This window comes from Miscanthus floridulus, chromosome 1 (assembly GCF_019320115.1).
Source record: "Miscanthus floridulus cultivar M001 chromosome 1, ASM1932011v1, whole genome shotgun sequence".
Lineage (NCBI taxonomy): Eukaryota > Viridiplantae > Streptophyta > Magnoliopsida > Poales > Poaceae > Miscanthus > Miscanthus floridulus.
This window is the reverse complement of record NC_089580.1, coordinates 96,545,647-96,617,735: the sequence shown is the minus strand read 5'-3', so window position 1 is coordinate 96,617,735 and position 72,089 is coordinate 96,545,647. Positions and strand designations below refer to the sequence as shown.

The 72,089-nt window shown below is 49.0% G+C and overlaps 1 long non-coding RNA gene and 2 pseudogenes across 3 annotated transcripts; 1 reads left to right on the top strand and 2 right to left on the bottom strand.

Moving 5' to 3' along the window:
- Nucleotides 1-20,679: 20,679 nt before the first annotated feature.
- Nucleotides 20,680-22,382, bottom strand: LOC136490074 (uncharacterized). 3 transcript variants are annotated; one of them, XR_010767506.1, is made up of 4 exons: nucleotides 22,103-22,382; nucleotides 21,307-21,979; nucleotides 21,143-21,228; nucleotides 20,680-21,067 (listed from the first exon to the last, which is right to left on the bottom strand). It is a non-coding gene; the product is annotated as an uncharacterized lncRNA (long non-coding RNA). The 3 variants fall into 3 exon arrangements; XR_010767505.1 differs by having other exon boundaries at nucleotides 20,680-21,228; nucleotides 21,307-21,550; nucleotides 21,635-21,979; XR_010767501.1 differs by having other exon boundaries at nucleotides 20,680-21,228.
- Nucleotides 22,383-27,806: 5,424 nt separating this feature from the next.
- LOC136538066 (mitochondrial import inner membrane translocase subunit TIM22-3-like) lies at nucleotides 27,807-57,992 on the top strand (annotated as a pseudogene).
- Nucleotides 31,401-37,407, bottom strand: LOC136510403 (uncharacterized; annotated as a pseudogene).
- Nucleotides 57,993-72,089: the final 14,097 nt, after the last annotated feature.

The window sequence follows — 72,089 nt, the reverse complement described above, 5'->3', positions numbered from 1 at the left end:
GGGGAAAATGTAGATGAGCCCCATGTGGCCCTAGCCCAGTCTGCCCCAAAGCGGACAGGGTCATCTCAACCTTCTCATTCGATCCTAAACCTCTACCAAACCCATAGAATCTCCATCGAGGGGAGGCCAGCGAGCCACCTGGGTTGGTCTCCGAAATGACACAGACATCTATCGGGTTGCAGGTAAAGGAGCAGTGGAATGTCACAAGAGGGCTATGCCGACCCCATCACGAACGACGGACCCGGATTCCACTCGATCATACCCGTTAGCGAACTCATCGAGCGTGTCACTCAAGCCCGAGCGATCGAGGCAAGCGACAAAGCTTAGCCCCTCCAGTACTAAAAAACTGAGGATAGGGTAACGCACAAAACTCAAACCGACCCCTACCAAGCCCAATGAGGCTTAGGGGCTCAAGACACCCAAAACTAATTGCCTCGGCTGCATGGGCTGCACCGATGCCAGGATCCGTCGATCCCAAAACTAACTGCCTTGGCTGCGTGGGCTGCACTGACGCCAGGATCCACGAGCTCCGCCTTGCCCGATCCCAAACTAACTGCCTTAGCTGCGCGGGCTACACCGATGCTAGGATCCGCTGATCCCAAAACTAACTGCCTTGGCTACGCGGGCTGCACCGATGCCAGGATCCACCGATCCCAAAACTAACTGCCTTGGCTGCGCGAGCTGTACCGACACCAGGATCCGTGAGCTCCTCCTCACCCGATCCCAAACTAACTGCCTCGGCTGCACCGGTTGCACCGATGCCAGGATCCGCAAGCTCCACCTCGCTCGATCCCAAACTAACTGCCTCGGTTACGCGGGCTGCAGCGACGCCAGGATCCGTGAGCTCCACCTCGCCCGATCCCAAAACTAAAACGCCGACTCTGTCTCGACTAAAAAGCACGCACACATGCCCACTGACAAAACCCCCTAGATGATTCTGCCCGAATCACTCAGGGGCTTGGAGGCCACACCCGCGAGTGCGCTCACGCGTACCCACCATCAAGATAAAAATCCCCCAAATGATTCTACCCGAATTGCCCGGGGGCTCCTGTCGGGTTTATAAACCCGGGGTCCCTCATGGACCGACTTCCCAACAAAGGCTCGGCCCAACAGACAACATTGCGAGCAACGCGCAACTTATGGGCCCACCCAAATACCTAGACGACAGGCTAGAAGGATGATCTAATCTTCGGCCGAAAGGCCTAGCCGAGAAGGAACGGCACCCGTTTCTGACTCCGGCCCACCTCTCTGACCGGAGCGCTCGCTTTAGTCTCCAGCCCACCTCCGGACGACCTCTCTGACCGGAAGGCCAGGCCAAACACCACTTCCGACTCCGACCCGCTTCTTCGACTGGGAATGCGCCAAACCCCTGCTTACAGCTTCTCTCCGACTAGCGCAATTAGAGCCGACTGGGACCAACCGACTGGGGGTGACCGCTCTATAAGGACTAGGAAACGGATAGAGAAAGTAAGGCAGCGCACTCAAGTCAACCGCAATATCGAGGACCGTACCTTGTACACCTGCAGGATAGTACCCTGCGACCTCCCTGACATGACAGAACATAAGCAGTGTTGTAGGCGCCGACATTTTCCTTTACAGTGTTGTGGGCGCCATCACCTCCCATACCAGACGAATACGATAAGGCTCCCCACGTGCCTCTGAGGCATCGACAATGTTGTGGGCGCCGACATTGACCGTACCAGGCGAACATGGTAAAACCCCTTACATGCCTCTGGGTATCAACAGTGTGGCAGGTATCGACATCTGCCATACTTGAAAAAGACGACGCAACCTCCCACGTGCATCTGACATTAAACAGTATTATGGGCGCCTACCATCATCTTGTACCCGCCAGTGTGGACAGCAAGACTTAGCAGCATACGTACTCTCTCCCTCTCACTTGTAAGGCCATCCCCTTCATCTATAAAAGGGGATGCGCTCTCTCCCAAAAGACAGGTTGATTCAGATCGATCAAGTTCACTAGTACACAACAACAGAACCACTAGTTTCAAACCACAAACACATGCTCGAATGCTTAGCACATAGCGGAGCTTCTGTCACTCTTGGCTCCTTTGACCAGAGTCCAACCGGACCTCTTGTACCCCCATCTTTCTCCTTGTCGTTTGTAACCCCACTACAAACTTCGAGCACCTGGGCTCAGGAATAAAGTCACCAACCGAGTCAAACTAGACGTAGGACACGTTGCCTGAACCAGTATAAACCCTGTGTCATTAAGTGCTAGGCCACCTCCGATCACAACGTACGGCAAAACTACAAATATTTACGTGTTGGTCACTTTCTGCACCGACGGGTTGTATGCTCTAAGGCTTGCCTGTGTTGCAGAGAAGGTTAGATTTCGTAGAAGGATCATAGAAGTCGAACTTGACATCAACATCACTGGAGGAAGAACCTTCTCCGAAGCTTGTCCATCATGAACCTTCTCACTCTCGTTTACTACACGTAATAAGATGATGCAATGCTTAACATGATGAAATGCAATAAGCATGATGCATGATGGATGCAATATGGGTATTGATGAACACAACAAGATACACAACTTGAGTACAACTTTCCTTCGCTAAGAACTAGGGTTAATTATTCTAAAAATTATTTTAATTATTAACCACAAGTTGATTATAAGTTCATTAAGAAAGTATTTAAACTATCATGGAACAGGAAGTATTTAACATTCCACATATCACATTCATCTCATAGAACTCACAAAAAACTAAACAAACAATTATTTAAGTCATTTTAATATTTATAAAGCATATAAAAAGGCATAAAACATACTTAAACTAATTAATCAAGTTAATTAATTCAAAATAGTGCCAAACTTTTTGTGAAGACAGGTATTAGCATGTTAAACTTACACAAAAAGTTTCATCATCAAAGTATTAATATTTGTATCTACAAAAATCATACAACAAGCATTTTTCTATTAAAAGAGGTAATTTTTAAGCATACCAAATCTACTGATTTTCATCATTTCATATTTTTCCTAGGTAGATCATAGCATGAAGAGACTACACAAACATTTTCAAAATTTTATCACACTCCAAAAAATACTTATGAATTTAACAAGAAACTGCACATTTATTCATTTTCAGAAATTCAAAAAGACAAAAATTCCTTTTCTTACTCATCCTCAGCCAGCCACTACTGCTGATAGGCGGGGCCCGGGTCAGCGGCATAGTGTGGCCGCTCCTGACTACGGGTACACCGCCATTGACCGGTGGGTTCTCACCGACGGCAACCTCGCCGGCGACGATACCTGCACCTACATGTTCCCCTCGACCTCGGACACACGCCTAGGCTACCGGTTGAATGAGTTAGAGCCCGGCACAAGCTTGCCCGCAGCCATGGCGGCATGACGGCGCAGCGGCAGAGCGACCACTACGGCCTCAGGCCGGTGAAGTTAAGGCTCAGTTAGGCATGACGAACTCGGAACCATAGGTGGTTGAACGAATTGCTCACCAGAGTGAGCTAGCCACGGTGGCGCGGTGGAGCTTGCGCGGCGAGAAATGGCGGCCCACCGGAGCAAGGAGCTGCAACAGTGATCAAGCGATACGCAAGGGCGAGGCGAAGCCATGGGCGCGAGCAATTGTATGGAGACGGCTCGACGGTGGTGAATTTCGCCGGCGAACAGGACGGACGACGATGGAGCAATGAGAGGAAAAGAGAGGGACGGTGGCTAGCATCAGGCATTTATAGGTGTAGGCGACGAACTCCTGCATGCCAGCGTCTTCGCGAACACAACCATGCGGACGGCCGCGCGTCTAGGCGCTAGAAGCACCGCGGAGGCGGCCAAACGGCTCACGGCAACACCGAGGGGTAGGCAGGCAGCTGCTGCCGGCGCTGCACTATAGCAACCTGACAGCCCAACTTCTTCCCCCATTATCTCTCGATTATAAATAGTAACTTGATTAACTCCTTTAAACAAAGTTGCTCCATGAATTGTGATCTCCATCTTCTATTAAGGGACCAACATCAAGAAATCATTAGTTTGAAAGATGTTGAATTTTGAAAACATGTAAGCCAAACTGAAAACCCTAGGTTCAGTTCAGAAACTGAAAACAGTTTTTGATTAAGCATGTTTAGGTAGTTAAGTAATGATTAAGTACAAACTAAACTCATCAACCAATAGCATAGTTTCAAAGTACAAAGTTCATGCTTTGAAATGGTTCCAAAGTTGTACAACTTTTACCTATGAAAATTGATTTAACAATTCTCCAAAGATTAATCTTATTAACTGGATTTCGGAGACAGGCAAAAATTTGCTGAGGAAGACAATATTAAATTCAATTTTTGAAACTCAACTTCAACATGTTTGACTTAGAAACATCTTCAAACTTTCATTCCACATGAAATCACACACTTTATACTACAAAGTTTGTTTTAGCAAAATTTTAATTGTTTAAGCAAATTCTCATATATAAATTCCCAAAGAACCTTAGTTGAGATTATTATTAATATTGATAACATTTCATGTAACGTATAAAACACTACATAGACAACATATATATGCTATAAATGAAACATGGAATGCATTTATGCCACAATGCTTATGCATGATGATGATCATGATCAAGGTTTTATTAAGTTCGTAACACCTAGGGTGTTACAAAAAAAGTATCACCTTTTCGGCTAGCAGAGACTAATCAGCAAAGGCGGCCGTCAGCATCAACATTCCGCTCAAGCCTACGCGAAAGGGACTTCACCTTGAACGTCTCTTCACTACCACTCAGAAGCAGCTCTCTCACGTTGTCGACTCCCTTTCGCTTGTGGTTTTAGGTTCATTTCGAACACTTCATCATCGAAGCACCTCCAGAGCCCATCATTTTGAATAGCCGGCGTGTAAAAATAGGGTTAATGAGATGCCCTCTCCTGGGCTCTCGGTTCCATGTTATATAGATCAGGAAGAGCCCCTGATGTGGCTTATAAAACACTTCAAGTTTACAAGAGATATACTCTACAACAAACTAACAAACCTCTATAAGGTAGCCTACGCCTAACAACCTAGGTGCCTAGTGATGTATAGGTTCATTGTGTCCAGGTTCATTCACCATGCATGCACAACAGCCTGAGAGATATGTTCTCCAGGACCCCCACTCGATCTCAGCCTGCCACAAGGTTGAGATCACTTCTGAACATAGCAATCTTTGTTGCGGCAATAGGTTTAGTGAAACCATCTGCTACTTGATCTATAGAAGCTATAAGCCGAATCTCCAATAGTTTGTGTGCCACCCTTTCTCTTACAAAATGAAAGTCTATTTCTATATGTTTGGTATGAGCATGAAACACGGGATTCGTAGAAAGATAAGTAGCACCAATATTGTCACACCACAACCGTGCTACAGATGGATGTTGTATTCCCAATTCACCAAGCAACTTCTGAACCCACATAACTTCAGCCGTGGCATTAGCAAGGGACTTGTACTCGGCCTCAGTGCTTGACCGAGACACTGGTGCTTCTTTGCACACCTGGATATTAGATTGGAACCAAGGAACACAACAAAACCGCCTGTTGATCTCCTGTCATCAGGGCATCCTGCCCAATCTATGTCAGAGAAGGCACTTACTAGCATAGATTGTGACCGACCAATCCAAAGTCCCAAGTTCAAAGTTCCTTGAACAAAACGAAGAATTCTCTTCACATCACTCAAGTGAATAGTTGTGGGCTCATGAAGAAATTGACAAACTTTGTTTACCGAGAATGCAATGTCTAGTCGAGTCAAAGTCAAATATTGCAGTGCCCCCACTAAGCTTCTATACCTCATAGAATAAGAAGAGAAGCCCACCTACACAACATACCTAGGCAGAATACCACCATGGACAGGGTCTAGACCCATCCAGGAACCGACCAGGCGAAGGTGGTCGCGAGGCAGGCCCACTAGGGTGCGAGTGCACCCCCACCACCTCTGCTCGGCCTCACTCTTCACTGGCGGTTGCATGCTGCCATGCAATGACGGTTCCCGGTGGTTACCAAAAATACACGCCCCAAACCGACCACCTAGCACTATATAAGAAGGGCTAGAGCTCATTCTTCAACACATAATCATTTGGAGCCTCTACCTCACTACCACCTCTTAGTCTCTTTTACCTTTTAGTAGTATTTGTGAGCAAAGTCAAGAGCTACTTGGAGACCTTGTCTCCTTGGAAGAAAAGAGCAACTTTGGTATGAATAATACTATGAAGAGTTCTACCAAGATCTTGCTCTCATATCATTTATATAGTAGTGCATATGAACTAGAGTATAGTTTTCATGTTATAATCATGATATATGAACTAGCATATAGTTTGTGTGTTATGATCTTAACATGTTCAACTTCATGCTTAATCATTCATACATCTTGTATGAGTAGAATTAGAACTAAGTTGAGGTGGCGGTTCATCGTGCCTTCGAGTGTGCCCAAGTTCTTTACCTGTCGATCCATAGGGTTGGGGACCCAGGGGAATTTGGGTAGTTTTTGTGTACGCAAGCATGGTGCTTAGGTATGGAGAAATAGGTGAATGCATTTTCTACTCCACGGTTGAGGGGTAGGTGGCACGTGGTGATAGCCCTATCTGTCCCTTGTAATCCTCCACGTTCAGGTAGGGTGTAGGAGTCTAAATTGTGACATGAGGATGCTGACAGACCAGTACTCGGTGCTCTCCCGACCTATCTCACTTTTAGTTCTAGCTCTAACCATACTCGTTGTATGATTATCAACTGTTCTTTGCACGGCTATATTAGAACATACCGGCTCCGCTTAGGAATATTCTTTTATTATTTGTTTTCCTTTTATCCTTGAGGTTGGCCCAGATGTGTGTCCACTATCCATGAAATGCTATTTTTACCCCTGTTATGAACTATGGTCCACTATGCAAGTATGTAATCATGTTTATGTCTATGCTAGAGTATGTATATCTTGCCCCCCTTTGAGAAACTATAAATAACGATACCCTGAATACTTCTAGGTGAAATGCTACAACTATAGCTCTGTACACTTGCGGATATTGTTTGTAATCTTTAAGGACTATCGTAGTTGGTGTTTCTTAGCGGTGTTGCAAAGATTAACTCAATCTTAGTAATGGTGTTAAGAAATACCAACAGGCATTTCTAGCGCCGTTACCGGTGATAGACTTAAAACCTCCTCACTTGGTGATTACGCTAAGAAATGCCAACAACAGGTTTGGCTGGGTGTGACCTCTCCCCGTTCCTCCCAGGGGTCGTGAGTCTTCTGTTCGTTATGCGGCTGAGACAGAAGGAAGGGGTCATGGCTGACCCTGGTCTTAGCATCTAGCCTGGTTCACTTGGCTCAGCTGGGCCTCGGTCGTTCGGTCCTTTGCTAACTGGTTTGTTGTGGGCCACGTGGCCTGCCAACAAGTCAGTGCCTTGAGACACCCCGGAGTTACAACCCCGACAACGAAGCTAAATGAAAAGCCTAATGGCTCAAGACTTCGACCCTCCAAAAATACGTGAGGGCGAAACTAAATAAAAAGCATAAGGGCTCAAGAGTTCGACCCTCCAAAAATACGCGAGAGCAAAGCTAAACAAAAAGCCTAAGGGCTCAAGACTTCGACCCTCCAAAAATACGTGAGGGCGAAGCTAAACAAAAAGCCTAAGGGCTCAAGACTTTGACCCTCCAAAAATACGTGAGGGCGAAGTTAAATGAATTCAGCTAGGAACATTTTGCCTCATCAACAATGGAGTCGAAACGACACACACATGAAACACAGATAATTTACGTCACTTATATCCGTACTTGTTAATGGCCATTTCTTCCTTTTATAACTTTCGTAATTCCCGGTTGCTAAAAATTGCAAATTCAGGAGGATTCACACTCTTTTTCCTCACGGGGGAAACCTTTGCGAAAGGGCATGAGGTTTTGTAATGAGGCAATCTTTGTACCCCATTAAGCTTTAAATTTCAATCTTACCCAAAATAAGCAGTCTTAGACCCGAATGTCACTTTAACAAGGCCTGGATATCGATAAAACTAGTTGAGACAAAAGGTTGGGCCACTAGATCTTTGCTAAAGTTCTCAAATCCGCCGGCTCAACCTCAAAGCCTAAGGGCTAAAACACCTTGACCCTCCAAAAATACGCAAGGCGAAGAAGCGAAAAACGTAAGGGCTAAAACGATTTGACCTTCCGAAACTACATGAGGGAGAAGCAACAAGCCGAAAGGGAAGCGATCACCACTTGCATCCTTTTCGATCTTTATGTACACAAGGATTTGATAAAAGCTCAAAATTTTCGTGTTGTCAGAAATACGCTCAAACGAAGCACAATGATATGAAAGAAGCCCAGTTACTTTGCCTTGGCAAAAATACGTCCAAGCGAAGCACAACGATTTGATAGAGCTTTTGTAGCTTCACGTCGCAACAAAGCAATTCATAAGCGCCAAGGGGCTTGTTTTGCAACTCCTCGCCCCTTCGCCCCAAAAGGTGGGAGCTTGGCGTCAAAGCAATTCGTAAGTGCCGAGGGGCTTGTTTTGCAACTCCTCGCCCCTTCGCCCTGAAACGTGGGATTTGCGCTAAAGCAATTCATAAGTGATGAGGGGCTCGTTTCGCAACTTCTCGCCCCTTCATCCCGAAAGGTGGGGGGATTGGCGCCAAAGCAACTCATAAGAGCTGAAGTGCTCGTTGCCCCTTCAACCCGAAAGATGGGGGGATTGGCGCCAAGGCAATTCATAAGCGTCGAAGGGCTCGTTTCATAACTCCTCGCCGCTTCGCCAAAAAAAAAGGTACAAGGGTTAGTGCCAACACCAAGAGTCTTTTTTCGCCGCGTCTCGTCCATTCAAATGTTATGAAGAATCGCACAGCGCGAAGATAGATTCACCATGTTCGCTTGTTGGTTTCAGCCAGCCCAAACCAGCCAGCTAACAGTGTTTTCCTCTCACAACAAACCAGCACCAGCCAGCCCAAACCAGCCCAGAAACCAACCAGCGAACAGGCCGATTATATACTATATCGAGGAAGTGTGATGACTTTTTCACTCACTATAACTAGAAAACTGTATATTATGCAGCCGACAGCTCATGCGGACGCACCATGCATCTCAGTATACGCTACTGAGTCCTTAATAATTTAAATGAGCATTATAAAATTTTTTTTGCTTGAGTAATTGTTTTGCAAGCGAGCAACAGCACGGAAACATTTGATGCTGGCAACTGCGGTAGGAAGAGTTTATTTCTGCGGTAGCGAAGAGTAGGAAAACTAGGCTCGCATTGATCTGCTACTTGCACGAATATTCCTTCGCTACGTCCGAACACTGTCCTGACGACTGCCCATCACTGCTATGCACGAATACTCTAGTGCTACTTCCGGTGCCTGTCAAACACGCAAGCAGAGAAAGGCCGTGTTTAGTTCACCAAAATTTAGAAATTTGGCTACGATAACACTTTCGTTTTTATTTGATAATTAGTATTTAATTATGGACTAATTAGGTTCAAAACGTTCGTCTCGTGATTTTTAACCAAACTGTGTAATTAGTTTTTTTCGTCTACATTTAATGCTCCATGCACGTATCGTAAAATTCGATGTGATGGTACTGTAGCATTTTTTGGAAAAAACTTTTTGAAACTAAACAAGGCCAAAGAGCAGTGCTCGCTGAGGTAGACTTTGTTTAGTTTAATAAGTTTTCCCAAAAAGTGCTACAGTAACCATCACATCGAATCTTACGATATATGCATGGAGTATTAAATGTAGACAAAAAAAACTAATTGCACAATTTGGTTGGAAATCACGAGACGAACATTTTAAACCTAATTAGTCCATAATTAAATACTAATTATCAAATAAAAACAAAAGTGCTACCATAATCAAATTCTCAAATTTCTACCGACTAATTAAGGCCGTAGACGAAAAGGTAGTGTGACCCGAAGCGAAAGCTAGCATTAACTATAGTATTCTCGTTTTACACATGCATGCTGCTACTTGGGTGTATGAGTGCGGTCTTGGGTTTCGCACGCCGAAAAGAGTAGTAAAATAACATGAGCTATGCTAGTGAGCGAATTGAATAGACCGGCACCACCGCTACAAACAGGAGCTTGTGGCGTCCTGCGAAATGATGTCCAGGCTTAGTTTACTCCGTGAAATTTGACAATTTGGTTATTATAGCACTTTTGTTTTTATTTTGGCAATTAGTATTTAATCATGGACTAATTAGGTTCAAAACATTTGTCTCGCGATTTTCAATTAAACTATGTAATTAGTTTTTTTCGTCTACATTTAATGCTTCATGTATATATCGCAAGATTTGATGTGATAACTACTGTAGTATTTTTTGAAAAACTTTTTGAACTAAACGAGGTCCTTGCTTGGGTGCTTCTTGTTTATTAACGTTGGTGCGAGATGATTGTCGGTTCTTCCGACGCCCGCACACAATCCTTCAGTTTGCTGACCTGGTTTCGTCGTCCAAGCGAAACCTGGTCGACCACCTGTAAGCACTAGAATATTCGGTTTGGAAAGGAATCCCTTCGTGGCTTTTGTTGGTCGCATTTCGCTCGCCACTCTCGGTGCCACTTTCATTTTGCCCTTCCATTTCGCCCGTGCGAAATGACAAAGGTCTTGTTTAGTTCTAAAAAGTTTTCTTAAAAAATACTACAATAACTATCATATCGAATCTTGTGATATGTGCATGAAGCATTAAATGTAGACGAAAAAAAAATTAATTACACAGTTTAGTCGGAAATCGCGAGACGAACGTTTTAGACCTAATTAGTCTATGATTGAATACTAATTACCAAATAAAAACAAAAATGCTATCGTAGTTAAATTCTCAAATTTCAACGTGGGCGACTCCCCCTATCGCTGGTGCGAAGCAACGGAGCAGGATGACCCTTCATTTTGCTGGTGCGAAATGATAAACCCGGTCTGCCTTTTCACGCAGTGGGGGGCCGAGGCAGGGCGTCGAAATGTGGTTCCTTCGAAAGGCTGCGAAATGCTGTGCGAAATCCTGTGTGCGGGAGCCAACATGCTGGCGTAATCATCGGAGCTGCCACAGGTTGCTTCGCCAATGGTGATTTCGCAGCTTGCCGAAAGCGTTTTCGCGACTGCTGAGAGCTCCAAGAAGGGAACGGCGGGATCGAGTTTTCGGCCAGTTCCTCGGAAGTGAAGCTCCAAGATAACCTATGGTGGAGAAAGATTGATATCAAGCTCTTGTCCGTAATTCGATGCATACTTTGCGTCCCGCCGAATGACCCTTCGTTGGTCTTGTTGCGTTTCTCCAAAGGAATGAGTTGTTCTTAGAAACGAAATGGCTTTGCTAGTTAGATGAACATATAAATATACTTTAATACAGCACTAGCGAACCGTATTAAAATAGGGTGGTGAGGTGCTACAGGTCAGGCCTCCAGAGCCGAAATGTGAGAAGCATATTTTTATTATTATTATTTCCCCTCTTCTTTTTTCTTAAATGTAATGCGAAATGGGTGACTTATCCGAATGGTTAAGTAGGATATAACATGTTTTTCTTTTCGGAGTATAATGTGAATCGAATACTTATGTTTACTAATCCAACGAATAGGCCACCTAGCGAAGTCTTCGTCATGTGCTGAAGCACAGGTCCTGACTCCTGAGTGGGAAGTCTCCTCGTCTGATCAAACAGTGCTTTCGAAGACTTCGCTGGTCTTGAATGCATGGTTACTCACTGGAATATTAATGGAAAAACGATTGGGGGCAGTAAAAACTACGCACGGTTTCCATAGCGGCTACGTCAATAACAAATCATATGTAGAAATTATACATTTATACCACACAGTAGAGGTTTCTTTGCCTAATAAATGTTGCTTTTTTTTCCTTCTCTCTCCCGAGTCCGTCGTCTTCCTCGGCCGGTCTCCACCTCGACATGGGGGGCGGCGTGCTTGCGCCCGTCATCGTCCGTCGAGGAGCCTAGACTTCGCCGGACAGCAGCGTCGCGCACGTCCAAGGTGGACGACGAGCGTGGATTGGCCTCGGCCGGCCTCCACCTCACCATGGAGGGCCACGTGCTCGCGTGTGTCATCGTCATGGAGGTGGCCTCGGCATGAGAGCGACGCGGGTGAGCTCGGCGGCGCAGGTGAGCGCACGTGAGAGCACGGCGGCCGGCGGCGCGGGCGGGCGAGGGCACGCTAGCATGATGGTCGGCGGGCAAGGGCGCACAGCGTCCGACAGGCCAGCGCGGTGATGCGGGCGAGCAGCCGAGTGCACACGAGGTCACGAGACATGGGCGAGTAGAGTGCACACGAGCGCGGCGACGCGGCAGCCAAGTGCACGCGAGCGTGGCGACGCGGCAGCCGAGTGCACGCGAGGTCACGAGACATGGGCGAGCAGAGTGCACGCGAGCGCGGCGACGCTGGCGAGCAGTCGCGGCAGCCGGCGAGCGAGCGCGCGCGGCGAAGCGGACAAGCAGCCGCGGCAGACGGCGAGGGACCGCAGCGGGCCAGCCGTCGGCGGGTAGCGCGGCGACACGGGCGAGCAGCCCCCAGCCAGCGAGTGAGCGGAGCCGGGTGGACATGAAGGAGCACTTACGTCCATCGCGGGCCCCACTTGCATGGAAACTGCCGGTTTCTTCCCATCGCCGAATTCATCCACCCTGTTCTTGTTGATTTCGGGAAGCTCAAACCAATCAACCAACAGTGTTTTTCTCTTATAATAAATCAGCACCAACCAGCCTAAATCAGTTCAGAAACCAACCAGTGAACAGACCTCGTTTCTTCGTGCCTCGTTGCGAGGGAAGACATGGTTTCGCTAATAGGAAACAGTTTCCTCCGTTTTTATTCTCTTTCCTCGTTAATTAGGCTATCACATTAGTATTTTCTTTAACTGTCAGGTTATTTAATAGGGATGAAAACTATCATTAATACTCCATTGGGAGTGCCCTGACACTTCGCTATTATCGGTTCGAAATCCAAAATGTACACATATATGCATTTTTTGGGTTACGGACAGGAGTGTCGGTACGGGACCCACAGGATACCCTGCAAAGAAGGAAGAAGACCTAGTCCAATTAGGATTCTCCTCCTATAAATCTTAGTAGTAGTATAACTCTGTAATCCTAGTAGGAACTCTCATTGTAAACCGACTAGGATTCTGTCCTCCTGACTATATAAAGAAGGGCAGGGCACCTTGGATCGGAGGAGTTCAAGAGAGCAATTATACGACACAACACTTCATAATCAATCCAACGCAAAGGCTAAACACCGACTGGACGTAGGGTTGTTATTTGATCTGCGATCGAGGGCCTGAACCAGGATAAATCGACTGTCTCTTGCGTTAACCATCAAGTCCAGCATATGCCGAAGCCCGAACATACTGCCCGGGTACCCTCGTGGCAGGCTATCGGTGGTCAAACATTGACAGCTGGCGTGCCAGGTATGGGCTTTCGGCGACTTTGCATCCGAGAGCTTGATGGACCTCAACAGCATGATCTTCTCAAAGGGATCGATCTTCATCTTTGGTTCATAGATCTACAAGGCAGACGACGATGGCAAGCTCCAAGGCCGTCTCATTGAAGAATCAGATCATCATCAGGATTATCCTATTTCGACGATAACGACAGATCAGCTTGCCGGAAGATTCGCACAGCTCAATCCGACTCAGTTCTCGCAAGTTCACATATCCGATTCAAACTCAAGTTCCGCTTCCGAAACGAAGTCTTATCCGAGTTCTTTTGGAAAACCGAATTCTTTTCTGACAAAGCTCCAGGACATGACGTCAACTTGTCAAGAATACTACTCGGAACACACCCGGAATACTTCAAAGAAGTCGGGTCTTTTTCCGTTCGGACTCCACAACATGGCGACATCCTATCAGACATGGCACGAAGGATCCACTTATCCCATGCTTAGAATGCCACTGAAGGGAGCCCAGAAAGGCCTCGTTTTAACCATAACATCTCAAGACTGCATCATTCACTGGCCAGATACCGTTCCTGAGGATGACGACGCCCAACTAGTCGATGACACGACAACAGCAATTCTACCCTACCAAGAAGGAGATTCCATCTATAACTTTGAGACCTCTACTGAAGTTATCAATAGCTCTGCCAGTACGAAAATCAACAACGATGACAGAACAACTCACGCTAGAGAAGTACTCATGATTCGCCATCCTCGATCACCATTGATCCCCCCAGAAGCACCCGACATAAGGTCTTCAGATGAATCCGAGTCCAATATATCACCATTTATCCAGGGATACGATGGTGAGACTGAGAGCTAGAGGCAAGCAAGAGAAAGGAAGAACAAATTGAAACAAGGACGACAATGCCATGCGAAACAGCGGAAAGACACTTGGATCAAATACGAATTAGACCTAGCCGAGTACAATAGAAGAAAATCAGAACGATAAATCGAAGAAGGACGAGCAGTGAGTACTCCCTACGATAAGATTCGGGAGGCACTAGAAGAACTTAGGGCAACCGCACACCCCAATGAGAAACAAGAACAGCTTCGAGATTTCCTCCGATCAACAATCTTTAAAACAAACGACGGAAAGGCAACATCTCATGAACAGGAAGACCAAAATCAAAGGAAGTCTGCTTTCGAAAGACTAGGACCAAGTGGAAGTCACAACGGAGGAAGCCATAGGAATCACAGTCAAAATAACTGAGTCGAGCAACCAAGAAAGGACAGGAGCAGAGCACCTACTCGGACGGCCACACAAAACTACTCTTACCAAGACGACAGCTGGCAAGAAGGCGGCGCAGAATCCGAATATACAGAAGCCAGAACACATGATAAATTTCCCTGTTTTGCAAACAGACTTGCATTGATTCGACTACCTCACAAATTCAAGCCGTCCAACCACTCCAAATACGACGGCAAGACCGAACCAAAGCAATGGCTCAGGATTTACTCACAATCGATCGAACTAGCCGGAGGAGACGATGACATCAAAACCTTGTTCTTCCCCATGGCCCTAGAAACCATGCCGCTTCATTGGTTTGACAAATTAAATCCCGGATCAATCAGAAATTGGGAAGACTTACAAAGAGCTTTCTCTGAAAATTTTGTGGGAATTATTATACATCCAATCACCCACGCAGAGTTAAAAGGATTCAAGCAGAAAGGAGGTGAAAGTCTCATAAATTACTATCGACGATTTGGCGAACTACGAGCTCAAGTACATGACATCACACAACGAGAAGTAATCGAAGCTTTCTCTCACGGAATCATGGCTAGGTGGCAATTCCAAGACTTTTGCAAAGAAAACCCAAGAAATAACGAAGAATTTAGAAGAACAGTAGAAAAGATTATTACGGCGGAAGAAAAAACGAAAGAAAGATTCCCGGAAAGGAACAACAGAGACAACCCGGACAGGCAAAATCCTCGAAACAACAGACATCAGGAGAGAAAGCGAGGTCCAGACAACACGGTAGCAATGGCTGACAAATCAAAGAAATTCACCAAGCCCAGAAGATATGACGACATTGAGAACATGCGTTGCCCTTTGCACCCCAATGGGAGGCACACCATCAGAAATTGCTACACCTTCAACGAAAGGTACACTAGAAAAGATAGCAAGGGAAACAATAAAGAAGACAATCAGAAAAAAGAAGGAGACAACCATGATGACAAGGGATTCCAAAAATCCAGAGGGACAGTAGCAGTAATCTTTGCCGGGATTCTAGACTCCAGAAGCAAACATCAAGAAAAGTTAGCGCTACGAACAATTATGGCCGTAGAACCCGCTACACCAAGATATCTCAACTGGTCAGAGTACCCAATCCAATTCTCAAGAGAAGACCAGTGGACCAGCGTAGGAAACGCAGGCCATTACCCATTGGTTCTAGATCTGACCATTGCTGGCATGACTGTCACAAAAGTACTAATTGACGAAGGAGCAGGACTCAACATCATCTTTTCAGAAACTCTAAGGAAGATGGGACTACAACTCGCCGGGATGATCACACCAACAAGCACACCTTTTTATGGCATAGTACCCGGCAAAGCAGCAATGCCACTTGGACAAATCACTCTACCGGTTACCTTTAGGACTGCCTCAAATTACCGCACAGAGTTCATCAAATTTGAAGTCACAGATTTCGATTCCTCATATCATGCAATTCTTGGGCGCCTGCACTAGCAAAATTCATGGCAATACCACATTATCCGTACCTGTTGCTTAAAATGTCAGAGCCTAACGGAGTTCTTTCTCTTCGGAGCGATTTAAAGCGCGCATTTGACTGCGACGTACAGGCGATCCAAATTGCGGCAAAGGCATAGGCAAACGATGGGAGAAAAGAAATAGCCACTATCGCCGTAGAAACAAGCCAAGAGGAACTAGAGATACCAGCTAAGAGACCGAGCATCCTAGCACCACCAAAAGAAGCCAACGTGAAGCAAATCAACCTAGGCACCGGTGATCCTACAAAAACAGCAACCATCAATGCCCACCTATCGGTAAAATAGGAACTCGCGCTCACCAACTTTCTTCGGGACAATAAGGACATTTTTGCTTGAAAGCCGGCCAACATGCCAGGGGTCCCAAGAGAGTTGGCTGAGCATGGAATTGATATCAATGAAGGCTCCAAGCCTATAAAGCAACGACTATGACGATTCTCTCCAAACAAGAAGGCAGTAATTAAAAAGGAAATTACAAAACTAATGGCAGCTGGATTCATCAGGGAAATTCTCCATCCGAATTGGCTAGCAAATCTAGTTCTGGTACAGAAAAAGAACACAGACGAGTGGCGCATGTGTGTTGACTACACAGATCTCAACAAACACTGCCCAAAAGATCCGTTCGGGCTACCACGCATTGATCAGATAGTTGATTCAACGGCAGGATCTACCCTATTATCTTTTCTCGATTGCTATTCCGGGTATCACCAGATCGCATTAAAGGAAAAAGACCAAAGCAAGACACCTTTCATTACTCTGTTCGGCGCCTACTGCTACAGGACAATGTCGTTTGGGCTCAAGAATGCTGGAGCCACTTACCAAAGAGCCATCCAAACATGCATCGGTGATCAGATTGGCAAAAACGTAGAAGCATACGTGGACGACGTGGTTGTAAAAACAAAGAACCCAGATACACTGATTGAAGACTTAAAACAAACCTTTGAGAACCTGAAGAGGTGGAGGTGGAAATTGAACCCAAACAAGTGCGTATTCGGAGTTCCCTCAGGACAACTACTCGGATTCTTGGTCAGTCATCGTGGAATCGAAGCAAGCACCAAGCAGATTCGAGCGATAACAGAGATGGGCCCTCCTCGAAACATCAAAGAAGTACAAAAACTAACAGGCTGCATGGCGGCACTCAACCGTTTCATATCAAGACTCGGTGAAAAAGGGTTGCCTTTCTTCAAACTACTAAAGAAGACAGACAAGTTCGAGTGGACAGAAGAAGCCAATGAAGCTTTCAAGAAACTTAAGGCATACCTCACCTCCTCACCAGTCCTCACACCTCCAAAGAAAGACGAAGACATGATGCTATACATTGCAGCAACTACTACTGTAGTCAGCACGGCAATAGTAGTGGAAAGAAAAGAAGAAGGACGCGTATATAAAGTACAATACCCAGTATACTATATCAGCGAAGTGCTATCAGAATCAAAAATCCGGTATCCGCATGTACAAAAACTACTCTACGCCCTACTGATTACTTCACGCAAGCTTCGTCACTACTTTGAGTGCCACAAGATTACCGTGGTGACAGATTTCCCACTATGAGACATCTTACGCAACAAAGACGCAACAGGACGCATATCCAAGTGGGCGGTTGAACTCGGTGCTCTCAACATCGATTTCACCCCACGGAAAGCAATTAAATCTCAAGCCCTTGCTGATTTTGTTGCTGAATGGACAGAAATTCAACAACCCGTACCAAGCGCCATCCTTGATCATTGGAAGATGTACTTTGATGGATCACTTAAGCTAGGTGGAGCGGGCGCAGGCATCCTCCTAATTTCACCAGATGGAAGACAACTAAAGTATGTCCTTCAGATATTATGGCAAGCCACCAACAACGAAGCAGAATACGAAGCTCTCATACACGGGCTACGAGTGGCTATTACACTCGGAATCAAGCGACTACTCGTATACGGCGATTCGACAGTAGTCATCAACCAAGTCAACAAAGATTGGGATTGCACCAAAGAGAACATGGGTGCCTACTGTGCTGAAATCTGAAAACTCAAAAAACACTTCCAAGGACTAGAAATTCTACATGTCCTACGGGATTCCAACATTGCAGCAGATGTTCTTGCCAAGCTTGGATCCGACAGGGCAGAGGTCCCACCCGGCGTATTCATAGAGGAGTTACCAGTTCCTTCTATCAAACAACCCAGAGAGACAACCACAGAACTCGCAGCCAAAGGCAACCAGATTCTGGTGATCAACACATCATGGACACAGGTTTTTATTGATTACATCAAAGAAAATAAGTTGCCAGCGAAAAAACAGCAAGCCACACAAGTCATCCACAGAAGCAAGAATTACGTCCTAGTAGGAGACAAGCTATACAGAAGAGCCGCATTATCAGGAGTACTCCTAAAATGCATCTCATTTGAAGAAGGCAAACAAATCCTAGATGAAATACACTCAGGCTGCTGTGGAAATCACGCTGCTTCAAGAACACTAGTTGGTAAAGCATTCCGCACTAGTTTCTACTGGCCAACCGCTTTGAAAGACGCAGAAGAACTCATCAGAAGATGCAGAAGTTGTCAGATGTTCGCAAGATAAGCTCATGTGCCAGCCCATAACCTCATATGCATTTCACCCGCTTGGCCTCTCCTACTGGGGGCTAGATCAGGTGGGACCTCTCAAGAAAGCAAAACGCGGTTTTGAGTACATCTTTGTAGCAATCGATAAGTTCATCAAGTGGATCGAATACAAACCACTCGCAAAATACAGCGCAGCCAAAGCAGTCGAGTTCATCCAAGATATTATGCACCGCTTCGGCATGCCCAATCGAATCATCACAGATTTGGGTTCTCCCTTCACAGCTATAGAATTCAAAGGTTGGGCATAGGATTGTGGCTTCAGTATAGATTACGCATCAGTCGCACATCCAGAAGCCAACGGACAGGTAGAAAAGGCCAATGGACTCATACTAGCCAGATTAAAACCAAGATTATATGAAGAACTAGTAGACTGTGGGGCAAAATGGATCGAAGAATTACCCAAAGTCGTATGGGGGCTATAGACTCAAATAAGCAGAGCCACCGGATACTCACCTTTCTTCCTGGTATACGGATCAGAAGCCATACTACCCGCAAACCTGATCTGGACATCATCAAGGATAGAACAATACGATGAAGGAGAAGCAGAACACACCCGAAGATTAGAACTCGACAGCACAGAAGAAGTCAGAGTAAACGCTACCCTACAATCTGCGAAATACCTCCAAGGACTAAGACGCCATTACAACAAGAATACACAGCCTCGATCATTACAAACCAGAGACCTAGCACTAAGAAGAATACAAAAAACTGACGGACGCCACAAACTACTCAGTCTATGGGAAGGTCCTTTTATCGTCGCAAAAGTCATCGGACCAGACACATACAAGCTCATAACTGAAGATGGAAAAGAAGTCAACAATACATGGCACATCAGTCAGCTATGAAGATTCTACGCATAAAAACAACTCAAGGGAGAATATGTATACAAGACACAAGAGACCAACGTTCATGATCAACAAAGATACCGCAGTGTACCATTGTAACACATCAATATTCATGAATAAAGATGATTATTTCTCGACAAACATATATCTCATGGCTCCATCCGAGTTGTCTCTTAAATGCAAAATGGCTGAAAATACGCCTGAGCATCCCGGCCGAGAGCAAAATAGCTGAAAAAACGCTTGAGCCCGCCGATGAGGGTAGCTAACAAGCTGACACCCGAAATAAAATGCAAAATGGCTAAAAATACGCCTGAGCATCCCGGCCAAGAGCAAAATAGTTGAAAAGACACTTGAGCCCGCCGATGAGGGTAGCCAACAAGCTAACACCCGAAATAAAATGCAAAATGGCTGAAAAGACGCCTGAGCATCCCGACCGAGAGCAAAATAGTTGAAAAGACACTTGAGCCCGCCGATGAGGGTAGCTAATAAGCTAACACCCGAAATAAAATGCAAAATGGCTGAAAAGACGCCTGAGCATCTCGGCCGAGAGCAAAATAGTTAAAAAAACACTTGAGCCCACCGATGAGAGTAGCTAACAAGCTAACGCCCAAAATAAAATGCAAAATGGCTGAAAAGACACCTGAGCATCCCGGCCGAGAGCAAAATAGTTGAAAAGACACTTGAGCCCGCCGATGAGGGTAGCTAACAAGCTAACATCCGAAATAAAATCAAAAAGACTGAGACTAAGCCTGGGCATAAGACCAGAGCAATATCAAAAGCAAGACCCTCTAGCTACTTGTACCAAATACCAAGAGGCTCAGGGGCTACACTGGAGATAACCAAGAACGCAAAGATCTACATATAACGAGTTGTTTACAACTCGACGGGTCAAGAAAGGCCGCCAACACAAAAGATCTACATAGAATGAGTTGTTTACAGGGCACAAGAGAAGGCCAGACAAGCACTCGACAGATCAAGAGAGGTCGTCAACGCGAGTTGTTTACTTAAATAGAAAAATACTCGACAAATCGTTCGAGGAATAAACAGGGCATCCAGGCAAAGAAGACATCAACAAAAAGGACTTTCATTCAAAAAAGAAGTATGATGTCATATTACAAGGCACGGGCATAAAAGTCAAATACATCAAGCCTCATCATCAGGAGAAGGGAGGACGATATTAAGATTATATGCTATCCTACTAGCTAAATCTTCAACTCCAGGCTCCATCCTCTCAATAGCATCGATGTATTCTTGACTATCAGATTCCTCTGCTATCTTGGACAAAGGAACCGCTGGAGCAAGAACCCAGACTTGGGCCAGAACATTCTTGGTACACAGTTGAGCGCACCTCTTCACAAACTCTTGGAAACGAGTCGGGATTCGAGGAATCAACTGAGCCTAAGATTGCCCGTCATCCGCTGGAGTTCGAAGAACGTCGGCTACAGAACGAAAGGATTTCCACAAAGCCTTCTAGTTTTTAGTAGCCGTCGCCAACATACCAGACAAGTCTTCAATGGTTTTTTGGGCCTACACAAGATCTCTATCAGCTCCACGCCTAATCAACTTAGCAAGCGCAAGTTCCTCTTCAGCATGAGTAATTACCTCCTCAGCCTTGTTGTGACTTGTATGAACAAGAGTCTTTATTTCTTCAACGCCCTCCGAAAGCTTCTGCTTTTCAACCCGGAGAGCTGGACAAAGCAGCAGACAACAAGTCAGCAGGAAGGAAAAGTTTGAATACAAAAAGAAACAAAAATAACCCTCAATACCGTTGCACTCTTTCTTCACGGCCTCCGAGTTCTTTCGAGCCTCCTGAAGAGCAGCATCCCTCTGCTTCTCGATTTCAACAGCCCGGGCATGAAGAGATTTTTCTTCATCCTAATGCGTTTGACGCTCAGCCTCCAGCTCAGCCCGGAGGAGATCAAGATCAGCTTTCAGGGTGCTCACTTTTGAAGACAACTTTTTCTCGTTTTCAGACGAGAAAAAGAAGCCGGTGTGATCATGAGAGAAGGACTAAGCAAAAAGATACAAAGAAAAACAAAGAATAAGGACCAAAGAAAAGCAAACATCCAAAGAAGGAACGATGAAAAAGCTTACCTGGAGCTTTTCTCCAAAAGAAGTCGCAATGGATGACAAGTCTCCCTAGGCAGTAGTTAATTCCGAAAGCCGATGAGTGGCATCGAACTGCTGCACCACATGATCGGCAAAAGGAGGACCGCTGGAAGCAAGAGAAGGAGGAGGGCCCGGCCGAGGTGAAGAAGGAACGACCAGAGCGACCTCCTAGGAAGCCGAGGCCAATCCCTCAAAAGGACCCGACGCAATGGCCATGGTCACCTCCGGGGCGGCCAAGTCTGCAGCGGCGCCATCACCAGAGAGCCCAGCCACTTCACCAACAGTACGCTACGAGTCCTGAGGCTCGGTACTCGGTGGCACGATGGAGGGCTGAGAAGAAGTCGACGAAGAAGCGAGAGAAGACGAAGGATTGAAAATTGATAAAAGAAATCACCGATGAGAACCAAGAAAAAGGAGAACAGAAGCAAAAGGATGAAGCCAGAATCTACTCACCCGGCCACCTTCTTCCTCGCGAAGCCAAAAGAAGACCTCGCAGGGGGGACCACGGCGGCAAAAACATCCCCGCCACTTGGCGATAGGAGCGGTATAGCCGATACCGAAGCCCCGGAAGAAGCCGGGGCTGGAGCCGCAGAAGAACTCGGCACCGGAGGTGTGGAAGAGCTCGGTACCAAGGAACTCAACACCGAAGCTTCAGAAGAAGCCAACGCGGGAGCCTCAGAAGAACTCGTACCCGACGTCCGGTTACTTCAAAAAGATCAAGACTAAAAGTCAAGACAAAGAGGAGAAATTCAATGGAAGGGGAATATGAAAACAACTCGTCACCGCATAATGAGGGGAACTTCATCATCCTCTTCCCCCTCGGTCTCAACCAAGGCCACCAAGGCACCCGCTGAAAAAGAATAAAAGCACTCAGTTCAAGACAAAACAAGAAAACAAAGGGACAAAGAGTATAAATATGCTCACCTAAGAGCATGCTAGCTACAACTAGAGTACCTGGAGGAGTACTTGGCTTGCGAGACTTCTTGGAAGCAGACAGGCCAGATGAAGACCCATCCGTTCACCCCCTCTTCAAGACACTACGAGGACCACGGGGGACTAGACGAGGAACATATTCTTCATATACATCAATAAATCCGGAAGAAACTCCAGGAAATGCTGTGGAGATTGGGGACTTACTGGTCGCAGAAGCTACGGTGAGTTCCTTCCCAGTTTTCGCCACGACAGGGGGAACAGCAAGAGAAGGGATCGGGTCAACGAAGTTGCGCCCGAATTCCTGCGAAAAAGAATAAGACAACAAGACAAGAAAAAGTTAAACAAAGAAAGATACAGCAAGAACACATAAAGTACCCGAACGAGGAGAAAACAACTTACAGCTGGAGGCGGGTTGTTGGCAGAGAACTCGGAGATGGTAGGCAGGACAACACTTGCTCCTTTCAGCATCTTCTGGAGACGCTCGAGTACCTCCTCATCGATCAGCTCAAGAGCTGGGACCATGCGTGAATGATCCTCAGCACCCGAGTACTCGAAGCCCAAGTGCTCTCGCTCCTTCAAAGGCTGAACTCGGCGATAAAGAAAACTCAAAACAATGCTGAAGCCGGTTAAACCCTGCTGTTTCAGCATACTAATCCTATCAAGGAATGGCTAGATTGCCTGAACCTCAGCAGACGAAACAGGAATCTTATCCCAGCGGTAATTAACCACGGGACCAGATCCAGAGTGGACAGCAAGAGAAGGGATCAGATTGGTGGTATAAAACCAGTCGACACGCCAATCTCTTACAGAATCAACCAGGGCATAGTCAAAGAACTTGCTCTTAAGACCCTAGCGAAATTGAATCCCACAACTACCAAGAACGCTGGTTTCTTCACGGCGGGGTTAGGGTTTCAGACGAAAGAAGTAACGAAACAGAGAAAGAGAAGGGGAAATTCCAAGGAAAGCTTCGTAAAGATGAACAAAGACAGAAAGGTGAAGGACTGCATTAGGAGCAAGATGGTTCAAGCAAATCCCAAAATAGCTGAGAAACTAATGAAGAAATGTAGAGACAGGAAGGCAGAGTCCAGCACGAATGAAAGAGACAAAAAGGACAATCTCACCAGGACATGGGGCAGGGACCCGATGCTCACCTGGAACTCTCCATTCAGCAATGACCTTGCTCTGGATCAAACCGTCGCTGACAAGCTCACGGAGCTGCTCCTCGGTGGTCATTGGAGTCGACCAAGACTTCTGAGCGGCCCTCATGGCAACAAACTCCTGATTTTCAATCACGGGGAGTGAAGATTCCTCGTCCACGAAGGAAGATTAGGACTTGCTTACGGTTTTCTTCTTACCCATATACTAACAAAGGAAAAAAGTGACTAGGGGAAGAGGAAGCCTTGACAGCGGCGCTAAGGACGGCGGCGGCAATGGCGACGGTGGATGACTGAGAGCTAGGGTTTGAAGGCAGTAAAGAAAAAGAAGACGAAGGGTTTTTAAATAAATTTTACAGCGTTAAAAACGGCCCACCAGGCCCATTAAAGCACCGTGTGAGAACGCAACGGTCCATTTACCGACACAGCTAAAATGACGGAGGGCACAAATCCACACAACGGTACAATTCAACGGGTAGATTTCAGACTTATCCATCCAGCGATACTGCGGACTTATCAGATAACTACAAGAACAACCCGTCAACAAAGAAGAAAAGAAGGGCAACTTCACAAGGAACATAAGAACTCGGTTCTTACGAGAAGAACTCGAGAATATCATGAGCAACCGGAACTACAGCAAAAAAGTAAATAACAACTCAGAAGACAAAGATTCTTTCTATTACAAGCGACTTCAAAAATAGAAGATTACAAATCTTACAAGACCCAACGTACTTGGTACCACGAAAAGCAAAGTAGCAAAGAAGAACACGGACACGGCTGGGCTCTGGAACGACTACGTGTCCCAAATTGCTACTCGGAAGGACAAACCGCCATCGGCTACACTGTTTTCTTCAAAGGACGGACGCAGTGTATCCAAGGTAGAAATCAGCAGCATGGCAGGACAACATGGAGCAGAGAAGGCCGGCAAGCATCTGTCTACCCAAGACCGATGTGATGCTGGATATGTTGTTGATCTGCACCGGACAGTCTCAAGACAGACGAAAAGGATCAACCTAGAACTGCCAGATGAAGGAACGAAGTCCAGATCACAAGACTTCCTCCAATTACCGCCACGTACATCCTAGTACATTGCTGCTACGGGATTAGCCAATCTCTAATCCCTATCACAAGACTTCCTCCAACTACGACAAGATGCATAGGCACTACGAAACACGCCCGGGGCTGCTCTACTTCACAAACTACCATGTTAGTAATCACAAAGGTTTCAACAGAATGTTCAATGGATGAAAGCAAGCACTCCAGGAGGGTATTTATAGACCAAAGGAGCGGTGCACATGAACTAGGAGTACCAACAAAATAAGACTAACAAAGGACACAATGAAAAGACAGGACTCAATAATGGAAGACTCGGGCGAGAGGGAACAATACTCAAAGACAAGCATATTCGGAAGAATATACCGACACAGTACAACCCGTGAACAAAAGACATTCAAACTCAACCACCACCATACAACTACATCTGACAACAGCAGACTACCAGAGAATATGCCAAAACCTTGCTTCCGAGTTCTTCCTGAACAAAACAACCCGGATATATGCTCGGGGGCTGCAAAAGGAGAGGTATACGGTTCTATCAAACAACTCAGATTCAAGACCCTCCAACTTTTTGTTTCAAACAGCAAGAGGCTCGGGGGCTACACTCAGTGAGTGCACTTTTTTCGAAAAAGCGCACGTCACCAAGAAGACTTCTTCAAGACAAAACCCTCCAGCTCCTTGTTTCAAATAGCAAGAGGCTCGGGGGCTACACCCAGATGGATGTATTTTTTCTTCAAAAAGCACACACCACTCAAAGATCTCAAGAAGCGCTACATGGTTTCACTCAAGAAAGCACTCGGACGATGCTTGTTTCTACTCGACAAGACCTGAAGGAACAAGACAAGGCTTCCTGAACTCAACCATGAAGTGCTCAGGGGCTTGTCGGTACGGGACCCACAGGATACCCCGCAAGGAAGAAAGAAGACCTAGTCCAATTAGGATTCTCCTCCTATAAATCTTAGTAGTAGTATTACTCTGTAATCCTACTAGGAACTCTCATTGTAAACCGACTATGATTCTGGCCTCCTGACTATATAAAGGAGGGCATGGCACCTTGGATCGGAGGAGTTCAAGAGAGCAATTGTACGACACAACACTTCATAACCAATCCAACACAAAGGCTAAACACCGACTGAACGTAGGGTTGTTACTCGATCTGTGATCGAGGGCCTGAACCAGGATAAATCGACTGTCTCTTGCGTTAACCATCAAGTCCAGCATATGCCGAAGCCCGAACATACTACCCCGGGTACCCCCGTGGCAGGCTATCGGTGGTCAAACATCGACAAGGAGTTCACTGAACCAATGTGGGCACCCGTTCTTCGAAAAACTGATGACATAAAAAATATATACAAAACAATAATAATAAATAAACAAATAAAACACGACTTGCATTTCACAGTGCTGCGTGCGTGGATTCGAGCCCAGGCGTTTCTACAGCTTTTGTGAATTGAGGTAATGATTTATTTGAGCACAACTGGATTTGACAAGAAAAGCTCAGTTTTTAAAACAGACAACAAAGGGAGCAAGGTGGTTACTAAAATGCATGTAACAAGGCCCGAAAGGGTTCAGGATCGAAACTCCGAGTTGTAGGGTCGATCTGCGAAATAACAGAGTTTGCTAAAAAGATTGAAAAGACCAACTAATTTTAATTCTTCGGTAGTTTATCATAAAATATACAAAGCAGCAGAGGCTCCGTAGCCTTGGCACAATTTTCATTGCGCTCGAAAGGCAGAGAGGTACATGGAGCATGGTATGTATATTCGCATCATTTTTATTCCCCGTATCGCTATCGAAAGTTCGATTACCCACTTCAAAAGACCTTGGTTGAGCTATGGCAAGGGGTTTTCGACACCCACTTCAACATCATCGACAATGCTTTCATCGCTATCGAAAGTTTGATTACCAACTTCAAAAGACCATTGATTTCAACCTCATCGTCAATGTGTTCGCCAACAATTTCGATGTCAACAACACCCCCTTTGCCAACATTTCGACAAGGGGCTTCGCCACCAACTTTGGTATCACCGACTTCGTCTTCGCCTTCACCGCTAATTGGATAGAGGGGATCTCCATCCATGACATCTGCAACATCTACCATGCCTACGAGGAGCCAGCCAAGGAGGATTGGTGAGGAGCGCATTGACAAGCAATCCGTGGCAAAAGCCTTGCCTCGCACCTGATTCAATTATGAAATAGAAGTATCAAGGGGCTTAGGGCCATATGAAAATGCAAGTTGCCAAGGTCGGGATCATGGAGGGTAGAGCAAAATTTGCCATTAAATACTAGGCGAAGACATGCCAAAGATTTAGCCAGAGTAGTCCCTAGACTAACTATGTGAAGATGAAAGCTGTGCATCAAGTCTGAGTTGTAATTAGACCACACCATATTGTATTAAGTTATTGTGTCTTGTTCCTTCGATCAAAACCAAATAGCTGAGAGGCTAGTATTAGGTTTCTATTATATATTGGTGACCCAATTATCATGTTTGGGCTCAATTACATGGCCTATGAACCTACGTCTTCTTCGCTTGATTTAGGTCCCGTTTGGTAGGGCTTCACTTTACTAGTGAAGTCATTTTTTTTGGCTTCAGCTCCACGAACAGTTCCACCGGTGGAGCTGAAGCGGTTTTGGTAAACCGTTTGGCAAAATGGCTTCTCTATGAGAGCATGTTTTTAGGGACCTGGAGAAGGAGCCGAGAGAAGCCACTTTTTTTTTTTGGCTCAATCCCACCCCAAATCACTGTAAGAGCATGTTTTTAGGGGCTTCACAAATGAAGCTATTTTACTTTACCCTGTTGGGTAGAAAACGACTCCAAACGACTCCTGAAGCCGGTGAAGAAGCCCTGCCAAACGAGACCTTATAAGCCGTACTTTTATAGCGAACTAACCATATTTTTCTCACGTAATAAATTAGAGCCAGCGGTGCTTTTAGCCCTTACAAACGAAAAAGCAGCCAAGCGAACGGGGCACTAATATACCTAAATAGGAGGAACTCACCCGCCTATTTTCCAGCGATTTCGTGAAGAGCAGCCGAAGCATCCCTCAGTTCCGAAGCATTCATTCAAATCCGCAGTCATTTGAGGCAAACGAAGAGGCAGCGGCGCTCTGATGTGAAACTGATCTCTCCACCAAGCTGGCAGCATATTTCTCCACCGACGGGCAGCCCAATTTATACCTGAATGCTACCTTGCAATTGTCATCATTTCTCCTCCTCACCACTGCATCCACCGCAGCAGCAGGTGCCAACGCCTCGCCCCGAGTGCTACGACAAGCAGTAGCAGGGGCAGCACCATGATGCCGCACGGCGCTCGTGCCTCACCTGCGCGCGTCGCTGCGGCTGCCCGGGCTCACCCAAGCGCCGCTGATGCTCGTGGACGGGCTAGCCCTCACACCGCCGCAGCTGGCAGAGCTCGCCCGCGCACTGCTGTTTTTCCTCCTCGCCGTTGCATCCGCCGGCCGAACTCGCCCGCACGACGCCGCAGCAGGCTGAACTCGCCCGCGCACTGCTGTTTGCCCTCCTCGCCTGCATCCGCTGTTCCCCTGTTGCGACGACAAGAAACAGCAGGGGCAACACCATGACGACATACACCGCTCATACCTCGCGCCCGCGCGCGTCGCTGCGGCTCTCCGAGCTTTCCCGCGCACCGCCGCCGCAAGTGGCCGAGCTCACCCGCGCGTCATTGATGCTCGTGGCTGGGCTCAATTCGGAGGGGGATGCGAGAGATCGATTGAGGACGAGATCCGTGCAGAGAGGCCAAGATCTCGGGAAGGACATCTTGATTATATTGGAGCTTTGGAGATGGATCGGATTTTGTTCTACGCGAGTTCGTCCGCCCGTTCAGGAAGGAAAGGGGTGGGATTTTTTTTCTCCGTGTGTTTCATGGCGTGATTGCGTAAAGGTACTCTGAAGCAAAGGGGCAGGTCGTTCAATTATTTGTTCCCTTTATTTATTTATTTTTTCTTTTTAACTTTAATATTTAAATTTGCTCTATTATTCCATATAACGCTACAAAATCAAAACTTCCATAGCAATGCGCGGGATATCATTGAGTTACAAACAATGTTTGGGACCCTTTTAGTCCTTAATGACATTTTAGTAAATACAAATTCACTCTAAAAATCTATTTATAGTCCCAATGACGTTTCTACGATATAAAGAGAATCTTCCCTCCCACCTCTTCTATAAGGATTCCTCTTCTGTAAGAGGGGAAGAGAGAAGGTGGAGGGACACTTTTGGCTTGATCTAGTTGAGCGCTCTCTTTTTCTCTCAACCTTTGCTCTCTCTTTTGTTGGCTACACCAACAGTATCTATACGCAATGTTATGGTGATGATATTTCTCCGAACTTTGGAAAATTATAATGGTATGACAGCTTTTTTTTTCTTAAACGACAGCGTTAAACCTGGGAAGATAACGAAGAAGGGGAAAAGGAGTGTGGAAGAGGAAAGACCGGAAAAGGCGCATGCAGCAAACCGAGAAGATGGTGGCTCGGCACGGGCGAGAGTGGGACGGGGACGAGCAGGGCGTGGCGCCGCCAACGCCGCTCGCCGCGCCGGTCGTATGCCTTCTCCGCTCCGCCGGGGACCTAGCCGCCGGTGCCTTCGTCGGCTCCCTCGTCGGATACGGTAGTGTCCTCTAGTTCCCTTTCCTGGGTCGTTCCAATTCGCTCCCTTGCTGTTTCCAATCTCGGAGCACTTGTCGCGGTGCTCGGCTAGTTAGTTCCGTTGTATTAGCATGACTGTGGTTCCCAAAATTCCGGCTTCTGTTGATGGCCTGTGTTGAGGACTGGTACCATTGTTAAGGAGGGAGTTATAGATTGTATGGTAGGAAAACATGGGGAAGTTTCTGTTCCGGTCAAATAGTTAGTCATTATTAGCAAACATTCCTGTGCATTGCAACGTAACGTACAACTTGCTGTGTGGTTACCTAGACGACTTTCAATGTAGAGATTTATGCAATGATCATGTTATCTGTTCTTATATGTCTACGAATCAAACTACGTACTGCTCTAAATTGTATGGATATGGGAGTCAATGATCGCATCACGTGTTCCAATTCGTTTTGAGATCGGACTTTGTACCATGCCTGAACACTGTGCTCTAACTCATACCAGCACAGGAGTGAGCAGCCGACCATGGAAATACTATGTATTTCAATTTGTTTTAGAATCGGACTTGGTCCTGTACTTTGACACACCACATTAACTTGTACGGACATGTGAAAGGATTGAGTCCATTGGATCTCCATTTGACAGTTGTGAGTGACAAAGGACAAAGAAACCTTCTGCTCTTTAATATTGTGGATAGATGAGGGCTTGATAGAATTTTGTCCTTAAGCGATAACCTCATGGGAAAAGTCATGTTAGGCTCACTTTGATCTTTTTATGTAGTGTAGGATCTGTTCCAAATTTGTTATTCTGACCACTGAAGTGTCCAAATCTTTCTTACCAAAAATGAGAAAGAAAACCCAACTGTAGCCAAACATGTTCGGCGTGACATTTTTCAAGGAGCATTGAAAAGGAAACAGAAAAAAAAACTATGAGTTTGTTGTTAACTTGTTTCAGAATTTGAGGATAGGTTGTTGGGATGAAGTTAGTGTCACAAGATGGAAGATGCACATTTTCACTACAAGAGGCAGCTTTGTTGGAACAGAGCTTTGCCATTGTCAGTTCACCTTGCTTCCAGATCCATTCTGGAGCTCTCCATCCTCTGTAGGGATCAATTGAAATGGAGTCCTTAGTTGTATACCACTAATAGCCAACTGCTTACCTGAGCATAGAAAGTATGGATAAACATAACCACCTTTTCTGAGTATACCATCAAATCAAAAGAAATAAAATACTGAAATGTCATGACCTACATACAAAGAGAGTGTCGGAGGCAATGTGATGCTTGGACAAATTCTTAGGGCTCACACCTCCGGCAACTGTCCAAACAAACTGATAGGATAGCGTCACCTAACCCTCTTGTCATGCCTATGTTTTACCTTTAGTTCAACTGTGTTGAATCTTCCACAATTTAATGAGAAATGTTTCCATGTCTATTAGTGTCTGAGGTAGAGAGAAATTAGCTTACTGTAGCAATCAAATGATGTATTCTGCAAATTGCAATAAGGGGGGTTATCTCAGAGTGTTCTTTAACATTTGATTTTATTCTCTAAATTTTACTTATTTCTTTTTTATTTTTATTTTTTCTGTTACAGGAAAAGGTTTGATCACAAACCAAGGTACGAAAGCTTCTCTCAGCATTGCTGGATCTTCTGCCAAGGTTAATTGATCATAATGTTTACTTTTGATATATTGAGCATCTTTTCATACGAAAGATTGCTCATATGACCTCTTTATTCGTTATTAGACTTTTGCTGCTCTTGCTGGTGTCCAAAGTTTCATCATGTGCTTGTTAAGAAGACTGCGTGGGAAAGATGACAGTAAGCACTTTGCTGTAGTTCTATTACTTTGTTAGCACATGAAGGTGCAAGTATGAATATCAATGAAATGCCTTTTGCAGCGATCAATGCGGGTATGGCTGGTTGTTGCACAGGCCTTGCTTTGAGCTTTCCAGGTACAACTATGTGCAATTATCAATACTATTGTTTAGAATTTTATCTTCAACAAATTATGTTGTTGTTCTTACAGTTTTAACAACATACAGTGCAATCAATACTGGATGCTATATGCATATAGCTGAGCCGGATGATATTTGCTTAATCCCTTTATTGTAGTGTACTGTTGGAGTTGTGTTTGAGTAATCTTTTGAGATATTATTGCTATACTCACTTCTCTTCCCATCTTGCTTTCTAGAAGAGCAATATTTTAGTGACATTTTTTTGGGAATTATTTTCTCTTGGTTTGAACTTTGAAGCTTGCATTGTCAATGTTTTCAGATCGTATTATCGAGGCTAGTCATATGACCACCGATCAGACGACTAATTAGTCGGTCCTAATCGGTCTAATCGGCTAGTCAGACTTTTAGTCGTCCTTGTGCCTAGATGGCCTGATCGACCATCTATATACTATATATATGATGTAAATATATGTAAACATGGCCATAATAAATAGGTAAATGTTAGAGGCAAGCAACCAAGCACAGTTTGGTATGTAATCATGTTTGCAATGAATCATTATCATGGTGATTTGGCCACTTACCTGTAACTGCTGCTTGCTGATTTCTGATGGTGAGTGCTGACTGCTGACTTGTGGCTGAATCTGAAATTACAAAGAAAGAAGATAATCAGTTAAATAGGCAAAATAGTAGAAAAACAAAACTGTAAAGACAAAAGAAAATGTAAAGAGTAGTAGAAAGTAGAGCATGGCAAAACAACTTAACCAAGTACACAAATTTAACAAATAAGAACTAACAGCAGTTTAGCACAGTGCACAGCAGTACACAACATAAGTAAACTGATAAACTTAAACAAGTTCTTAAGTCTGAAATGGAAATAGTTTTAAACATCTAGTCCACTGATCCATAGAACCAGCAATTCAGCCATCTAGAGAAGTAAATCTGCGTCCACATGGAAGTCTTCATTTCCATCATTTGTTGCAGGTCCGCCTGAGTCTTCCTCCCCTCCCTGGTCCTCCATTTCTTCATCTGTTGCACTTGCACCTTGTGGCTGTTCTGGTGCAACTTTGTTTTCCTCTTCTTCATGATCACTGCTTTTAGTTGCTGGTGCATCTGACCTTGGACTTGGACACTTCCTTTTGTTATTCCTCCCATATGTGCGGGTGACAGTATTCCTCGCACGAGCAGCAGCAGCCCTAGGCATATTGCGGCCTCTAAGCTGGTCGATTGCACCAACAGCTTCATCAACATGTGTCCAAAGCATATCACTGCCATTAGATGCATGAACTAGGTCACAGTTGATGTCTACCCACTCATTTTCCCATTGAAACTCTTCTAGCAGCAATGGGTTGGATTTCTTGCCTTTATAACCGAGCTCACGAATTTTCTGAAACCTAAATGTCATCTTACGGTTGTAGCTAACAAATACCAACTTATTCAACCTAATGTGCTCCAAACGGTTCCTCTTTTTAGTATGCACCTGCAGCCATAGGAAATAAGAGCAAATTCATTAGATGGCTGCAGCATATAAGAATGCATTAGTATGCATCTACAGCCATAGAAATTGCACTTACATGAGCAAAAGCGCTCCAGTTGCGCTCACAACCAGACGTCGAACAACAGAGGCTTACAATTCGTTTTGCTAAACTCTGTAGCTCGAATGCAAGGCCACCAAAAGCATCCCACCATAGAACTGTAGTTGTAGATTACAAGCAAAACAATAATATAATCAGTAGCTCATCACATAGAGAATTATAGCTTAATTAAAAGAAAGTGCTGACTGCTGAACTGCTCATTACTTACTAGGATTTTTGCTATTTCTCTCTACTATTGCTAATCTCTTTGAGAAACATTCACCCTCAGTCCTGTCATAATCATCAGCTTGCTTGCTTAATTTCCTCGCTTCACTCTCATCAGGCACCATCTTCCATATAATGTCATTAAACATGCACCTTAGCTTTGTAGCTTGTCTCCTATCCTTTTCCTTTATGGCAAAGTACTTTCCAGGATTTAAGAAGAGGGCTGCTCCATATAGTTTTTGCTCCATTTGGTTCTCCCATCTCTTGTCATAGCATTCCATTACATCATTCAGTAATGGTGATTTGTCTCGCAAAGTTTCCTTGATGGTCTTCTTTGCAACATCCATTGCTGCCATTATCTCAGGAGCTGCTGGTGTTTCATCACCATCTGCTATCCTCATAGCAATGAGGAGGGGTTGTGTTGCTTTTATACAGTACTCCACTTTTGTCCAAAATGGTATGGAAAAGATTGTGTTCTCAGCGTGCCGCCCTTCAGTACTTTTTGACAAGCTGTTGGAATGTCATTCCTCACTCACAAACAAACTCCTCAGCCCCTGTTTGTTCTTATGCATGCTTGCTAATGTGAGATAGGAAGTAGCAAAGCGAGTAACAGCAGGCCTCACAAGATCACCACCAATCTTCTCTCGCATAAGATCCAGAATCCTCCCATGCTTGTAGAGAAACCTACACACCTTCTTAGCCTAATTAATGCAAGAGCTAAACTCAGGTATCTTCCCAATGTCCTCTATCATCAAATCCAAACAGTGGGCAGCACATGGTGTCCAAAACAAAGTTGGGATCCTCTCCATAAGAATTCTTCCAGCAGCCTTGTAGTTTGATCCATTATCTGTGATAATTTGCACCACATACTCCTTCCCAACCTTGTCAATTTGTTTCTCTAACAAGTCTGCTAACATAGAAGCATTGGCTATCTCACTTGAAGCGTCAACTGAACCTAAGAAGAATGTTCCAGCTGGGCTATTCGCAAGAAAGTTGATGAGATGACGGTGGCTAGTGTCAGTCCATCCATCTGACATGATTGTGCAGCCATATTCCTTCCAAGCGTCCTCATGCTTCTTTCTCAGCTCCTCTGTCTTGTTCACTGCCCTATCAAGTAGTGGATTCCTAATCTCATGGTATGAAGGTGAGCGATACCCAGGACCATATTGCCCAATGGACTCAAGCATAATCTCCCAGCTTCTTGAGTTAATAGCATTCAATGGTATTCCATTCTCATAAAAAAAAATCAGCCACATGGTCATCTACAATTTGCTTTGCTTCCTTGCTCTTTGTGGAGTACTCAAGAGTGGGCTGTGTCATCTTGGACTTGTGCCTTTCTGCAACCACTTCTTTTGGACTCTTGCAAAGCAAAGAACTCACTGACTTGGAATGCTTCTGTGTTTGAGGTTTTGGTGGAGCAGAAACCACAAAGTTCGTGATTGATGTTTGAGCTATCTTTTTCGCTTGCTTTGATTTTGTCCCAGAACTTGGAACTTGCTTTGACTTTGTCCGAGCATTTGGTTCATTTTCAGCAGCAGCAGAAGCACCACCTCCACCTTGATCTGTTTCTTCTTCTGTTTTTGTCTCCACCCCAGTGTCCGCAGGTACCTGAACCTGAGTCCTTGACCTTGTGACCAAGTAACCATTCATCTCAGCCTAACTAGTTCAGGTGCTTCACCACATTTCACTGCATCAGAATAGCCCCTAGCAAGGTATTGCTTGAACCTTTTAATGCCTGCAGGGACAACCTTTTTGCAGAAAATACATTGGATGAACTCTTTCTTCCCTATGTCTGGCCAAAACCCATATTTCCATCCAGGATCTTATGATTTTGCCTTCCTCTTCTTATCTTCAGCCATGGCAGCAAGATCTGGCGGCAATTTAGCTATCGCTTTAGCTATCAGAGATGCTTCAGTTGGAGCAGCTGACGACGCTGAGGCAGCCTCTCCTGAGACAGCTTCATTCTCAGGTAGAATTACCTCAACAATTGCACGCCGTCGAGCATCCTCTGCAGAGCGGCACAGCCACACAAATGTGTCACAAATTGGTGGCAACAGGCAATACACAGCAGTAGAGTAGCATACATAGACAATAACCTTCAGAGGAGGCAGAGTAGTGGCTCATCTTGATGCTTGAGGCCTCCCGCGTCCGTCCTCTAGGCGTCGAGGAAGGAGCTCAGAGCGACAGAGCCTCAGAGGCGGGCGGAGCTACTGGGTCCCGACAGGGGAGGAGACAGGAGCGGGCGGAGGTGGAGGCGCGGGCGGAGCTGCGGACGCCGGCGAGAGGTGCGGACGGAGCTGCGGACGCCGGCGAGGGGCGCGGACGTAGCTGCGGATGCCGGCGATGGAGATCCAGAGAGGCAGGCCGCAGGCGGAGGAGACGCGGGCGGAGGTGCCGGCGTCTGCGAGAGAGAGTAGAGCCAGAGCGGGAGCTGGAAATGTGCGGCAGCTGCAGCTCCTTCACTAGGTCACTCACTCCTCTTCTTCTTACCCTAACGGGCCAGCTAAAGGTGGGCCAAATTCTTTAGTTGGGCCGAATTTCCCTACCCAACTAGTCGTCCGGCTAGTCTGATCGGACGACTAATCATGATTAGTCACAACTTATCGGACGATAAGGTTTCTAATCGGTCTAAACTAATCGAGGGCCCTTATCGAGCACCAAGTTACGATAAGGACGACTAATCATGATTAATCGCGATTAGTCGTCCGATCTGAAAACACTGTGCATTGTAACCAAACAAACATGCAAATTTCTACAAAAAGTTTTGAATCAATTAGAAGATTACTAATTCTGTTTTGAGCCTGTCATGTTGAGTAAAATTATTGTGGAGCTTCTATATTGAAATCTTCTGAACGCTAAATGTCTGCTAATGGCTACATTTTGTTTCATTGTGAGTTCCTTGATGTGTTGGGAACTCTAGGTATGAACTTGCCAAACAGGGTGGCCTTGTTAGATTTTAATCATCATATGCACATTTTGAAATCGAAGGATATGCAAAGTATTGGCCCTCGATCTTTCCCCACAGGTGAGCATTGAGCTCAACAGCACCCACACAACACCTTTGGCTGGAGGTAGAAGAAGAGAGAGCACAGCACACCCACACCCACACCCACACACACAGCACTAGCAGCTCTGAATTTTAAATGTGTGATGCAGCTGAACTGGTCCCTTTACCTTCTATTTATAGCTGATAGAGACTACAGAAAACAGCCCTAGTGGCTTTCCTAGAAATTACCTAAGAGAAGGTTGACTGCTGTAGCAGTCAAGTCTAGTCTACTGTACAGTCCTAATTGGCTGCTAAGCCTTGCTAGGAACTTGCTAGGAAATTGCCCTGCAGCTGCAAGGAAATTGCACTGCAGTAGCAAGGAACTTTGTCTGCAATTGCTTGCTCAGCAATGCCAATCTTCTTCAGCTCCGAGAACCGAAGTCGTCCGAGTGACTTGGTGAGGATGTCAGCGAGCTGTCGGCCGGTCTCGACGAACTCGATGACGATCTGTCCTTCGACGCAGTCCCGAAGAAAATGGAACTTGATGACAGGGTTCTTGGCGAGGGCGATGGCGGGCTAATTGTCCACCATCAGAGCTGGTTGACGAGCTTCCTCGCCGATCAGCTCGCCCAGCAGCCGGCGCAACCAAACCGCTTGGCACGCCGCCGTGGCTGCTGCAACATACTCCGCCTAACATGTTGACAGCGTCACGATCTTCTGCTTCAGCGACTGCCATGCAATCGGAGCCGATCCGAGGAAGATGAGCACACCAGAGGTGCTCGGCCGCCCATCAATGTCGCCCGCCATGTCTGCATCGCGGAAGACTGTGAGCCGCAGCCCACCTTCGTCGTCGGTCTTGGGAATTGCTTTGCTGAAGACTGAGCTGCAGCCCACCTCCGCCACCGGACTTAGGATGATGATCCCTTGATCCACCGTCCCCCTGACGTAGCGCAGCACCCGCTTCACCGCATTCCAATGATCCTCGCGGGGATCCTCCATGAACCGACTGACATACCCGACTGATGTTCGGCCGAGTATGAGTCAGATAGCGCAACGATTACAGTCAGTGGCAGCAGCCACGGGAGCATCAGAAAGAACAGACTGAATTGCTGCACTGCACCCGTCATCTTTGGCTACAGTCTGCCCAGAAACCACAATTGCACCGTCAAACCCAGCAACCAGGAGAGCTCCAGAAGTAGCCTCTTCCAACGGTAGGCTGGGGAGATGGTCTGGAGAAAACGGCCCAAAGATAGGCCCATCAGCTCGCATAGGGCTGTCTTCAACACAAACTGGCGACTCTCCCAACGAACGAGCACAACTATCAGGGTGAACATCATGGGTACTTGTGCCGCAGAGTAACGCTTCCAGCCCAGATGCAGGGGCGGCCACATCGGACACCGGGTGTCGGGTACCGTAGAACCGGGTTCCCCGAGCAAATAGCAAAAGGGTCACTTGAATCCCATCAAAAAGCAAAGCTAGAAGCTAAGCCGCAGGCTCCTCACCGGCTACGTCCGAGCCTACCAGGCTCTCCGCCCCGCCTCGAGCCTCGCACAGGAGGTCTCGGTGTCCTGACGCAATCTCCGCCTCGCGCGAGGCCTTTCACGGAAGGCCTCGGCAGGGAGTACAATCTCCGCCTCGCGCGAGGCCTCTCGCGGAAGGCCTCGGCAAGGAGTCCGATCTCCGTCTCGCGCGAGGCCTCATTCTCCGTATCGCTCGAGGCCGGTTCGTCCATAGCCCGTCGCCCCCCGCCTTGGCCGACCCTCCCGACAGCACGTCATGTCCCATTAATACGCCAACCACTCCCGCAATCTCAGCCGGACGATGGCTCGACACCGCAGAATGGCCGACGGGACCTAAGGTCGCATCAGCGCCATACCAGCTGGGACAGGGCACGGCGGGGATTACCGGCCAATGTGTTCTGACGCTGCGCCCACGATCAGCGCCCACACTACGCTGTGCCCTGCGATCCCCGCCTCGAAAACAACATTGCACGGACAACTTGGTCCGGGTCATCACCGCCTCCAAGCCAGCGCACCAGATCAGCCGCCCTCTCGGGGCCTCGGCACTGTGCACCAAGGTCTCGGCTATCTCGGGGTTCGTGTCCGCCGAGACCCCCCTTTGCAGTGCAGCCTCGGCACCGACCGAGCCTCGGTCTCGCGCACAGCCAGTCCACAGCGACTTGCACGTTCACCGCCGCCCCCACTCCGAGGTAGTCCCGGGGCTCCCACGACGCACATGATCGGATGGGACCAGCACGTCGCCCCAGTGCTCCAAGGACAGACCACTCCGACGACCACGCCGCCACAGGAACAGGCCACAGGGCTCGGACATGCCGCCCCTGTTGGTACGACGCCGTGTGGTTAGCACATGTACTGTCCTTGTCCTTCCTTCAACTATAAAAGGAGAGGACTTGGGCCACTTAGAAAGGGAGAACTCACAGAGAAGAACACCTGGTAACACACATACACATCCCAGCCGCCTGAGAGCAACGTCTCAAGCAGCCCACACGACACCTCGCCGAGACCTGGGATTAGCTCCCTCTCTCACTGTGCTTGTAACCCCCTACTACTAGCACTTCGGTGCAAGGAATACAAGACCGATCCCTCAGACTGGACGTAGGGCATCGATTGCCTGAACCAGTATAAACCTTGTATCTCTTTGCATCACCATCCGGGATTAGGGGTACGCAGTTCAAATTCACTGGTCGGTTGAGGACCCCCCGGTCCGAAACACCGACAGTTGGCGCGCCAGGTAGGGGCCTCTGCGTGCCAATTTCGTCATCCCAGCAAGTTCCGGATGGCAGACCCCGTACGACCGTTGCGTCTCGGCACGGTGGTTTGGTTTGGGAGCCTAGAGTTCATGTCTCTAGGGCATGAGTATGACATGGTACTTCTCACTCCTCGAGCCCCACCGACCGACGACGATGTCACGCACCGGCAGCCCAGGCGCAGGCGGCGCCCGGGTGGCCGCTCTCGCCGCGCCCGCCAGGCACGACGCGAGCAAGATCACCCCGACGCTACGCGAATCCAGGGCGACATGCCGCTCCCTGCCGATATCCTACGACCAGCTGTTGGCGCAAGGTCCCTGGTCGGGGACCTGTCTGGCCTGAGCTTGGACAAGGGAAAAACGCCGGTGGAACGCGGCAACGCCCAGTCATCAAGCTCCGCTCCACCACCCCCTGAGAACCCGACTCCGGCGGAGCAAAGCCTGGCGGCGGCACCATCCCCATACCCCTTTGGGTTGAGAAATGCCGCCGCCTCTTATGCTTACGCTTACGCTGCCGCTCACGAGGATGCCTTGAGACGCCGCCAGCGCTTCGCTCTCGACCTGGACGCCCACGCCGACTCCTCGGAGGAGGACGAGGCGTGGCCCGAAATGGATTTCTCTGGACTCCACGACCCTGGAGCTATGCGCCGTTTCCTGGACGCAAGCGACTACTGCTTCGGCTACTCCGACTCCGACGACGAAGGCACCTACGACCCCACTCGCGAGTGTTTTCACGTCGGGCTCGGGATGCCGAGGGCGGGCGAGGAGGACGAGGGGGCGGGCAGCCGTTCCCCGCTTCGCCCAGGTACAGGCGCCGCCACACCTCCGCGCATTGTCCTGTCGGCCGCACGAAACGAGAACCCCGCCCTTGCGCGACCTCAACGCCCAGACCTGGAACAACTCCGTGAGCTCCAGGCCAAGGTCGAACAAGACCGACTTCTTCTACAGCAGCTTCGAGACTCTCTTGAACAGGAGCAGCGAGGTCGTGGCGAAGGCGGAGAAGCCCGACGGAGGGCCCGCGATGTGCATCACCGCATCCACGACGACGAAGGGAGTGAGCAACCCCTAGTCTTCAATCGGGCTTGCCAGAACGTCGCGGCTGCGGCAATGCTGGTCCGCGCAATGCCCGAGCCTTCTACCACGGAGGGGCGGTGGGTCCGCGGCGAGCTCCGAGATCTCCTAGAGACCGCCGCGGTACAGCAGGCCGAAAGTTTCGCCTCCCGACGGCACGGGGGCGCCTCGAACTTGCTCGCAGCACCGCCTCGGCAGGATAGGGAAGCCTCGGTTCGTCCCGAGCCCGCTCGAGCACCGATAGCCCACAGGGTCCCCGTGCTTCTTGACCGCCTCGGCAATCGACGCGAGGTGCAGGGAGACCATGAGGTGGTCAGCAGGCGACGACGCCACGACAACGAGGGGCCCGCTCGGGGTTACCACCTGCACCGAGGCGGCCGCTATGACAGCGAGGAGGACCGCAGTCCTTCTCCTGAACCGCCAGGCCCTCGGGTCTTCAGCAGGGCCATCCGCGCTGCTCTTTTCCCGGCCCGGTTTCGGCAACCAGCCAATCTCGCGAAGTATAGCGGTGAGACCAACCCTGAACTCTGGCTTGCCGATTACCGCCTGGCCTGCCAGCTAGGTGGCGCGGACGATGACCTGCTCATCATCCGCAACCTCCCCTTACTCTTGTCAGACTCGGCGCGAGCATGGCTCGTGCACCTTCCTCCCTCACAAATCCACGACTGGCGCGACTTGGTTAGGATCTTCGTCGGGAACTTCCAAGGCACATACGTGCGCCCTGGGAACTCCTGGGATCTTAAAAGCTGTCGTCAGAAACCAGACGAGTCTCTCCGAGACTTCATCCGGCGCTTCTCCAAACAGTGCACCGGGTTGCCCAGCGTTGGCGACTCGGAGATCGTCCAGGCTTTCCTCTCCGGCACCACTTGCCGAGACTTGGTTCGAGAGTTAGGTCGGAACGTGCCGCGCTCAGCTGCCGCGCTCCTCGACATCGCCACCAATTTCACCTCGGGTGAGGAGGCTGTTGGAGCCATCTTCCCCGACAGCGACGCCAAGGGTAAGCAGAGGGATGAGGCCCCCGAGGCCTCGGCCTCCCGCCTCCCCAAGAGAAAGAAGAAGGGGCGTCTGGGGAAGCAGGAGGTCCTGGGGACCGATCTGGTCGCTGCCGCAGAACGCAAGAATCCCCGAGGCCTCAAAGGCCCTAGGCCTTTCGACGACATGCTTAAGAAACCCTGCCCTTACCACCAAGGCCCGGTCAAGCATGCCCTCGAGGATTGCTCCTGCTACGACGTTACTACGCCAGGCTCGGGCCCCCCGACGACGATGCCAAGCAGAAGGGCGCCGGCGGCCGGGACGAGGACAAGGACGATGGGTTCCCTGAGGTACACAATGTCTTCATGATCTTCGGCGGACCCTCGGCGTGCCTTACGGCGCGGCAGCGAAAGAGGGAACGCCGAGAGGTCTTCTCGGTCAAGGTGGCCACTCCCCGGTACCTCGACTGGTCTCGAGCGGCGATCACCTTTGATCGAGACGACCACCCCGACCATGTTCCGAATCCCGGGCAGTACCCACTTGTTGTCGACCCCATCATCGGCAACACCCGACTCTCCAAGGTGTTGATGGACGGAGGCAGCGGCCTCAATATCCTGTACGCCAACACCCTGGAGCTCTTGGAGATCGACCGATCGATGCTCCGAGGCGACGTCGCACCCTTCCACGGCATCGTGCCAGGGAAACGCACGCGACCCCTCGGGCGCGTCGACCTTCCCGTCTGCTTCGGCACCCCCTCCAACTACCGCAAGGAAGTCCTTACCTTCGAGGTGGTCGGATTTGGAGGAACCTACCACGCCATCTTGGGGCGGCCGTGCTACGCCAAGTTCATGGCAGTTCCCAATTATACCTACCTCAAGCTCAAGATGCCAGGCCCTAGCGGTATTATCACGATTGAGTCCACGTACGAACATGCGTACGACTGTGACGTCGAGTGCGTCGAATACGCCGAGGCCCTCGCCGAGGCCGAGACCCTCATCGCCAACCTCGACCAACTCAGTGGCGAGGCGCCTGACTCCAAGCGTCGCGCATGGACGTTCGAGCCCGCGGAGGCCATCAAGCTCGTCCCGGTCGACCCCGCCTGCCCCGACGACCGGGCGCTTAGGATCAGCGCCACCCTCGATATCAAATAGGAAGCCGTGCTCGTCGACTTCCTCCGTGCAAATGCCGACATATTCGCATGGAGTCCCTCGGACATGCCGGGCATACCGAGGGAGGTCGCCGAGCACGCCTTGGACATCCGGGCCGGCTCTAGACCGGTGAAGCAACGCCTGCGCCGCTTCGACGAGGAAAAGCGTAGGGCCATCGGTGAGGAGGTGCAGAAGCTCTTGGCGGCCGTGTTCATCAAAGAAGTATCCCACCCAGAGTGGCTGGCTAACCCCGTGTTAGTCAAGAAGAAAAGTGGGAAATGGAGGATGTGTGTAGACTACACCGGTTTGAACAAAGCCTGTCCAAAAGTCCCCTTCCCATTACCCCGAATCGATCAAATCGTTGATTCCACCGCAGGGTGCGAGACCCTGTCTTTCCTTGATGCGTATTCTGGTTACCATCAAATCAAGATGGAGTCCGATCAGCTTGCAACTTCTTTCATCACACCATTCGGCATGTACTGCTACGTGACTATACCTTTCGGCCTCAGAAACGCAGGGGCCACGTACCAGCGGTGCATGACCCAGGTCTTTGGCGACCACATTGGGCGGACCGTCGAGGCCTATGTGGACGACATCGTGGTAAAGACCAGAAAGGCCGGGAACCTCGTCGACGACTTGAGGATAGCCTTCAGATGCCTTAGAGAGAAGGGCATCAAGCTCAATCCCGAGAAATGTGTATTCGGGGTCCCCCGAGGCATGCTCTTGGGATTCATAGTCTCGGAACGCGGCATCGAAGCCAACCTAGAGAAGGTCTCGGCCATAACCAGCATGGGACCAATCAGAGACCTCAAGGGCGTACAGAGGGTCATGGGATGCCTTGCGGCCCTAAGCCGCTTCATCTCGCGCCTCGGCGAAAAGGGTCTGCCTCTGTACCGACTCTTGAGAAAATCCGAGCGTTTTTCTTGGACCCCCGAGGCCGAAGAAGCCCTCGACAGACTCAAAGCACTGCTCACGAATCCTCCCGTCCTGGTACCCCCGACCAGGGACGAGGCCCTCTTACTCTACGTCGCCGCAACGACCCAAGTGGTCAGCGCTGCCGGAGTTGTAGAGAGGCGGGAAGAGGGGCATGCTCTACCCACCCAACGATCTGTTTATTTCATCAGCGAGTTGCTCTCCGAGACCAAAGCACGCTACCCCCACATCCAGAAGCTGGTCTACGCCGTGGTCCTGGCCCGGCGCAAACTGCGTCACTACTTCGAGTCTCACCCAGTGACTGTGGTATCATCTTTCCCCCTGGGGGAGATAGTTCATAATCGGGAGGCCTCAGGCAGGATAGCCAAGTGGGCCGTCGAGCTTATGGGGGAAACCTTGACTTTTGCGCCTCGAAAAGCGATCAAGTCTCAGGTCTTGGCCGATTTCATGGCTGAGTGGACAGACACCCAACTACCACCTGCTCAAACTCAGACGGAGTGCTGGACCATGTACTTCAACGGATCCCTGATGAAGACCGGGGCAGGCGCGGGTCTGCTCTTCATCTCGCCCCTCGGAGTACACATGCGCTACATGGTGCGGCTCCACTTCGCTGCCTCCAACAATGTGGCCGAGTACGAGGCCCTCATCAACGGCTTACAAGTCGCCATCGAACTTGGGGCACGGCGTCTCAACGTCCGAGGCGACTCGCAGCTCGTCGTGGATCAAGTGATGAAGGAGTCAAATTGCCTCGACCCCAAAATGGAGGCTTACTGCAAATTGGTACGTCGCCTAGAAGACAAGTTCGACAGCCTCGAACTAAACCACGTCGCGCGGAAGTACAACGAGGCCGCCGACGAGCTGGCAAAGATGGCCTCGGCACGGGTGAAAGGTCCTTGTTTGGTTTTGGTAATTGAGTGACAACCTAGGTGGACTAATTGTGTTTATGTGAGATACACAGGTGATTAGTCCACAGGTACATGTGTGTGAGCAACATATGCCATGAAGGTGAAAATGGCTTGGAGATGTTGCAAAGCTCACACATGTGATGATGAAGGAGCTTAAATGCACATGAGATATGACATTGAGTCATGTGATCAAGGTGGAGAAGATCAAGACAAGACTTGGCTTGATGGACCGGTTGCAAGCGTGAAGGGCAAGTCGAAGGCTTTGGAGTGATGGACCGCGTGGCGGTGAAGCTTGAGCAAGACTTGGCGCCGATGGACGATGGCAACGGTGAAGAGCAAGTGAAATCAAGATCGATGAACCAATATGATCACGTGATGATATGAAGTGGATCATATCATTGTTGATCGTGTTGGTGCATGTGTTGCATCGACATTGAAGGAGATGGAATGGAATGCGCAAGGCAAAGGTATAACTTAGGGCATTTCATTTCACCGGTCATAGGTGTGTAGAGAAGTTTATGACCGGGTTTAGGATAGATGGTCGTACTATCAAGAGGGGCAAACTTGTTTGCATATCGGTCATCTAGTGCCACTCGAGTGATCTAACTTTGCATTGTCGCTAGGATCGAGTGGCGTGGCAAGTTGAGTGGCTAACATCCTTTGGGAAATGATTGTGAAAATGCTAACACACTTACACATGATGGTGTACACTTGGTGGTGTTGGCACATTTACAAAGGAAGTGGTGTTTGCAAGGGTGAGATGGGTTTGGGATTCGGCGCTTTCGGGAAAATGGATTGCCTATTTTCTATTGCGCCGGATGCAAATTCTTGTGGTTGGCACATTGGACCAAGGGTGAAGAAGATAGAGGAGAAAGGAATTCGGTCTCACTGTTTAACAGTGACCGGACGCTGAGTCCGAAACGACCGAACGCTGAAGTGGTGCGTCCGGTCAGGCTGTCGGTCGGCACAGTGCTTAGGGTTAAGCACCGAACGCTCGATCTGATTGCACCGGACGCTGACTGCCTGCGTCCGGTCGCGCTGACGTGGAGTGTAGCAGTAGCTGGAGAGTAACCGGACGCTGGCTGCGTCCGATCGCGTTCGACCGGACGCGTCCGGTCATGCTCGGGAGCTTACTGGAAACGACCGGACGCTGAGGGTCCAGCGTCCGGTCAGTTGAAGTGCTGCGTCCGGTCGGCAGACGACCGTTGGGATCGGAAGATGACCGTTGAACGCAGGGGACACGTGGCGAGTATCGCGTGACCGGACGCTGAGGTCCAGCGTCCGGTCGATCGGACCGGAGCGTCCGGTCGGCCCGAGTTTTGCCCAGTGAAGGGGTAACGGCTCTATTTGCCCATGGGGTTATAAATAGAGGCCATGGCCGGCCTTGGGCCGGCAGCTGAGCACACTAGAGCCTTGGTGGCTTGTGTAGTAGTGCTTGGGAGCCCTCCATCTCACACATACATGATAGTGTTCATCCGATAGTGTGAGAGAGCGATTCTAGTGCGATTGCATCGTGAGGTTGCATCGAGTGGCACTAGGTGGTCGTGTTGCAAGCCGGTGGTGCTTGTTACTCTTGGAGGTTGCCACCTCCTAGACGGCTTGGTGGTGGTCTCCGTCGAAGCGCGCAAGAAGCTTGTGCGGCGCTCCGGAGAAGAGCTTTGTGAGGGGCATTGTGCTCGCCCCGCGGGAGCCGCGAAGAGCAACTCTAGTAAAGCGAGACGCGAAGGGCGACAAGTGGTCCGGCCGGGTCAAGTGCTAGAGCTTGTGGTAAGCACTCCACGTGGGAGAGTGTGACTTGTGAGTCACCACTAGCAAGAGGACCGGCGGCAACCTTGAAGCTTGTCTCAACGGGGATTAGCGTGTTCTTCACTGACATTATCCACAGGTTTGGGGTCCCCAACACCATCAGCACCGACAACGGGACACAGTTCACCGACAAAAAGTTCCTGACGTTTTGTGACGACTACCACATCCGTGTGGCCTGGTCGGCCGTAGGACACCCAAGGACCAACGGCCAAGTAGAGCGTGCCAACGGCATGATCCTACAAGGCCTCAAGCCAAGGATTCACAACCGGTTGAAAAAGTTTGGCAAGAAATGGCTCGCCGAACTTCCATCGGTCATCTGGAGCCTGAACAACACTCCAAGCCGAGCCACGGGGTTCACACCTTTCTTCCTGGTCTATGGGGCCGAGGCCATCCTCCCCACTGACTTGGAATATGGTTCCCCGAGGCTACAAGCCTATAACGAACAAAGTAACCGCACCACCCGAGAGGACGCCCTCGATCAACTGGAGGAAGCCCGAGACGTCGCGCTACTACACTCGGCCAAATACCAGCAGAGCCTACGGCGCTATCAGGCCCGACGCGTCCGAAGGCGAAACTTGAAGATAGGCGATCTGGTATTGAGGCTAGCATAGAGCAACAAGGGCCGCCACAAGCTGACCCCGCCATGGGAAGGGCCGTACATCATCACCCAAGTACTGAAGCCCGGGACCTACAAGTTGGCCAACGAGAAGGGCGAAATCTTCACCAACGCTTGGAACATAGAACAGCTACGTCGCTTTTATCCCTAAATTTCCAAGTATTGTATATGTTGTTTCTCGGAATACAATTAAAAAGCGTTCTTTAGTTGGTCTAGTTTTTCGAGAAACCCCCCGAGCCCATCGTAGGTCTCGGCAATACAATAACACGGCAAGGGAGACTCGGCTCTGCCTCGGCAGAACCAAACCTCCCTCGGGGGCTAGATGGGGGACTCCCCCTAGGTCCCACGCACCATTCTTCAGTCGTTTTTCGCAAAAATTCCTACGCCAAGAGTCTAGCATGCTCTGACGAATCGGTTGTAAAAACCTCTCGGGCCAAAGTCTGCTTCCTAAGCATGAGGCCGGTAGAGTCGCGAGACGGCCTACGCCTCCGGGCTACGGCACTCCCTCACTACCCTCGCCCAAGGGACGGCTTAGGCCCCAAGGAGGTGTTTTGCAAACGAAATCTGATCAGGAGCCACAGAGGGCAGAGGCTCGGAAACATGAGAAAAACAACTAAAAAACAAAAATACTTCAAAAATAAAGGCCTCGACGACCACAAGCGTTACGATACAAAAATAATTCCTACTCTATTTTTACATGGCCCCTGGGGCCCAGGTCAAGGCTCAGGGCCTTCAGCACCGGCAGATGGTAGGGGAGGAACCACCTCCTCTTCGAAGAGCGTCGCCAGCGCCGTGCCAGGGCCTTCCGCCGCCTCCATCAGCTTCGTGACCGCCGCGTCGGCCTCCTCGTCATCATCAGGCAGGACATACCCATCACTAATGGCCGGGAGGTCGACGCCGACGTAGTGAGAAGAGATGACGGCCAGCGCGCGCTTGACACCCGTGTGCAGCGCTCCTCGGAGCCGCTCGCGCATCTAGCTGCTCAGCGTGATCAAACGGCTCCCTAGGGAGCTGCCTGACTGAACCCCTTCAACCTCCAAGGCCTCGCAGGCGGAAAGGGCGGCACGTTTCAGCGCCTCGTGCTTCCCGATCTCTGTCTCGAGCACCGTCTGCACCGCGCTGGAAGCCTCGGCTGCCCGAGTAACCTCCGCCTCTGACTCTGCACTACGGAGAATAGAGTAAGGTTGAGCGAGGGAAAAAACAACCTAAATTAGGAGCGGAAGCCCACGGAACTCACCCTTGGCCTTCAGCTCCCAGTGTCGGGTCTCGACCTGACAGGCCTCGGCTTTCTCCTTCCAGCGCAGGGCCTCGGCCCAGGAAGCCTCGGCCTCCTCCTTCAAGCGCTGGGCCTCGACCCGAGAAGCCTCGGCCGCCCTGGAAGCTTCACTCCCTAGCTCTGCGTCACACAAGGGAGTTAGGGAGCGAACATAAGGAAAAGAAAATAAAATGAGGGGACTAAAACTCACCCTCGACCGTCCCCTTCCAAACCACAGCCTCGGTTCGCGAGGCCTCAGCTGCAGCAAGGGCCTCATCCAAGGTACCTTTCGTCAGCTGGTGCACATTCTGTTTCGCCCCTAGCTGCCCCGCGAGAGCCGCGGCCGAGGCCGTAGCTTCAACGGCTCGGCCCCTGAAGGCATCCCGATCGCTGACCGCGCGGGTGAGCTCCTCCTCCAACTCCTTGACCCGCGCCGCCAGAGGGGCGAGCTGCGTCTGGGCCGTGGCCGCCTCGACCTTCGCGTCGGCACAACGAAGGCGGAGGTCCTCTACCTCCGCGCTCCGCGCCGACAGGAGCTCGTTGGCGCCGGCAAGAAGGCCCTTCTACCGCTGAAGCTGGTCCCAGACGCCCCTCTCCCGCCGGAGAAAGACCGACTTTCCAAGGGACCGGGTCTCGAGCTCCTGGGGAAGCAGAACAGGGGTCATTGATTGCAACAAAACCCAGAAAAAGACAATGTCGCGCGAGAAAGGAAAACGCGAACCTGGGCGACTCCGGGCAGTTCGTCGGCCACCACGGACAGCGCCGTCCGTAGCGACCGCTCCGCCAGCTGGCGGTATTGCTTGAAGGTGCCCCATCGCCCGCCCTCGGCTGCGTCCTCGAGGGCGAACATAGGCTCCCCCTCAGGGTCGTCCCGGCTCCGCCACAGTACCCGCGGGTGATCCCACCCGCGAGGCTCGGGTCGCGCCCGCACGAGGGCCGAGCTTCCCTCGTCCAAGATCGGCGCTGGCTGTTCCACGACACCGGTCTCCTCGGCGTCGACCACCTCCCGCGCCCGGGAAGTATCGTCGGAGGAGATCGGATAGACCTCCGCCTCCCGGGCGCTCTCTCGCAACAACGGCGGGCCTTGAATCAAGGGCGCCACCGAGGCCTCCGTCGCCTTCATCTCCGCCTCCTGGACAGACGGACTCACCGCCGTCACGACGGCCTTGGTGATCTCGGGGGCTCCGGCCTCCGCAATTATGGCCTCGACGATCTCGGGGGCTCCGGCCTCCGCCATCGTGGCCTCGGTGGACGCAGAAACACCGACCGCGGCCACTGCGGTCTCGGCGGTCTTGGGCGCCCTGGCCTCCGTCGCCTCAGCCTCGGAGACCCCGGGGGCCTCGGCAACCAAGGGCACGCCGGCCCCATCTGACTCGTGAGCCTCGCCCTCGCGGGGCGGAAGCACTCCCTCGTCTGTGTAGGGGTCGCCTCGGCGGCCCCTCCTTGGGCGGCCGGCTCCTTCGGGTCGGCCCTCGCCGACGCCGCGCCACGTTGAATAGCGGCTTGTGCCTCCGCCACCCAGTGGGCGGAGGAGCCGGGGCTCGCCTTGAGCGCCTTAAGGGGCGCCAAGGGAAGCTCGTCCGCAGGCCGCTTCCGACTAAGGAAAAATAACCTACAGGGTCAGTGCGAGACCAAAAGGCGAACGGAAGGCACTATGACCCTGCCAAAAATACACCTACCTTGAACTTGGCGGCAACCGCTTCGCCACGGCAAACCTCGTCCGCAAAGGCGGAGGCGGCGGCAGAGGCATCGCCTCCGTATCCATCGGCGCCGGCCGGTCCTCAAAGGACCCCGGCGCCCCGTCGGTCCTCTGCGGAGGCGGTAGCGTCGCCTCCGCCGCCACTTGTTCCACCATCGCCGTCGAGCCCACCGGGCTGACGGCGCGTTTGCCCAACGCCCGCGCCCCGGGCGTGTCGGCCTCGGCTCCGGAGCGGGCAATCGTCGACCCCGGGTCCGCTTCTCCTCCCGGGAGCGCCAGGTTGCTTGCCAACGCCCCGGGCACCACCTCCACTACGTCAGGGAGATGGTCCAGATGACCTCGCCCCACCTCGCCCCCATCATCCCCGTCCGAGGCCTCCGTCGACAGCGACGGCGACGGGGACTCCTCCAACGGGAGACCATCCTTCCTTTGTTGACGGCGGCGCTTATCCAGCTCCTCGCGCGCGAGGATTTGCTTTGTGCACTTCGCCGCCTTGGCGTCTTTCCGTTTTTTCTGCGCGTCGGCGTGCACGCGGTTGATCGCCCGCCGCCTCGCGTCCTCGGGAACGGGCGGCGGAGAGGAACGCACGTCCCTCATCCCCTGCAAGAACGACGGACGCGCATAAGGGAACAAGGGGTAAGGGGAGACCGAGGAGGCTCGGAGGCTACAACTGCACACGACTTACCAGCGAGAGGAACCCCCGCGACGGCCGCATCGCGATAGGGGTCAAGTTGCCGCCCCTCAGCTTCGCCTCTACCGTCTCCCCCACCCGACGAAGAATTTCCTCATCGGAAAGGGCGGAGGAGGACATCCGGATGCCCTCAATGGGCTCACCCGGCTTCATCTCGAACAGCCACCGCCGCCGAGCCATCAGCGGCAGCACCCTCCGGCGGTGGAAGGCGGCCACGACCACAGCCACGGTAAGACCATGGCCCCGCAGCCTCGCCAACCCCTCCAGAAGCGGCTGCAGCTTGGGCTGGTCGTCCTTCGGGACGCCATACTTCCATCTCTCCAGGCAGCTCCCCACAATCCGCCCAGTGTAAGGGGGAAGTCCTCCGTCATCGTTACGAAGGTAGAACCAGCTCGTGTACCACCGGCGGTTGGAGGACGCAAGCTGGGCCGGGATGTAGAGGTGCTGGCGGTCCTGGCGCACTTGGAGAGTGCAGCCGCCGGCCCTCGTCGCCTTCCTCGTACCCGACGTGCCCGTCGGCTTGGTAGTGTGCCCCGCCCGGAATAGGTGGAGCCACAACTCCCAATGGGGAGCAATCCCCAAATACCCCTCGCAGACGGCAACAAAGATAGCCGCCTGAGCGATGGAGTTGGGATTGAAGTTGTGGAGCTTCATGCCGTAGTAGTGCGGGAGCGCCCGCATGAACCGATCCGCCGGGACGCCGAGGCCGCGCTCGTGAAAGGAGACGAAGCTCACGACGTAGCCGTCGCGAGGCCTTGGCTCCGGCTCGCCGTACAGAGCAATCCACTCCGGCCTGGTGGGGTCCGTCACCGGGCGAAGGAGTCCACCGTCGACAAGCGACTGAAGCATCTCCTCGGTGACGTCCGACGGATCCCAGGGGTCCGCCTCGACAACGACGATGTCGCCGGCCATGAGCGCGATGGAGGGATCGGATGCGGCGGTGAGTTTTTCTCTCTCTCCCACGCTCTCGCTTTTTTCTCGCTTTCTCCCTAGGCTCGCTCTTCTCCCCTCTTCTTCCCGGCACCCGCTGCTCTAGCGACGGCTCGACGGAGGCAGAGCTAATGCAGGCAAGGTAAGGTGAGGAGGGGCGAGACTCTTCGAGTATTTATGCAGGGGGAAGGCGAAACGAACGGGCGACGAAATCGGGGAAGTTTCCCCCCGATCCGGCGCAGTTAACCACGAGCCGATTTCGCCGGCCCACGCGCCCGCGTCTTTCTCATTAAATGCGAGAACAGTTACGTCCCATCCACCACGTCACGCTCGGCCACTACGGCAGCAGGCGTTGTTTTGCCTCCATAGAAAACCGCCTCAAAAGGCGCGCCACCCGTTGCCGAGCCAATGGGGAAGATATTCCCCCCGGCCTATTTCTTTTATATGAAGGAACCAGGCTCTGAGCCTATTACGGTCCAGGGGTTCGAAGGCTGGGCCCCAAGAGGTTTCGACAGCCGCCCCAGGATAACAGAGTCAGGGACGACCGCGGGCGAGCCTATACGGGGCCGAGGCCCAAGCAAGCGAAACGCTTGGGACGCCCAAAGTCGTGTCTGAGACCGGCAGGGAAGTCTCTAAATGGGATCCCACCGTAGGGAGGCACCGAGCCACCGAGGCCCGGCGAACGGCCTCGGCACCCACTGGAGAAACCCTCTGGTACTCTTGGAGTGTGTCTCTGGACCGCTAGCCGTCCCCTAGCGAACGGGGCACGGGCCTCCACTCGGACTTCCCCGATAACAGCTCACCGGAAGTGCCACCGCTCGTGCCCACCGAGGGTAGCGAGGCACATTCCACCTCTCCTTCCGAGCGAAAAGGAAGCATGAGGGTCGTACAAAAAGTCAGGGGAACCCCCGACGGCCTTCTCGCCCTGTGCAGAGGCTAAGGGGCTCTTCCTGCAACCTTGCCGAGACTCAGCGACCCCGGCTCGCACTCGAAGGGGCTCGGCAAAACAAACCCTCCTTCCGAGCGAAAAGGAAGCGTGAGGGTCGTGCAAAAAGACAGGGGAGCTCCTGACGGCCCTCTCGCCCCGTGCAGAGGCTAGGGGGCTCTTCCTGCAGAAATGCCGAGACCCCGCGACCCGGGCTCGCGCCCAAAGGGGCCTCGGCAAACAAACCCTCACGCGTGAGGGGCGTATAAAAAGCCAGGGAAGCTCCCGACGGCCCTCTCGCTCCGTGCAGAGGCTAGGGGCTCTTCCTGCAACCATGCCGAGACCCAGCGGCTCCGCCTCGCGCCTGAATGGGCTCGACAAACACACCCTCCGTCCGAACGAAAAGGACATGAGAGAGTCGAATAAACAAGCCAGGGGACCCCTGATCGCCCTCGTGCTCCGGGCGGAGGCTCGGGGGCTCTTCCTGCGCCCAAGACAAAGACAAACGATCTAAGTTCGCGCTAGAAGTTTCGTTACAAATACGATAAAGGGCACCGAGCCCGTTACGGTCCAGGGGTTCGAAGGCTGGGCCCTCAGAGGTTTCGACATCCGTTCCAGGGCAACAGAGTCAGGGACGACTTTGGGGCGAGCCTACGAATGGCCGAGGCCCGAGCGAACAATCGCTCGGGGCGTCCTAAGTCGTGTCCGAGACCGGCAGGGAAATCTCCGAATGGGATCCCACCGTAGGGAGGCACCGAGCCACCGAGGCCCAGCGAACGGCCTCGGCACCCACTAGAGAAACCCTCCGGTACTCTTGGAGTGTGTCCCTGGACCGTTAGCCGTCCCCTAACGAACGGGGCACGGGCCTCCACTCGGACTCACCCGATAACAGCTCACCGGAAGTGCCCACGCTCGTGCCCATCGAGGGTAGCCAGGCACATTCCACCCCTTCTTCCGAGCAAAAAGGAAGCGTGAGGGTCGTACCAAAAGCCAGGGGGACCCCTGACGAACCTCTCGCTCCGTGCGGAGGCTAGAGGGCTTTTCCTGCAACCTCGCCGAGACCCCCGCAACCCGAATTTGCACTTGTGGGCTCGGCAAATACGATAAAAACTCCTCACTCAAAACACGAAAACGAAAAAAGCCCTTGGAGGAGTAACTCCACTCCTCCAGGGCCTCGGGGGCTACACCCGGCGGGTGCGCTCGCGCGCACCCACCGAAACCTCAAGAAACAAAACCCAATTCCTACGGGAGCGGCTATAAACCAAGCCTCGGCAAACCCCCAGGAGAGTGCACGCACTCCTCCGGGGGCTCGGGGGCTACTGTCGGGTACCGTAGAACCGGGTTCCCCGAGCAAATAGCAAAAGGGTCACTTGAATCCCATCAAAAAGCAAAGCTAGAAGCTAAGCCGTAGGCTCCTCACCGGCTACGTCCGAGCCTACCAGGCTCTCCGCCCCGCCTCGAGCCTCGCACAGGAGGTCACGGCGTCCTGACGCAATCTCCGCCTCGCGCGAGGCCTTTCACGGAAGGCCTCGGCAGGGAGTACAATCTCCGCCTCGCGCGAGGCCTCTCGCGGAAGGCCTCGGCAAGGAGTCCGATCTCCGTCTCGCGCGAGGCCTCATTCTCCGTATCGCTCGAGGCCGGTTCGTCCATAGCCCGTCGCCCCCCGCCTCGGCCGACCCTCCCGACAGCACGTCATGTCCCATTAATACGCCAACCACTCCCGCAATCTCAGCCGGACGATGGCTCGACACCGCAGAATGGCTGACGGGACCTAAGGTCGCATCAGCGCCATACCAGCTGGGACAGGGCACGGCGGGGATTACCGGCCACTGTGTTCTGACGCTGCGCCCACGATCAGCGCCCACACTACGCTGTGCCCCGCGATCCCCGCCTCGAAAACAACATTGCACGGACAACTTGGCCCGGGTCATCACCGCCTCCAAGCCAGCGCACCAGATCAGCCGCCCTCTCAGGGCCTCGGCACTGTGCACCAAGGTCTCGGCTATCTCGGGGTTCGAGTCCGCCGAGACCCCCCACTGCGGTGCATCCTCGGCACCGACCGAGCCTCGGTCTTGCGCACAGTCAGTCCACAACGGCTTGCACGTTCACCGCCGCCCCCACTCCGAGGTAGGCCCGGGGCTCCCACGACGCACAGGATCGGATGGGACCAGCACGCCGCCCTAGTGCTCCAAGGACGGACCACTCCGACGACCACGCCGCCACAGGAATAGGCCACAGGGCTCGGACATGCCGCCCCTGTTGGCACGACGCCGTGTGGTTAGCACATGTACTGCCCTTGTCCTCCCTTCAACTATAAAAGGAGAGGACTTGGGCCACTTAGAAAGGGAGAATTCACAGAGAAGAACACCTGGTAACACACACACACATACACATCCCAGCCGCCTGAGAGCAACGTCTCAAGCAGCCCACACGACACCTCGCCGAGACCTGGGATTAGCTCCCTCTCTCACCGTGCTTGTAACCCCCTACTACTAGCACTTCGGTGCAAGGAATACAAGACCGATCCCTCAGACTGGACGTAGGGCATCGATTGCCTGAACCAGTATAAACCTTGTATCTCTTTGCATCACCATCCGGGATTAGGGGCACGCAGTTCAAATTCACTGGTCGGTTGAGGACCCCCCGGTCCGAAACACCGACACCGGGCAAACAAGCTGACGGTTCCGGAAGCTGGGGGAAATGGCAGCCGCCTGGAGAACATTGTCCACCACCACGATATCAATGTTCGCCCCGTCAATCGAAACGTCCCCCAGCAGTAGCGACCCTTGGGCAACTGCGCCAATCCCTGGCAGCATGGACCCCATCGTATGTGGTCCACCTGCTGCACGGGGTCCTAGGCGTGTATGCACCGGGCCCCAATGCTCGCCGCCACCCAGCGTTCCAGGCTGCAGCTGCGCCGGTGAGGAGGTATGGCGACGTCGCCTAACAAAGCATTAAATGTTAAAATATACAATGATGAATTTCATTTCAGACTAATAGGATTTATGATGATGTTAATTTGTTATTGATTTGGACTGTCTAGAAAACCTTTATCATTTAAAGTAATATTTTATGTGTTTTCTGTAGCTGCTGCGGTAAAATTGGAGTTGATGATTTGTTCATGTAGAGTGTAATTCTTGCTTGCAAAGTCACCATGCCTTTGCTAGCAATTTTTTGGAGCAAATGATGTCTATAATTATTATGATGTGCATTCTGATCCACTTTCTTTTCCGTACATGAATAGGAACATGGGGGCATGAATGTCATGCCCATACCATGTTCACTAGGACCTTTTCTTCCAAATAGTGCATTGCAAGAGAAAAATATAAAAGAAATGACTAGACCAAAATAATAGAATATTGTTCGTTAACCTTTCAATTGGTCACCTGGAAATGACTCTGGCAGAGGGTGTTGCTCAGTGAACAACAGAGATATTCATGTTCTCTTCTATTTGTCTCAAATTTTGGAGAGGGACTTGTTTATATAATTTGTCAGTGTTTACATAATCAAAATTGAAATTATTCTCTAGGACACCAGCAAGGTGTGGCTGTTTCCGGAGCATACTCTAAAATCAGTGACACTCCAATGGACAATACAAAATTATGGTCAATTGCAGGACCATATGTACCCATTTAGTATTTTTTGAATTTAGGAATTGAGAACAAGGAGTAGGCGCTAACCTTTGGAATGGAACCAGTGTTATCCTAAACATTAAATGGTAAACAGGCAGTCACCCTTCATTTAGCGATCAGTCCATTTAGACGGTGTTTAAACAGAGTTAAACGGCCTAAATGTATAGTAAAATTAAATTGTACATATTTATGTATGTAAAAGCTAAATATGGTAGAAATTATACATATTTACACATGTAAAATATAAGTATTCTACCAAAAGATTTTTTTTGGAAGAAAACTAAATCCCACTCCACCTCATATACTTACGATGTTAATTAGTTGGGTGCCAAATGTGGTAGTAATAATCCTCCTATTGAGTAAATGGCAAATCAATGGCCGTTTAACTTGATTCTGTTTAGGCTGTTTAGACGGTTTAAATGGTCCAACCATTTAATTCGCTGTTTAGGGTCTAAACGACATGGTTGGCCTTCATTTACCGTTTAAATTTAAACGGTGTTTAAACGGACTAAACAGCCGTTTAGGTGAACGGTACATGGAACTCGTTTGTATGCTATTCGACGTTAACTTTTCAAGATGCCCTTGTTGATTTTAGCATCTATAGCGCTTTAATGGCAGTATGTTCTGACAAATGATCTTTCTTTTATAGTTTTCATCAATACTCTTCTTTTTTTCCTTCAACACACAGGCGAGCTGCATCATTATATTAAGAAGAAAATAGGAGTCTAAGAAGACTCATACAAGCCCATTAGGGCATGATTTTACATGAGTGACTAGCCGGCCAAATACGTCTAAGACTTTTAGCCGCAGCGAGCCAGCGATACACCGCAATTTTGCCTCATCCCAAATTTCTTGCATGAGATCATTGACATTAGGTGAGGTCCCTATCCCTTCAAAGACACAAGCATTCCTATGTCTCCAGATCCACCATGCTACCATCACCACTAAGGAATTGAATCCTTTGCGGTGATGCTTTTCGATTTGCTGTATTGCAAAGCAGCACCACTCAATGAAACTTAGAAAATCTGGCTCTGGTGTGTGCTGCTGCATTCGGACCAAGGACAAAACTGAATACCAGACTTCTCTTGAGAAAACACATAACGTGAACAAATGTTGCACATTTTCATCTTCCTGACCACAGAGTGATCAATACTCTTCTGACTTTATGGTCTATTCATCAATGCCATGCTTTTGCAGTGTGGTGGTGCCCAATACCAGTTAAATTGTTTTAATATACAAAGACGTTTGGGCTTTGTAATTCTGTTCGCAGCACTCTTTCAGTTCTATAAAGAAAGGCATACCATATAATGTTTTTCTCACTCTGGAATTTGGCATCTTCAGGTCTCATGATTATTTCATTTTTTTTGTTGCAAATTAAGATTGGACAGACTAGTGAGTGGTATCATTTGCATGACTTCCAACTGAAGCTCTGCATTTTCAACTATAATAAACAAACTGAGATAGGGGTTGTCCTTGAGCAGTTTGAGGAAAGCCTGATATTGAGTATGCTAACATGAACATAGAAAGATAAAACTCGGTTGTCCTTGATGTGTTGGACACCCAGCAGTCCAGTCAAGATATGGATATACAGAAAAAAAAACGCACAAAAGGAGTGCAGAGCATTAGCAATTTTTCACATTATTAGCTTAGCTAGTGTCTTATACTTTTCAGTTTCATCAGCATAATGCAATTACTTTCTGTAGCATAGCGATGATAGTTTTTTTAGATTTTTAATCAGATAGGATCCAGAGACATTATCTTCTTGGGTTGGTACTAGAATAGTAAAGCTAAGTTAATCCTTTTTGCAGTTGCTTTTACTCTTGTAGTATAATAGCTGTGACAAACATAGCCATCCTTGGCTCCTTGCAAACTAACAAGTGACTATTTCCCAGTCTTATTTTCACATGTTGAGGATATGACATTTTATGCACATGAAAATGAATTTGGAAACATGTTTCTGGAAGTACTAATGGTATAATGCATCCACTTTCTTACACATTGCAGTGTTTCTTTAAACCAGGTGCGCCCCAAGCAATGTTCCACAGCTGTGCCACCTTTGCAGCATTCTCATGCATAATGGACGGTCTCAGCAAGCAGCAGGCAGCAATGGCACTCACTTGAGAAATCTCCAACTTTCAAGTATCAGGAGGGCGGTGTCATCCCACCGTTCACTCTTCCGCCACTTCAGGATGCTTTGGATCCTTTAGGTTCATTCTGCCAGACCCTTATCAAGCCTAAGCACTAGAGTCGTCAAAGGCCTGATCCCCGAAAAAGGTAGTTTGGATCCATAGTTTCACTCTGTGTGCTCCTTTAGCATTCTGAATTTCTGTCCAGTGATGTTGTTCCCTTTCAGTGACGAACTTGATCGAGTTTGGTAATTGCATATGCCCAATTTTTGTATCTAGCATCGACGATATTACTGAAGAGATTATTACCATAAGATTGTTTATTTTGAAGATTTGATAGTTCATTACAACAATGGTGTTCAACTCGCAGAGTTGCAGATGTTTGTTCACAAAATAAATGGTGAGCAGGAAATCTGATTAGGTGCTTAGGCTCTGTATACCAATTTGCCCGATAGTGTGAAACCTCGTCTATCTTGTACCAATTTGCCCGATGGTGTGAAACCTCGTCTATCTTGTGCATCATCATAACCAGTCAGATCCATCTAAGTGCCATGCTAAATTAACGCGCTACCATTATGTTCATTCAGCTTTGCGCAAGAGGAATGCACTGAGGAGCTGTTCAAGTTGACCTTGCATCACTGCTCACTCAGTAAGTGCTCGTAGCGGCAGGTCAGACTATAATTGTATCCCCGAGTGCCTCAAATAATTGTGGAATCAGTCGTCTGCCTGCCGGCTTTATCCACCATCCCCCACCACCCCAGTGGAGGCCGTTCCCTGCCCACCCGTGGCCTGTGCTATGCTGTGCTATCGGTGCTTCCCCACGAGGTGCTCCCTCACCTTCCTCCACTTACAATAGAAAAAAAAAGGCTGCTTGGAGGTGCCACTGGAGCAATAGCCAGAGAGAGACAGACTGAAGTACCATTTAAAGAAGCAAAATCTTAATGCATCATTGCTTGCTTTGCCCTCGGGAGGTTCTGAATTACTCCTGTTGAGGGTAGTGATGAAAACGGTACGGTTATTTTCCGACCGTATTCGAAACCGAATCCGGTTAGAGGGGTTGAGATCTGTCCGTATCTGAGTCCGGATATCCAACATCTGATACCGTATCCGTATCCGAATACTCAAATCGCATATTTATGATGTCGATATCCAATCGTTTCCTATCCGACATAGTTGACATTATCCATATTCGAATCCGAATCCGGACAGAAATATGAAAACAAATATAATATCGGTGATATCCGTCCGTATCCGATCCGTTTTCATCCCTAATTGAGGGAGACGGAAGGGAATATTCTTTCTTGCCCTACCCTACCCGTCTGCTGCCACTGGTTGAGAATCGAGATACTCTCTCCGTTCTAGAAAAAAAGTCGTTATGAGATACGTGCAGATCAAATTTTCTCAACTTTAAATAGATTTATAGAAAATAAGTGCAACATTTATCTCTCCAAATAAATTTATTATGAAAGTATATTCAACGATCCATTTAATGATACTAATTATATATTATAAATATAAATATATATATATATATATATATATAATTGGTTAAAGTTAAAAAAAACTAATTTCTCAGGAAAGCGAGAACGACTTTTATTCTGGACAGAGGCAGTACATCATCAACCCAGTTCTCTCGCCTATAAATGGGCGAATCGAAGCAGCAGCGTGCCACCTATATCCACAAGAACCACAACACTCCAATCAGCAGCATCTGAGCCTCTCCGGCCGGCTGCACATTGCATCGACATGGCGTCTATGGGGTTCAGCTATGCGCACATCCACGTGCAGCGAGAACGGTGCAAGCTGGAGGCTGGAGAGAGAGACGACAAGATGGCCAAGGCGGCCATGGGTGCATCAGCAGGAGAGGGAGAGGGGAAGAACGCTAACGCCAAGAAAAAGGGGAGCAAGAGGTCACCCATGGGCGAGGGCGACACTGGTGGCGGCTCCTGGGCGAACCTGATAAGGGTGCACCCCTGTGCCCAGGAGAGGGAGGCTGCAGACGCAAGCTTCTAATCAACGACTTAATTACGGTAGCATGCACCGCCGTAAGGGAGGTCGCCCAAGTTTTGTATATATGTAATATCTAAATGCTGTTGATGAAGTTAGCGACAATCTCGGTGAACATATAATGACCATATATATATCATCATCATTTATGTCATCAAATGTTTGGCAGTACTTGTGCCCTTTTCGCAACAGCATTGTTAGTCCTATTCCCTATTGCAAAACATAATTTCAGAATTACTGTCTCCAGTGTTTTCCCCTGCTCGCTCACCAAGCTAAGTTACCAGCTAGATCAAGTCCTAGCTAGTTCCTTGTTCTGATGCACCAAGCTTCCCGCCCTGGTTGTGACTTATGAGCAGCTAGCCGCAACCACCAACCGTGGTGTGAACTCACTGCTACAGAAACTGTTTTTCACCATTGCCCATCACTGCCGGTTGCTTACGAATTGGCAGTGATAGCATCTGCCGGTCCATGATTGTTGGTTCGTGGCTTGAACCGATAGTGATAGGCCAACCGACGGTGATATTGGGTCATCACTGTCGGTTCAAGCCATGAATCGACAGTGATATTGTGTCATCACTGTCAGTTCTTGACTTGAACCGGTAGTCATACTATCATCCTGCTAGTTCGGGACATGACCAGGTAGTGTTAGACTGCACAAAAAACTTCATAACTTTCTCGTATGATGTCTGATGAACTTTATACCAAAGTTGTAGTACTCGACAAGATCTACAACTTATATTTCATAATTTTTTTATTTGAAGTAGTTTTATTTTGAAATATTTAATTCATAAGCTTTTATAGAAGTTACTACCAAAGGATTCCATATGTCTATGTCACAAGTGAGTGGGTAGTGTAGTGGTAGTGATAGGGAAGAATCTCAGATGGAGGAAATGACCAAAATAAAAGTTCTAGATCTCGCAACTTTGTAGTTGATAACTTTTTCATTTGAAATAATCTATCTAACAAAATTATGTTTGAATTTCTCACATTTGAATTCAAAATTTTCAAACGATCTCAGATGAAGAAACGATCAAAACAAAAATTGTATATCTTGAAAAGTTATACAACTTTGTAGTTGACAACGCTTTCATTTTAAATCATCTATCCAAGAAAAATTCAAACAACCTCGAATGGAGAAATGATAAAAAAGAAAGTTGTAGATCTCGGAAAGTTATAAAACTTTGTAGTTGAGAATTTTTTCATTTGAATTCGCTTAGGGTCCCAAATACTCATTTGAAAACTAGATGAATATAAAATGGGGAGGACAAATATTCTAAATGTACACAATTGTCTTATGGGTAGAGTGGTTAGGAGATGAATGTGCGAAACTTGAGGAAGCGCCAGCGGCCACAAAGTGTGGGTTTTTTCACGTGAAAAATCATGTGAAGGATTTTTGAACCAACAATGAAGAACTATTCTGGTGTGACCGGCAAGAATCTACTAGCTCATTCCCTTTCCTCTTGTTGCACAAGGCCACAAGACAAAGAAGAAAGAAAGAACTAGCTATGGTTGCTGAAGTACTATATACGTTGGTGAATCATGTGAAGGATTTTTGAACCAACAATGAAACTATTCTGGGGTGTGACCAGCAAGAATCTACTAGCTCCTTCCCTTTCCTCTTGTTGCACAAGGCCACAAGACAAAGAAGAAAGAAAGAACTAGCTATGGTTGGTGAAGTACTATATACGTTAGTGAATCATGTGAAGGATTTTTGAACCAACAATGAAGAACAATGAAGAACTATTCTGGGTTGTGACCGGCAAGAATCTACTAGCTCCTTCCCTTTCCTCCGCCTTGTTTAGTTCCCTTCAAAGTTCCAAGTTTTTTCACTCTCTCTCCATCACATCAATTTTTAGACGCTTGTATGGAGCATTAAATGTAGGTAAAAAAAATAACTAATTGCACAGTTTAGTTGGAAATCACGAGATGAATCTTTTGAGCTTAGTTGGTCCACGATTGGACAATATTTACCAAATAAGACGAAAGTGCTACTATTCATCGGGTTGAAATTTTCTTCAATCTAAACAAGGCCCTCTTGTTGCACAAGGCCACAAGACAAAGAAGAAAAAAAGAACTAGCTATGGTTGGTGAAGCACTATATAAGTTAGTGTGACCAGCAAGAATCTACTACTAGCTCCTTCCCTTTCCTCTTGTTGCACAAGGCTAAATGTTTCGGGTGATGAATCAGAATTCCTTTATGAAATCATTTGGCTGTCAGGTTAGATTCTGATTCGACAAAAAGTGTTTTTAAAATAAAAAATAATATAAATTGAAATATGCTTGAAAGAATTGAAACTGACTGTCCGGCTAGATCCTGATTCGGCAAAAAATGTTTTTAAAATAAAAATAATATAAATTGAAATATGCTTGAAAGAATTGAAACTTTTTATAGGTGGAGAACAATTTAAATAAAAATTATTTTAAGTTGTTCCACTTAAAAAGATTAATCGAAAAAAATACAATCACCAGCGCACACATAGAGGCTAGAAACTGAACCGGTCGAAACCAGGGCTGAGCTGTTTCATGTGCCTAATGTAAAAAAAGGAGAATCATTTCTCCTAGATTCTGGAATGAAACACTCGGTCTAAATTCGTTTGGCAACCATTCTTGCATTCTAGAGAAGAATCAGAATCGTTTCACCTTGCTAATAAACGACCCCTTAGTTGTAAAAATTAAGTCCATTTGCATGTTTGCCGACAAGCCCGTTTGCATTATATGACTCAAAGTCGACAACCTCAGATAAAGCTGAGTTGATGCAGACATACATATGAGCATGATGTCTAAAAAGTCTGGCTCGCTCACTCCTTTCTCCTTGGTACACTTGTACAAGGGAACTACGGACCGCGAGCATAAGCTGACAAGCTGTTCATGCTGACCTGCAGCCAACACGGCTAAAGGCTAACACACTACTAATGTTTAATTCAACTTTATAGCGAAATCACTATCTTTGACCGCAGTGCATTAAATAATTATAGAATCATTGATCTTCCTGTCTGATCTTGGCCCCCAGACCCCCTAGTGGAGGCCGTTCTGTCCCGACCATATGCTTTTGCAGTATTCTGACACTGTCCAAGGTACCATGGGGTGATAAAATCCACTCCATTTAGGCCATGTGTCGAAGTGGATTGGAGTGGAATTAAACTGAGTTCCATTCCATTTCACTCCAATACATATGGACTGAAGTGAATATACATGTATCCAAAAACGGCCTTAAAGAAGCAAAATATTATCCCTTTGCTTCTTGCTTTACGAGCTGAGAGATGGAAGAGGACATTGTACATCCGCATAAAAAATTCCACATGAGGACGTTGTCTATGGCTCATTGGCTCTAAACCATTTGCCTTGTGGTAATTTCACTGTACCTTTCTACCCTAGATGGGGTTGGCAGTATATACAAGTGTAGATACAAAATACCACACCTAAATCGATCAAAGCTACTATGGGACTATTTTTTTCCTAAAGATTATGAAAATATGGTGTTCGAGGTATTGGCTCCGGCAATGCAGATCAGTGTATCGTGCACATAGAATCAGAAGGGTGGCACACGAAACACAAATTTATACAGGTTCAGGTATGAGATACCCTACGTCCACTAGAGAGTAGAAGATCTCTTGTATATTTCGTCCATTGGAGAGTAGATCACTTATTTCTTATGATTGGGTTTACAGGGGCACTGATGACTTGTTGTCTAGGGTTGCTATGAACTTTTGTTCTGGATATGGGTTGGGAGCTCCCCACCCCTCATTATATAGTCCAAATGCTGGGGTTATAGATATTGTCCTGATCGGTTTACATGTGGGTTTCCTCGTTTTTTTAGAATTACACGGCACAATGTGGGTTTCCTAGTTCATTACAAGAAAATAGTTGGTTTCTAAGTATATCTTGCTATGTCTTGTCTAACAAATAGATGGTGTACCCCATTTCATTTCACTACTACACAAACTTTACTGGAGGCGGGCGTTTTCGGTTTCCTCGCGGTGGGCAAAGCCGTCCGCCGCGGCCTAGAGGCCACGGTAAATCGTGGCTTAACCGCAGCGGGCGACTTTGCCCGCCGCGGTTAACCGATTTACCGCGGCGGGCGGTGTAACGTGCCCACCGCGGTAAATATACTTTTACCACGGCGGGCACGTTACACCGCCCGCCGCGGTTATGTTCATTAGCCGTGGCGGGCTTTATTATTTGCCCGCCTTGGTAAATTATTTCCTGAATTAAAAAAATACAGCAGACATATAAATTCAAATTCAAATCACATCCAGATTTCACAGATTAAACTTAAAAAGTATGCAGGCATTACACATGAGATAATATACATATATATACATTCACTTAGTCGTTCTTGTCATCGTTAATTCATTACATTTACATATTAAAGTCGTTATACATGCCCTAAGGAGTAATCCTGCGGACGCATCATCGTGGGCCATTTCCTCAGCCTCTCGTACTCTGGTAAAATCGCTAGCGGGCTGTTCTCATTGAAGAACGTGCCCCCTTCAAGCACGCATTTGTCTAAGATAAACTTACATATGTCCGCCTTTGTCTGCTTGAAGGAGTGTTGGATGCTCTGCACGTCTCTCGACCAGTTCAATCCATTCTTGAGCACCCTCCAACTGCTGCTGTACTGCTTGCACACCCTCAGAAACTCACAGGCGTAGAAGCCACATATTTGTGATCCTACCGGTTGTTTGGCACACTGCATGATCGATACACAAGCATTACAACACAGGCATTAGAACGCATATGAACGGAAAGCACAATTAAACCTTTCAAATACTTACCGGAAAGTTGCGTCTGATTTTGATACGGTTCTTATGCTTAGCCTTAAAATTCTCTGTTCTTCGATCATAGCATTCAGGATCCTTCACGTACTCCTTATAAGCGCTATACGAAATGTACTAGTATTAGGCAGGGCATTAGAACGCATATGAGAAGACAGTTTAGTCACTTACACTCTGAGGCAATCTTCAAAGGCCTTGTACCCTTTTAAGTTTGGCACTATCAACGAATCAAATATGCAGGCCCTACCATCCTAAGGGTAGATGATAAATGCAACCCAGTGACCCTCGAGGCCTTGGCTGCGCCATTGAAACAAAATACAGGTTACGATGAGAAATAATAATACTAGCTAGCTACCCACTTTTCTCTACAGGCATGTCTTCGACTTACCCAAAGTGGTAGGCAGCTAGGATACACCCATTTCCCTGATCTTCTTCATTGCTCCTAGTATGTACCTTGAAATGTTCAACTTCTCACTGTCCATCAGTTTCTTCCTGTGCGCCTCTCTCTGTCGCTTGGTCAAGTCTTTTATGGTTGGATGATTGTCATCTAGGTGGTAACCAATGATGATTCTTTGAGCAATATGCATTGGAGATAGATAGATAACATCAAGTTTTAGTTCCTTGGATATATAGGCCATCAACCTGCAAGGACAAGCCATCGTGGCATATATAAGTAGTCTTGACCGATTCAAAGGTAGGTGATATGTGAAACTCGTAATTCATCACTTACATAGAGAACAAGGTGACTTGGGCGATGTCAAGGTCTTGTTCCCGTAGTAGTCTGTACATGTCGTGGAAGTCCACGGGGAGTTCTACATCATTGCTGGGCAAGTGGAAGTACTCTGCCACAACCTTGACTAGAAAACCATGCAGGCCAGCTTTTGCCACTTCCATGTACCAGAGATGAAACCTCCTTGTCTCCCACCTTTCCTCGTCGACGAGCTGGGCCTTGGTTATCATGAACTTCCCATGCTCGTAATGGCCGGGGCAGTCATCCGATTCAGGAAATAGATGGAAAGGTGATCTCGGCCTGGGATAGAAATGTTAGTACCATATTATGGCAAAGAAAAGTTATTAGCAAATTATGCTCGCCGCTACCATACCTTTCGAACTCAAGTGAGTATGTGAGCTGCCCTTGGTCGCCTTTAGTCTTCGCCAGCGGTGGAGGACAGTGGCTTGTGCTCGCAATGGCAGCAGGCGGTGTCTTTGCCCCCGTTTCCTCCGTGCCTCCCAGTCCTTTGCTCGTGCCCTTAGACGGACTGTCGGGAGGTGGAGGTGGACTTGTTGTTGGAGGAGGAGAATGAGGGTGAGGGCTTGTGCTCGCAATGGCAGCATGCGGTGTCTTTGCCCCCGGTTCCTCCGTGCCTCCCGGTCCTTTGCTCGTGCCCTTAGACGGACTGCCGGGAGGTGGAGGTGGACTTGTTGTTGGAGGAGGAGAACGAGGGTGAGGGCTTGTGCCTCGGGGTGAGTTCCTTCCCTTGTCACCCCCGCCATTGCCTTCGTCATCGCCGTCGCCGTGATCCAGATCATCGGGGGACAAGATCCGGTAATGGATGGTTGTGATGCTGGTGTCGCCGTCAGCATAGAAGTCGGCGTTGAGAGAATGATCTCTATGTCGTCCTTGTTCCACAGGACTTTGGAACCCATGGCAGCTCCAAGGATCGTTACCCCTTCTGCAGTTGGATATTCCATTTCAAATTCTTCGTATTCGATCGCATACCATGTAAGTATCACGGCAGCATAGTTGGCAGGGATCTGGTCTTGGTTGAAATCTTTGATATCTTCTTTGGGGTGCATGTAACCCTCACCCACGGTCAACTTTTTTGCCCTGCCGAACGGGATCGTGAGGTGGACGCGCATGGGTTCCCGGATGTCATCGACGGGGTGCCTTGGGCGATCCTCGATCATCGGTAGTGGCTGCCCTTGTGTCTGCCCTTGTGGAACTTGAGGCACGACCACACCAGCTTGGCGAAGCATCTGTGACCTCATCGACACCATATTTGGGTCATTGCTCGTGAAGGCTTCTTTTATGGACCGGCTGATCATTTCGGCCACGCCTTGATCATAGCCCTTCTGAAAGATGCCCTCCTTGTACCTCTGCCTTGACTGGTATGTGGCAACGTCGGATTGCCATGACTCCACTGAGTTCCAGCTCATCTTCGACGACATGCCACGGACGCGGCCACGGTGCTCGGGGGTTCCCAGCGCCAGGGTCAGCAAGTCCTAGCCCCTGCGAACCTCGAAGCTGTCCTTGGATTTAGCGGCCTCGATGAGAGCCCTCTCCACCTCCTTGAACTTGGGCTCATTGAACTTGCTTGCGCCCTCCTTGAGCTTCTTCGGCTTGCGGGCATAGATGAAGTCCTTAGCCCTCAAGTCTACACCGTCGTACGGATTGGGAAGCCCGACGACAGCTCTAGCCCTTTCTTCCTCCCGCCACTGGGGCCTCTTACCAGCAAACCTAGTCATGCCCAAGTGGTGGGGGTGCAGGTTCTTCTTCGCGAGTGCGCTGAACTTGGCGCTCTTTGCCTTTGCTTCTTCTGTTGTTCTTTGTTTGCAGAACTCTTCCCAGTGATGTTCCTTCACCATAGTGTATTTGACATAGGGTGACTTGCCTAGCTTCAGGTAGTACCTGGTCAGCATGGACTTGAAGTTTCTAAAGGCTCTTCCTGCCACGTGCATGACCCACTCCCTGCACTTGTTCAGATCGGCGTCCTCGGGATAATGGAAGCTCCTCATCACCTCACCCTAGATATGTGTCTTGTAGTCGACCGGGACATTGTTCCACTCCTCCCAAGTAATCTCCACCTTGTCCTTGACTATACATGCCACCTGGTTGCTAAACTTGGCAAGGACCGTGGGTGGCGACAATGGGTTTCCCTCTGGTCCCACCTCATGGATCACATGGACTTCGTCGTGGGTTTCCCTCTAGTGCCTCCCGTGTTCCCCCCTTCTCAGCTTTGTCCTCTGATCCCTAGACTTGCCTGAAGTGGTTGGAGATGGAGCGGGGGGTTCTTTGTCCCTGACTTATTCCTCCTTGAAATTCAATTCTCAAGGCACCATTGGCATCTGTTCAGGGTTTGTAGACCGTGCACTTTCAACTTCGTCGTCTCTCGGTTGGTAGGTCGGATCATCTTCGTCCTCTGCACGATGTTTCTTTGTTGGCCTCGGGGTCACGGACACTTGGCTCTCGAGGCTAGTTGATGATGATGCACTAGGGGTAGGGTCACGCCATTCGCTTATCGGTTCCTCCGCCATTGGAAAGCTACAATGAATACATATTTCAGTTGTATAGACACAGTTATAGAGTATTAAAGTAGAGTAGTACTAGAGTAGTAAAGTAGAGTAGTACTAGAGTAGTAAAGTAGTAGTAGTTGGCTCAGATTCGCCCAATTGTCATCACATCGCTTTTAAACTGGTTGCTTGTATCTGGTATACAAGCCATCCTAGTTTAGCGGGGGCACTCGATCATCATCGCCGTTGCCTTAGCTTAAAAGGGTTCACATCATTGCATATGCCACTGCCTCAGCTTAGAAGTGTGAAAAGAATCATCATTGCAAATACCAAACAAAAGCCATCAAGATAGTTTCAAAATTCGGCCCCAAAGGGCTAAGTCTTTCGACCATCAAGATATAGTAGAAGACTAGAGGATGTGAGAGTAGAGTAGAGTAGAGTAAGAGTAGTAGAGTAAGAGCTGTACAGCTCAAAAGTTTGTTTGGCATCATAGGTAGCAATAAACCCCCATCATAGCTCAATCAAATTTAGTCAGTAAGAGTAAGAGTAGTAGAGGAACTGCTCAATTTAGTCAGCAAGACAACAGCCAGCAAGACAGTAGTAGTAGAGTTCAGTAGTAGCAGTGTTAGTAGAGTTTAGTAGAAGATTGAGTAGAGTTTAGTAGTAGATTGTATAGTAGTAGTAGTAATATTCTATAGTAGAAGGACACTGAGCACTCAAACTGAGCACACAGTGGTAGGGCTAAGTCTTCGACCATCAAACTGAGCACTCACACTGTTGTAGAAGGAAGCAAGGGAATGCAAAATCGCATCATAGGCATCATAACCTATTAGAGGCATCATAGGCAGTGGCATTGCTCAGCATTGAAGTCTGGCATCACAGACAGCAACAGAAATCCAAAAATTGACACTACCAAAAATAGCATTGAAGTCTAGCATCACAGGCAGCAATAGAAATCCAAAAATAGGATTAGATATAAGCCCACTTGATCTCATCACCAAAAATAGGATAAAATAGCATCACATCATAGTATAGTATTATAGAGAGATAGGGGTAGTAGTAGGGACAGGGGAGGGGGGACTAGGGAGGAGCTGCGTGAGTTGATATGCATGAAATTGGAACTATCTCATCGTCGCTGCCTCAGCACAAGAAGAACCACATCATTGCATGCCACTGCCTCAGCACATGTTTTTATAAGTTTAACAAAAAATCATCATCGCAAATGCCACACAGATAAGACAGTGTCAAAAAATAGATCCCAAATCCATCCCAATTTATCAAAATTCATCCCAATTCCATCCCAATTCATCCAGGCATTATGCTTAGTAAAAAAAGCATCACAGGTAGCTGCAAGTTGAAAAAATCATCACAGGCAACATATAGGCAGTGGCATTGCTCAGATTACTATTGAAGTTAGGCATCACAAGCAGTAAGGGCATCACATATGCCATTCATCACAGGCAGCAGTTCGAATTCATCACAGGCAGTTCGAATTCATCATAGTTCCACGTGTAGAAATAGGCATTGCTCAGAAATGGACATAGAAGGGAGAAATCACATATAGTTTCAAACCTCGGAGATGGAGCCGGGGAAGAAAGGAGCGAGCACGGTGCTAGGGTTCCAGCGTGCGGACGGAGGCGGCGGCCCTTGGCGTCGGTGTGGTTGACCATGGTCAGCGGGGGCGACGGCGGCGGCCCTCGATGTCGACGGCCGAAGCTATGGCTCTAGGCTCTGAGGACAGGCCCCGGCGTGTGGACGGTGACCGGGAAGGAGGACGGGGGCGGGGGGCGCGTGCGGTGGCCACGGAGGAGCTCGGTGGCCGGCGCTAGGGTTCCAGGGACGGGGCCCAGCGCGGAGGAGCTCGACGGCCGGAGCAAGGGTTCCGGGGAGAGGAGGACGGGGGGTGGGGCACAGGCACGGGGGAGGAGGACGGGGGTGGGGGTCACCGTGGAGGAGCTCGGCAGCGGGGATGGCGGTGGCGGCGCTAAGTTTCGGCAGCCCTTCGGGGTCGAATTCGAGGGCGCGAAAGACCTAGAAAATGTGAGCGAGCAGCGGCACATATATAGCCACGGATTAACCGCAGCGGGCAATATATGCCGCCCGCCGCGGTAAATGTTTACTGCAGCGGGCACCTTAGACTGCCCGCCGCGATTAATCTATTAATCGCGGCGGGCGCTGTTACGTGCCCGCCACAGTTAATATTTTTGCATTTGCAATCTAACACTGATATTTATTATCAATCTAAAACTTATTAATCTAAAATTTATTATTAATCTAAAACTTTTATACTACAGTGGGCACTGATATTTATTATTAGTAGAGAGTAGTAGTGTGTAAGTAGAGAGTAGTGTTGTGTAGTAGTAGAGTAGTGCTGTGTAGTAGTAGTAGTAGTGGAGTAGTGCTGTGTAGTAGTAGAGTACATGTGAGTAGTAGAGAGTAGTATTAGTACAATAGATAGTAGTAGTAGGTTGAGTAGTATTGTATAGTAGTAGTAGATTCAGTAGTACTAGTAGAGTAGTATGGTTTCATGATATTAATAATAAGTTACAAAACTTGTCTTCAATAGATCGAGCTATATTATTACATATATGTCTCTGGGATACATATATCATTTTGGTGCAGGTGCTTTCACCGTCCTCTTCTCACCATCGGGGCGGCCCACGGCATCATCCTGGACTTGTTGAATTGGTCCTCGACGGCCTTGATCTTCTTTGGATGATCGGTAAAAAGCTCGAGCTCTGCGTAGTTGTTGTATTGTTCGGGACTCTGCACCCCATCAGCTCCCACAATCCGCTGCTTTCTGGACACAACCACATGCCTTTTTGGGTCCTCTGCATATATATAGTAGGCCACTTGCGCGACATTGGTTGCTAGTACCCACGGGTCATCTTTGTAGCCGATACTTTTGAGGTCCACGGTGGTTAGCCCATAACTGTCCACTGCAACCGCATTCGGTTTGACCCACTGGCAACGGAAGATGGTTATGCGTAGGTTTTGGCTGTAGTCAAGTTCCCATATTTCTTTGACTTGCCCATAGTATTGCCTCCTCTGGCCCGTGGACTCTTCTTCGCCCTCGTATCGAACACCGAAGTTCTGTGCCGAGCTCTTCTTGTCCTTGTCTTTCATGTGGAACCTGTAGCCCTAGACGTCATACCCTTGCCACGTGGTGATTTGGCTGGATGGGCCTAACACAAGCCTCTTAATGGTCTCCGTATCTTCATCAGGGCATCCTTCAAGGGGTATGTGTTGCTCTTTGAGCCGGGTGCTCCTAAAGGATCTTTATTCACCAGTGGTGCTGTCGTCGTCGGCGTCGAAGAGCTCACTCCAGATACACCGCCACTCGCACCAACTCTTTCGCCGTGAAATGTCCAGACTGTGTAGCCCTCGACGAAACCGTACATGATCAAATGAGTTTGCACCTCGCTGTCTCGGTGGGCTTTCAGGTTCTTGCAACGAGAACATGGACATATGGTTGTCATTCGCTTCAGTCTCTCACGGTGAGCTTTACCAGCAGCAATAAACTTCCTTAATTCAAAGAGGTACCACGGATCATTCACTCTATCGATCCAGTACATCCATTCCGACCTATCCATCATACCTGCGAACATTATCCGTCACAATCAACATTAACTAAAGAAGAATTAGGAGAAATTGATGATTTTTACGTCCAAAATCATGAAAAAGAGAGGAAATGACGATGTGAAAGATGAAGCATGCATCTATGATGAATCTAAAGTTAAAGAAATACATGACATCATTTTTTCCATTAAAATTGATCTAGATGATGGAAATAGAGAGAGAGGATGGAAGGAGAGAGGGAGAGCCTTTATGAACCTCTTATGATGTCCTCCTCCCTCAAATCCAAGCCCTTCAACTCAAATCAAAGGTTTCCTCAAATTTTAGGGCAAAGCCTCCCCTGAGTTTGAGAGAGGAAGATGGACCCGTGGAGAAGACGAAGGGGTGTTTTGTACAGGCTATACCGCGGCGGGCAAGATAAAGCGCCCGCCTCGGTAAATCAACTATTTACCACGGCAGGCAGTTTAAAGAGCCCGCCACGGTAAATTGTATTAACCGCGGCGGGCGATTCATACCGCCCGCCGCGGTAAATAACGATTTACTGCGGCGGGCAAGTAAGGTGGCCCGCCGCGGTAAACCCTTTTCCCGCAGCGGGCGCCTCGGTGGCCGGCCACCGGTTAACCGTGGCGGGCAAAAGAGGTGCCCGCCACGGAGCCCATTTTGGCCACGCTGCACAAATTGATTCCTGTAGTAGTGTTTGGGCTTCTCTCGTGTAGCCTGTTTGGTGTACCCTATTCTATTTGGGCTGTTGTTCATGCATTAAGGTATCTTGGGTACATTTCAGTGATATCTGGATTGTAGATAATAATTTAAGAATCTAGATTCAAGATAAACAAAATGAGATCTATATAGATTTGTACATTATACCCAAAGATTATAGGTGGTGT